The following is a 72,089-nucleotide window of genomic DNA, read 5'->3' as shown; positions in this document are numbered from 1 at the left end:
GTACACATAAGTCCATTGCTAAAATTTCAGGAATTTCACAAGCCTGTTGTTAAACACAGCCGTTATTAAAAACTAAATTATATAAGCTTACGTTCAAATAAATTATATTTTTAAAAGATAGTAAATATTCACTTCCTAATTATTTTACTACACTTTAGTATTCGATGCTCTTGAGACTATTTACATCTATTTTACCTGTTGAGTGGAAATACTGTATAATGGTACACATCTTTATGCAAATGCTACCACAGAATGGACAAGCGCTATAAATCAGGGTTTTGTGGGTTTTCTGTTCGTCTGTAGTTTTTATTAGAGAAGTGGTTTTTTGCTTTGTTTTTTTTTTAAACCCACATTTGTTTATTTATTTATTTTTGGCTGTGTCGGGTCTTCGTTTCTGTGCAAGGGTTTTCTCTAGTTGTGGAAAGCGGGGACCACCCTTCATCGCGGTGTGCGGGCCTCTCACTATCGCGGCCTCTCTTGTTGCGGAGCCCAGGCTTCAGACGCACAGGCTCAGTAGTTGTGGCTCACGGGCTTAGTTGCTCTGTGGCATGTGGGATCTTCCCAGACCAGGGCTCGAACCCATGTTCCCTGAATTAGCAGGCAGATTCTCAACCACTGCGCCACCAGGGAAGCCCAGAGAAATGGCTTTTAAACATTTGCTAGCACACCACTTGCCTTCCCCCAAGGGGAAAACTGAAACACACCTGTTACTTTATTATGCCGACCAATTTGAACTCTGTCACAGTTGTTCCCTTTTCAGAACAGGATCAGAACAGGATCTGAACCAAACAGACCTGTTGAGGAGCTTTTCTAAACCCATCACTTCTCTAAATGATTTTACCAGACCCATAAAATTTGCAGCTGCTGCTGTGCTTTTTTATAAGCAATGTATTTACAAATCTTTGACTAATCCTGTTTTCTTCAATAGCAAAAACTCAACACAAGTATTCAGTATGCTTGAAAGAAGAGTGAAAGAAGAGGCCAGAGAGGTTTGTCATGACTTCTTCGGAAAAACTGAATTTGCCTCATAGGAGGGAGTTAAGAGAGTTTGAGTTGTTGAGGGAAAAATCCTAAAAACAAAGATAATGGAAATGCTTCTTTCTGTGAGAGGAATGATCAAGGTAAAGGGAGTGCCCCCTTCTATGGTTTATGAGTCATTTCCTGTTTTAATTCTTCCTGTTTATCCTTGGTTTTTCCACAAGTAACAGTTGAGTCTGTACCCTTCACCCTTACCTCCCCTCCCAGGTCGTGATTACCGGAGCCCTGCTGTTGAGTGAATACACTGGGGAGTCTGAAGCACTTTGATGTTGAAAGCTGCTAGGGAGTCAGAAATAACTTCTAAATTTGCAAACTTTCCATTCACTGTGAGCCTATCTGATTAAACTGTAGAAACAAAGCTCCAGAACTAGCCCTGTTCTGAATGCTTTCTTTCTTGCTGGCTTTTTTTCTTCTCTCCCTCCTTCCTTCCTTCCTTTCTTCTCTGTCTTTCTCTGACTCCCTTTCTTTCTTTTTGATCTGTTCCCCCACTGTCCTTCTTTCTTTTTCTTTTGTATTGCTCTCAGTAATGCACATGTATCTTGATTGGGGAGCACTGTCACGAGGAGAGGAAGTAAGATTCTGTACATAAGATTTTGTATTACTTTTATGTTCCACAGCTCACATAAAGGAAACCTGAGACACAAAGGCAAATGGACTAGCACCATAGTGAGTCAGAGGCACCAGCACTTGATCAAGGCTCCTCAAGCCTGACTCAGAGCATTAACCACAAGACGCTAGGCCTCCCTGGTAATCAGTTAACACTTTTAAAGTGGAAGGAGCATAAAGTTTGAAGTGAGAAAGATCTGCGTTCACATTCTATCCCTGCCACTTACTATCTATATGATCTCATACAAGTCACGTAACCTTTTTAAACCTGTTTTCTCATGTGTAAAATGGGACCAATATATTGAAATGTTTAAGTGAGGTAATGCTTGTGTAAAAGGAGCTTAAAACAGTATTCTTTCTTTGTTAGTTTGGGCTAAGTCTACAAAACCAAAAATAAAACAGTAGATGCCAAGCTCTCCTCACAGTACAAAGCTTGCCCTCTTTTTCAGGAATTTACTAAGGAGATGATCAAAAGCTGGCTTTGTGACCCTTAGCACATCCCCTGTATCAGGAGTTAAAGCTGAAGAGAAGGGGAAGCACAGAATTTCTTTAAAAGAGTTGTGTAAATGCTCGTGTTCACAGCACGAGGAAGGGGGACTTCCCTTCACCCTAAGCCAACTGGATGGGCTTCAATAGAATCATAAACAGCAGATCATTCAGAGTGACCTGTGTCCTCTGGAGTTTGGGGTTTATAAGGACTGTGAAGAGAGGCTGTGGATAGATGGGCCTGAGGCCACAGAGCAGAGAAAAAAGAAGGCTGACCATCCACAGAGGGCAGAACAGAAATAAGAATGTTTCCTCATACCAGACACAGGTTTTCTAAAATGGAGTTGACCTGGAGCCAGTCTGAAAACTCATGACTCCATAGAGGTACCTTATGTTTACTATAGGAGGCTCATTCCTAGGAGTTGAAGTTAAAACCGGCCTGTCAGATAAGAAGCATCAACCACATGACAGGAATTACACTTACAGATTCCTAGCAGGGGAATCTTTGAAGAACTTACAATACCCCATTTTAATAAGCCAACAATATTAATCTGCCCGTTTCCAGGTCACAGAACTACCTAAGATGGCCTCAGATCTCCACCTACATCTTTTAGTAATCCGATGCCCTCTTTCATGGCATTGTTCTCACTGTCACTTCTGGCTCCAAATTCCTGCTTCTGCTAAATTAGTTCAGTTTATGGATCATTTGGCCACCTATGTGTGTTTCCCTACCCCTTACTACCTTAAACCCAGACAAGAGGACTTCCCTGGCGGCCCAGTGGGTAAGACTCTGTACTCCCAATGCAGGGGACCCAGGTTCAATCCCTGGTTGGGGAACTAGACCCAGATTGCATGCTGCAACTGAGAGTCCACATGCTGCAACTATGAGCCTGCATGCTGCAACAAAGATCCGGCATGCTGCAACTAAGACCCGGTGCAGCCTAAATAAATAAATAAATAGGTATTTTTTTAAAAAGAGCCGACAAGGCCTAAGATCCTTTCCAAAATTTCCACCTGAAAATCTCCATTTACACAAAGCTGTTGCATGGATAGAAGATTGTACTGAAGGTTTTTGGAAGAGAGTTTAAGCAACACAAAGTTCCACTCTTATTTTTATCTTCCCAGTAAGTATTTTTATTCCCATTCTTCTGGTAATAGACCCTTCCCCTCTAGGCAAAAATGTAGTCACATGACTTCTGTAGGACAATCATAGTGCCTAGTATCACTGGCACTGTTGATTGATCCAAGGGATGGAAATGTAATCCAAGCAAGGCTAATTAGAGAAGGTCCCTAGGATTGTTATATGCATACTTGGAACCCAAAAAGCTCTGTTTCCGTGGTCACTGAGCTGGGTCTGGCAGGAACCATGTTTCCTACCACATGGCAAAGTCCTGTCTGCAGTAAAGAGTGAAGTCAGCATGGAAAGAAAAAGTCAAGCAGAGATGAGCAAGATAGGAAAAGAAGGAAGGGGGGAAGAAGAGAAAGAGAGAGAGAGATGGCAATGTTTTTTGTTTGTTTTTTAACATCTTTATTAGAGTATATTTGCTTTACAATGGTGTGTCACTTTCTGCTTTATAACAAAGTGAATCAGTTATACATATACATATGTCCCCAATATCTCTTCCCTCTTGCATCTCCCTCCCTCCCACCCTCCCTATCCCACCCCTCTAGGTGGTCAAAAAGCACCAAGCTGATCTCCCTGTGCTATGCGGCTGCTTCCCACTAGCTATCTATTTTACGTTTGCTAGTGTATATATGTCCATGCCACTCTCTCACTTTGTCACAGCTTACACTTCCCTCTCCCCGTATCCTCAAGTCCATTCTCTAGTAGGTCTTACCCCTAGGTTCTTCTGACCATTTTCTTCTTTCTTTTCTTTTTTTTAGATTCCATATATATGTATTAGCATATGGTATTTGCTTTTCTCCTTCTGACTTACTTCACTCTGTATGACAGTCTCTAGGTCCATCGACCTCACTACAAATAACAGTTTCATTCCTTTTATGGCTGAGTAATATTCCATTGTATATATGTGCCACAACTTCTTTATCCATTCATCTGTTGATGGACACTTAGGTTGCTTCCATGTCCTGGCTATTGTAAGTAGAGCTGCAATGAATATTTTGGTACATGACTCTTTTTGAATTATGGTTTTCTCAGTGTATCTGCCCAATAGTAGGATTGCTGGGTTGCTTGGTAGTTCTATTTTTAGTTTTTTAAGGAACCTCCATATTGTTCTCCATAGTGGCTGTATGACTTTACATTCCCACCAACAGTGAAAGAGGGTTCCCTTTTCTCCACACCCTCTCCAGCATTTATTGTTTGTAGATTTTTTTGATCATGGCCATTCTGATTGGTGTGACATGATATCTCATTGCAGTTTTGATTTGCATTTCTCTAATGATTAATGATGTTGAGCATTCTTTCATGTGTTTGTTGGCAATCTGTATATCTTCTTTGGAGAAATGTCTATTTAGGTCTTCTGCCCATTTTTGGATTGGGTTGTTTGTTTTTTTTTTTTGATATTGAGCTGCATGAGTTGCTTGTATGTTTTGGAGATTAATCCTTTGTCAGTTGTTTCATTTGCAAATATTTTCTCCCATTCTGAGGGTTGCCTTTTCGTCTTGTTTATGGTTTCCTTTGCTGTGCAAAAGCTTTTAAGTTTCAATAGGTCCCATTTGTTTATTTTTGTTTTTATTTCCATTTCTCTAGGAGGTGGGTCAAAAAGGATCTTGCTGTGATTTATGTCATAGAGTGTTCTGCCTATGTTTTCCTCTAAGAGTTTGTTGGTGTCTAGCCTTACATTTAGGTCTTTAATCCATTTTGAGTTTATTTTTGTGTATGGTATTAGGGAGTGTTCTAATTTAATTCTTTTACATGTAGCTGTCCAGTTTTCCCAGCACCACTTATTGAAAAGGCTGTTTTTTCTCCACTGTATATTCTTGCCTCCTTTATCAAAGATAAGGTGACCATATGTGCCTGGGTTTATCTCTGGGCTTTCTATCCTGTTCCATTGATCTATATTTCTGTTTTTGTGCCAGTACCATACTGCCTTGATTACTGTAGCTTTGTAGTATAGTCTGAAGTCAGGGAGCCTGATTCTTCAAGTTCCATTTTCCTTTCTCAAGATTGCTTTGGCTATTCGGGGCCTTTTGTGTTTCCATATAAATTGTGAAATTTTTTGTTCTAGTTCTGTGAAAGATGCCAGTGGTAGTTTGATAGGGAATGCATTGAATCTGTAGATTGCTTTGGGTAGTAGAGTCATTTTCACAATGTTGATTCTTCCAATTCAAGAACATGGTATATCTCTCTATCTGTTTGTGTCATCTTTAATTTCCTTCATCAGTGTCTTATAATTTTCTGCATACAGGTTTTTTGTCTCCATAGGTAGGTTTATTCCTAGATATTTTATTCTTTTTATTGCAATGGTAAATGGGAGTGTTTTCTTAATTTCATTTTCAGATTTTTCATCATTATTGTACAGGAATGTAAGAGATTTCTGTGCATTAATTTTGTATCCTGCTACTTTACCAAATTAATTGATTAGCTCTAGTAGCATTCTGGTAGCATCTTTATGATTCTCTATGTATAGTATCCTGTCATCTGCAAACAGTGACAGCTTTACTTCTTTTCCGACTTGGATTCCTTTTTTTTTCCTTTTTTCTCTGATTGCTGTGGCTAAAACTTCCAAAACTATGTTGAATAATAGTGGTGAGAATGGGCAACCTTGTCTTGTTCCTGATCTTAGTGTAAATGGTTTCAGTTTTTCACCATTGAAGATGATGTTGGCTGTGGGTTTGTCATATATAGACATTATTATGTTGAGGAAATTTCCCTCTATGCCTACTTTCTGGATGGTTTTTATCATAAATGGGTGTTGAATTTTGTCAAAAGCTTTTTCTGCATCTATTGAGGTGATCATATGGGTTTTTTTCCTTCAATTTGTTAATATGGTGTATCATGTTGATTGATTTGTGTATATTGAAGAATCCTTGCATTCCTGGGATAAACCCCACTTGATCAAGATGTATGATCCTTTTAATGTGCTGTTGGATTCTGTTTGCTAGTATTTTGTTGAGGATTCTTGCATCTATGTTCATCAGTGATATTGGCCTGTAGTTTTCTTTCTTTGTGACATTCTTCTCTGGTTTTGGTATCAGGGTGATGGTGGCCTCATAGAATGAGTTTGGGAGTGTTCCTCCCTCTGCTATAATTTGGAAGAGTTTGAGAAGGATAGGTGTTAGCTCTTCTCTAAATGTTTGATAGAATTCGCCTATGAAGCCATCTGGTCCTGGGCTCGTGTTTGTTGGAAGATTTTTAATCACAGTTTCAACTTCATTGCTTGTGATTGGTCTGTTCATATTTTCTATTTCTTCCTGGTTCAGTCTTGGCAGGTTGTGCATTTCTAAGAATTTGTCCATTTCTTCCAGGTTGTCCATTTAATGGCATAGAGTTGCTTGTAGTAATCTCTCATGATCCTTTGTATTTCTGCAGTGTCATTTGTTACTTCTCCTTTTTCATTTCTAATTCTATTGATTTGAGTCTTCTCCCTTTTTTTTCTTGATAGTCTGGCTAATGGTTTATCTATTTTGTTTATCTTCTCAAAGAACCAGCTTTTAGTTTTATTGATCTTTGCTATCATTTCCTTCATTTATTTCTGATCTGATTTTTATGATTTCTTTCCTTCTGCTAAATTGGGGGTTTTTTGTTCTTCTTTCTCTAATTGCTTTAGGTGTAAGGTTAGGTTGTTTATTTGAGATGTTTCTTGTTTCTTAAGGTAGGTTGTATAGCTAGAAACTTCCCTCTTAAAACTGCTTTTGTTGCATCCCATAGGTTTTTGATCATTGTGTTTTCATTGTCACTTTTTTCTAGGTATTTTTTGATTTCCTCTTTGATTTCTTCAGTGATCTCTTGGTTATTAAGTAGTGTGTTGTTTAGCCTCTTGTGTTTGTATTTCTTACAGATTTTTTCCTGTAATTGATATCTAGTCTCATAGCATTGTGGTCAGAAAAGATACTTGATACGATTTCAACTTTCTTAAATTTACCAAGGCTTGATTTGTGACCCAAGATATTATCTATCCTGGGAATGTTCCATGAGCACTTCAGAAAAATGTGTATTCTGTTGTTTTTGGGTGGAATGTCCTATAAATATCAATTAAGTCCATCTTGTTTAATGTATCATTTAAAGCTTGTGTTTCCTTACTTATTTTCATTTTGGATGATCTGTCCATTGGTGAAAGTGGGGTGTTAAAGTCCCCTACTATGATTGTGTTACTGTCGATTTCCCCTTTTATGACTGTTAGTATTTGCCTTATGTATTGAGGTGCTCCTCTGTTGGGTGCATAAATATTTACAGTTGTTTTATCTTCTTGGATTGATCATTATCCCTTGATCATTATGTAGTGTCCTTGTCTCTTTTAATAGTCTTTGTTTTAAAGTCTATTTTGTCTGATATGAGAATTGCTACTCCAGCTTTTTTTTGATTTCCATTTGCATGGAATATCTTTTTCCATTCCCTCACTTTCAGTCTATATGTGTCCCAAAGTCTGAAGTGGGTCTCTTGTAGACAGCATATATAAGGGTCTTGTTTTTGTTTCCATTCAGCCAGTCTATGTTGTTTGGTTGGAGCATTTAATCCATTTACGTTTAAGGTAATTATTGATATGTATGTTCCTATTACCATTTTCTTAATTGTTTTGGGTTTATTATTGTAGGTCTTTTCCTTCTCTTGTGTTTCCTGCCTAGAGAAGTTCCTTTAGCATTTGTTGTAAAGCTGGTTTGGTGGTTCTGAATTTTCTTAACTTTTGCTTGTCTGTAAAACTTTTAATTTCTCCATCAAATCTGAATGAGATCCTTGCTGGGTAGAGTAATCTTAGTTGTAGGTTTTTCTCCTTCATTACTTTAAATATGTCCTGCCACTCCCTTCTGGCTTGCAGAGTTTCTGCTGAAAGATCAACTGTTAACCTTATGGGGATTCCCTTTTGTGTTACTTGTTGTTTTTCTCTTGCTGCTTTTAATATTTTTTCTTTGTATTTAATTTTTGATATTTTGATTATTATGTGTCTTGGAGTGTTTCTCCTTGGATTTATCCTGTATGGGACTCTGTGTGCTTCCTGGACTTGATTAACTATTTCCTTTCCCATATTATGGAAGTTTTCAACTATAATCTCTTCAAATATTTTCTCAGTCCCTCTCTTTTTCTCTTCTTCTTCTGGGACCCCTATAATTCGAATGTTGGTGCATTTAATGTTGCCCCAGAGGTCTCTGAGACTGTCCTCAATTCTTTTCATTCATTTTTCTTTATTCTGCTCTGTAGTAGTTATTTCCATTATTTTATCTTCCAGGTCACTTATCCGTTCTTCTGCCTCAGTTATTCTGCTATTGATCCCTTCTAGAGAATTTTTAATTTCATTTATTGTGTTGTTCATCTTTGTTTGTTTGCTCTTTAGTTCTTCTACGTCTTTGTTAATTGTTTCTTTATTTTCTCCATGCTATTTCCAAGATTTTGGATCATCTTTACTATCATGATTCTGAATTCTTTTTCTGGTAAACTGCCTATTTCCTCTTCATTTGTTAGGTCTGGTGGGTTTTTGCCTTGCTCCTTCATCTGCTGTGTGTTTCTCTGTCTTCTCATTTTGCTTAACTTACTGTGTTTGGGGTCTCCTTTTCGCAGGCTGCAGGTTCATAGTTTCTGGTATTTTTGGTGTCTTCCCCCAGTAGCTAAGGTTGGTTCAGTGGGTTGTGTAGGCTTCCGGGTGGAGGGGACTAGTGCCTGTGTTCTGGTGGATGAGGCTGGATCTTGTCTTTCTGGTAGGCAGGTCCACGTCTGGTGGTGTGTTTTGGGGTGTCTGTGGCCTTATTGTTGTTTTAGGTAGCCTCTGTCCTAATGGATTGGGATGTGTTCCTGTGTTGCTAGTTGTTTGGCATAGGGTGTCCTGCACTGTAGCTTGCTGGTCGTTGAGTGGAGCTGGGCCTTGGCCTTGAGATGGAGATCTCTGGGAGATTTTCACCATTTGATTTTACGTGGAGCTGGGAGGTCTCTTATGGACCAATATCCTGAACTTGGCTCTCCCACCTCAGTGGCACAGCCCCAACTCCTGGCTGGAGGACCAAGAGTTGTCCTCTACATGGCTCAGAATAAAAGTGAGAAAAAAAAGAAAGAAAGAAAGAAGATAAAATAAAATAGAATAAAATAAAATTATTAAAATAAAAAATAATTAAGAAAAATATTTTTAAGTTAAATAATAAAAAATAAATGGACAGACAGAGCCCTAAGACAAATGGTAAAAACAAAGCTATACAGACAAAATGACACACAGAAGCATACACATACACACTCACAAAAAAGGGTTAAAAAAATATATATTGTTGCTCCCAAAGTCCACTTCCTCAATTTGGGCTGATTTGTTGTCTATTCAGGTGTTCCATAGATGCAGCGTACATCAAGTTGATTGTGGAGATTTAATCCACTGCTCCCGAGGCTGCTGGGAGAGATTTCCCTTTCTCTTCTTTGTTTGCACAGCTCCCGCGGTTCAGTTTTGGATTTGGCCCCGCCTCTGCATGTAGGTGGCCGGAGGGTATCTGTTCTTCACTCAGACAGGACGGGGTTAAAGGAGCAGCTGCTTCGGGGGCTCTGGCTCACTCAGGCCGGGGTGACGGAGGGGTACAGAGTGCGGGGTGAGCCTGCACCGGCAGAGGCCAGCATGACGTTGCAACAGTCTGAGATGCACTGTGTGTTCTTCCGGGGAAGTTGTCCCTGGATCCCGGGACCCTGGCAGTGGTGGGCTGCACAGCCTCCTCATAAGGGAGGTGTGGAGAGTGACCTGTGCTCGCACACAGGCTTCTTGGTGGCGGCAGCAGCAGCCTTAGTGTCTCATGCCCGTCTCTGGGGTCCATGCTGATAGCCGCGGCTCGCGCGAGTCTCTGGAGCTCCTTTAAGCAGCGCTCTTAATCCCCTCTCCTCGCGCACCAGGAAACAAAGAGGCAAGAAAAAGTCTCTTGTCTCTTCGGCAGCTCCAGACTTTTTCCTGGGCTCCCTCCCGGCTAGCTGTGGCGCACTAGCCCCCTTCAGGCTTTGTTCACACAGCCAACAACCACAGTCCTTTGCCTGGGGTCCGACCTCCGAAGCCCGAGCCTCACCTCCCAGCCTCCAACCATCCCAGCGGGTGAGCTGACAAGCCTCTTGGGCTGGTGAGTGCCGGTCGGCACTGATCCTCTGGGCGGGAATCTCTCCGCTTTGCCCTGCACACCCCTCTTGCTGCGCTCTCCTTCATGGTTCTGAAGCTCACCCCCTCCGCCACCCACAGTCTCTGCCCGCGAAGGGGCTTCTAGTGTGTGGAAACCTTTCCTCCTTCACGGCTCCCTCCCACTGGTGCAGGTCCCATCCCTATTATTTTGTCTCTGTTTTTTCTGTTTTCTTTTACCCTACCTAGGTACGTGGGGAGTTTCTTGCCTTTTGGGAGGTCTGAGGTCTTCTGCCGGCGTTCAGGAGGTGTTCTGTAGGAGTTGTTCCACATTTAGATGTATTTCTGATGTATTTGTGGGGAGGAAGTTGATCTCTGCGTCTTACTCTTCCGCCATCTTGAAGCTCCTCCTGAGATCTGGCAATTTTAAATCAAGTTTCTGGTTCCAGTTCCTGCAGCTCTGGTTTCTGTAACTCTTCCTTAGATGCTACAAACTCTCCTAGTATCTTTCCAAACTTTGTGAGCCACTAAGATTTTTTTTTATTGAAGCTTCTTTGAATTGGGTTTGTGTTACTTTCAAACACAGAAGCCTAATTCATACAGAGAAAACAAAAAAAAAAAGCTTCAATTAAATGTTGTGTATCTCTAGGCTTAAAAACCCTTTCCCCATTCTACACCTAGGAATGTTCACCCCATGTAGCTCTCTAGCTTCTTACTGTTTTGATAGCTTCACTCTTTTTCCTTGCTTCTTCCTTCTCTTTTCTATTCCCTCCTACAGTGAAAACTAAATGCCTTCTCTTTTTATACAGAACAGTTCAGCCACTTTTTTCATTATATTGGCCCCAAAAATCCATGTTCTCAGATTACATCCTTTACCACGAGTGGTTTATCAAGGTATTTTCCTAAAGACAGTTCAATACAAAAAAAAGTCTTGGGCCATTTGTTGGCTGTTAGGAAAAAAAAGTCCAATCCAGATATTCACTAACAAGACTTTGGACAATTGGACAGGTAAATTACTTAAGCTTTCTCTTCTATAAAATTACATTTTAGAGTTAAAGGGTCTATATAAGTGAGCTAGCCCAAACCTTTTAATAAACTTAGAGAAGTTAAGTGTCTTGTCTAGGTACAAAAGAGAGTTAGCAATAATGTCAGGGCTCCTGATTCTTTATCCAGGACCTCAGGTCACCAGATAGGAGAACAAGCCTTTATCACCTATTGCCATAATATAGGTTGGTTTTGCTTCACAAACTCAATATTCAGAAGGACCCTCTGAGCTTCAGTATCTAAACTATAAATGATATAAAATAGATCACTAGTTCTCAAAAACTTTTAGATCTGTAATCTTTTATTTAAATGAAATTCTATACTGGCTGAAAACAAAAATAAAATAATAATAAATATATTTGTTCAGATCCTCCAATGAACAAGATGCCAAAGATTTACTGAGGGAGATGCCTATGAGAAAAAGAGAAGGAACTGGAGAAGGAGGGAGGCTTTTCAGACCATGATGTAGATCTGACCCTTAGGAAAAAGAGAGGAAAGGAAGAAGAATTGGATTAGTAGAGTTTCGAACTGCCATGCAGTTCTAAGAAAGTCTCAGCTAGGCTGATGAGTCCTCAAGCCAAAATCACCCATTAGAGGAGTCTGCATCTTACAAGAAAAGGCCTGTATTAGTATACAAACCACATTCAATCACTGACTAAGAGCATGAAAACCATGACTTCAGTACAAACATAATGCTGGCTTCAGAGCATGCTGCTGGAGTCATCAATCAGTTAGCCTTTCTGCAACAAAAGATCTCAGTGACATACTTTCAGGACTACATCAATTTTTTTAAAATGTTTTAAGCTGATGTTGCATTTGGTTCTTTTCTATACTTCCACTTCTCTCCTTATTGTGTTCATATGGGAAAAAATAGAAGACACAGAAAACAATTAAATGGAAGTTATAGAGTTAAAAAAATACAATATCTGAAATAAAAATTCCCTAGCTGGGCTTAACAGTTACAAAAGAAATGACCAGTGAACTTGATAACATAGTAATAAAAACCATTAACAACATTAAACCATTAAAACCATTAACAACACTCTCAAGAAACATCTTGAGAGTGAGAGACAAACTGAATAATACAGAGAAAAAATTACTTTAAAAAAGAGACAAGGACAGTACCTCAGCGAAGTGTGGCACTGTTAAGCAGAATAACATAAATGTAATCAGAGACCGAAAAGAGGGAGCAGAGAAATATTTCAAGGTATAATGGCCAAAAATATTCCAAATCTGATAAAACTATAAACTCACAGAAGCTCAGTCAGCACCAAGAAGCTCAGTCAACCCCAAGCAAGATACACATAAAAACCACAAAAAGTAATATCATAAACAAATTGTTGAAAACCAGTGATAAAAAAATCTTAAAAGCAGCCAAGGGAAAAAGGAGCCTTACATACAGAGGAAGAAAGATAAGAATTATTGCAGATGTCTAGTAAAAAAATTTTGTAAGCAAGCAGACAAAAAACATCTTTACAGTGTTGAAAGAAAAAGCACTAAATCTAGAGTTCTTTCCAGAGAAAATATCTTTTAGAAAATAAGGCAAAATAAAGACTTTTTAAGAAGAATAAAAGGATAGAAGAATTCATGACCTGAAGACATACACTACAAGAAATATTAAAATAAGTTCTTAAGGCTAAAATAAAAAGATTGCAGATGGAAATTTGGATGTACACTAAGGAATAAAGAGGATTGGCTCTAATCTCACCTAACAAACTCAAAAGCAAAACTGAAAATATTAAACAGTCTCCAAATAAATTAACAACACACACAACTCAGAATTATTTTTAAAAAATACAAAAACCTCCAATAACCTAAAATTCACAAAACTGGCATCCAATAAAAAAAATTATCAGACATGCAAAGAATCAGGGTCATGTGACTCATTTTGAGGATAAAAAAAAAAGAGCCAAAAAATGACACCAATGATAAAAATAATAGAAAAGGACATTTAAACAACTGTTATAAACATATTCTATATGTCCAAGAAGGTAGAAGAAAGCATGAGCATATTAAGGAGAGACATGGAAGGGAATTCCCTGGTCGTCCAGTGGTTAGGACTCGGCACTTTCACTGCCGTGACCTGGGTTCAATCCCTGGTTGGGGAACTAAGATTCTGCAAGTCATACAGCATGGCCAGGAAAAAAAAAAAAAAGGAGAGACATGGAAGATATAAAACAGGCCCAAACTGAACTTCTAGAGATGAAAAAATGCACTGGCTGAAAGTAAGAACTTATTAAACTCTGCATTAAAAAAAAAAAAAGATTAGTGAACTTAAACTCTGCATAAAAAATGATTAGCAATAGAAACTACCCAAAATGAAACATAAAGACTGAAAACAAAATAACCAAGAATTATTGACATTTAGGGCAACTTCAAATGGACCAATATACATGTACCTTGAGTCCAGGAAAAGGGGAGGGGGAAAATGTCTTAAGTAAAATTAACAGTAAAATTTTTCAAGTTTGATGAAATTATAAACCCATAGATCCAAGAAACTCAATAAATTCCAACCACAAAAAAACTTAAGAAAATTATGCCAAGGTGCATCATAATCAAATTGTTTAAAACCAGTGATACAGAGAGAAGTTTAGAAGCAGCCAAAGGAAAAAGGACATATGTACAGAGGAATAAAAGTAATAACAACAGCAGATTTCTCATTGGAAACAATGCAAGACAGTAGACAATGGAGCAACGTCTTGAGAGTGAGAGACAAAAACTGTCAACCTAGAATTCTATACCCAGTGAAAATAGCCTTCAGAAACAAAGCTGAAATAAAGACTGTTTCAGACATGCACAAGCTGAATCATCACCAGCAGATTGGCACCACAAGAAATGTTAAAGGAAGCCTTTCAGGAAGAATGATAATGATACCAAATGGTTTCATCAGAGGAGGTAGCACAGCTACCACTCAGCCCCTTTCTTTACCCCATTACTAAGGTGCTGCAGGTGGGGACTCTACAGATGCCTAACAATGCCTCAGAACCACCTCAAATGATCTATAAAGGCCTTTCTTGTTCTCACCATTTAAAATGACTTGATCACTGTACAGTAGAAACTAACACAACATTGTAAAACAACTATACCCCAATTAAAAAAAAACTTTACCTCTCTGACCATAAAAAATAAAATAAAATGATTTGAGTCTGGATTGTGTGTTTTCTCTTGGGCATTTTTCCTATAAGCAGAATGAACAGCCACCAAATACATATTAATTAGTGAGTTACTGAAATAGTTTTGTGATGCAAAGAGTCAGGAATTAACAATGAGATGGTAGTCCAAAACCATCCTTTTTCCAGTATTAGTGATATATATCAAGTACTGCTTTGATCATCAGCAATCAGGAATGTGGTAGAGGAAGTACAAAAAGGCAGAATTTGTGCTAGAACTGAAAGTCAGACAAAACCAATAGTAAAAATCATGTTATATAATAGTTAAAAGCATACTTAATCTGACTGTTAAGAAACTGAGTGCTAATATAGAGATTAACACTATGTAATGCAATCCCTATCAAATTACCAATGGCATTTTTCACAGAACTGGAACAAAAAAATTTTTAATTTGTGTGGAAACACAAAAGACCCCAAATAACCAAAACAATCTTGAGAAAGAAGAACGGAGCTGAAGGAATCATGCTCTCTGACTTCAGGCTATACTGCAATGCTACAGTAATCAAAACAGTATGGTACTGGCACAAAAACAGACACATAGATCAATGGAATAGGGTAGAAAGCCCAGAAATAAACCCAAACACTTATAGTCAATTAATCTGCAACAAAGGAGGCAAAAATATACAATGGAGAAAAGGCAGTCTCTTGAAAAAGTGGTGCTGGTAAAACTGGACAGATACAAGTAAAAGAATAAATTAGAACATTCTCTAACACCATATACAAAAATAAACTCAAAATGGATTAAAGACCTAAATGTAAGACCTGATACTCTAAAACTCCTAGAAGAAAACATAGGCAGAAAACTCTTTGACATAAATCACAGAAATATTTTTTTGGATCTATCTCCTAGAGAAATGGAAACAAAAGCAAAAATAAACAAGTGGGACCTAATTAAATTTAAAAGCTTTTGCACAGGAAAGGAAACCATAAACAAAACAAAGAAAACCTACAGAATGGGAGAAAATATTTGTAAATAATGCAATTGACAAGGGATTAAACTCCAAAATATGCAAACAGCTCATACAGCTCAATATCAAGAAAACAAACAACCCAATCAAAAAATGAGCAGAAGACCTAAGCAGACATTTCTCCAAAGAAGACATACAGATGACTAATAGGCACATGAAAAGATGCTCATCATTACTTATTAGAGAAATGCAAATCAAAACTGCAATGAGATATCACCTCACACCAGTCAGAATGACCATCAAAAAGTCTACAAATAAAAAATGCTGGAGAGGGTATGGAGAAAAGGGAACACTCATATACTATTGGTGGGAATGTAAACTGGTGCAGCCACTATGGAGAACAGTATGGAATTTCTTTAAAAACCTAAGAATAGAGTAACCATTTGATCCAGCAATCCCACTCCTGGACATATACCCTGAAAAAATGAAAACGCTAATTTGAAAAGATACATGCACCCCAATGTTCATAACAACACTATTTACAATAGCCAGGTCATGGAAGCATCATAAATATCTATCAACAGATGAATGGATAAAGAAGATGTGATATATACATAAAATGGCATACTACCCAGCAATTAAAAAGAATGAAATAATGTCATTTGCAGCAACATGAATGAACCTAGAGATTATCATACTAAGTTGTCAGGCAAAGAAAGACAAACACCATATGATATCACTTATATGTAGAATCTAAAAAAAAATGATACAAATGAACCTATTTACAAAACAGAAATATACTCACAGACATAGAAAACAAACTTATGGTTACCAAAGGGGAAAGGGGTGGGGAGGGATAAATTAGGAATTTGGTATTAACTGATACTTACTACTGTATATAAAATAGATAACTAGCAAGGACCTACTATATAGCACAGGGAACTATATTTAATTTCTTGTAATAACCTATAATGGAAAAGAATCTGAAATATTTACATATACGTAACTTTGCTATACAGCTGAAACACTGTAAATCATCTATACTTCAATTTTTTTAATTAAATTTTATAAAAAAGAAACTGAGTGCCAGGTCAATTCTACTTCTAGTTACATAAGCTTGAGATTCACTCTTGTCTTCTGGACCTCAGTTTCTTTATATTTAAAATTAGGATTTTAGCTAAATAACTCTAAAAATCCTTCCAGCTCTAACTGAGTGTGAGTCTATGAGAATAACTGAATTCAGACTAACCTCATCCTGTCTGTGACTATCTCAGCCTTCTCAATCTGACTAGTTATCAGCAGGGAAATTCCCACAACCCCAAAATAGCCATTATTTTTGTAATTCAAAAATTAAAATTCGACAGCCTAAACGGATCTTGAGGGCATTATGCTGAGTGAAATAAATCAGACAGAGAAAGACAAATGCCATATGATCTTACTTATATGTGGAATCTAAACTTTCCCCCTACCCCCCTCCAAAGAACAAAAACAAGCTTATGGATACAGAGAACAGATTGGTGGTGTCATTGGAAGGGGGGGTGGGTGCAAAATGGGTGAAGTTGGTCACAAAATAAAAACTTCCAGTTATAAAATATGTAAGTCATAAGGATGCAATGCACAGCATGGTGACTATAATTAATAATACTTTATTGTATATTTGAAAGTTGCTAAAAGAGTGGTTCTTAAAAGTTCTCATCACAAGAAAAAAAGTTTGTTACGACTTCTTCTGTAAGATGACAGATGTTTAGTAAACTAAACATATTGTAGTGATCATTTCACAATATATACAAATATTGAATCATTATTTTGTACACCTGAAACTAATATAATGTTATATGTCAATTATATCTCAGTTAAAAATTAAAATTAGTAATTGCTATTTGAAAATCTTTTCAAAATGTATATATCATGTAATGTCCTTGAAAAGACAACACTATAGAGACAGAGAACAGCTCAGTGGTTGCCAGGGTCTGCAGGTGGGAGACAGGCTGACTACAGATGGGCAGCACAAGAGGATTTTTGAATGTGATAGAACTGTTCCATATCTTGATTGTGGTGGTGGTTATATAACTATATGCATTTGAGAAGACCCACAGAAGTATATATCACAAAGAATGAATTTTACTGTGTGTAAATTTAAAACTAATTAAATAATTTTTTAAAGAATGAGTCAGTAACTTCAGTGGTGATTCACATACATTTTTTTACGTTTACATCATTTTAACATATTCTAGATAAATTTCCAGGCATTAGATTTAACTTCTTATTTGAGTATCTAGTCTCTTAAAACTATCCCAATTCTTAGCATATACTTTAAACATATATAATGTATAATGTAAAATAAATATATTGTTTTAAAAATATGACAGTGTATGTTCTCAAGACTTTTTAAAACAGATTTATTGGGGTATAATTTATGTACCATAATTCATCCATTTCAAATGTACAGTTCAATGATTTTTAGTAAATTTGCAAACTTGGGCAATCATCATTATAATCCAATTTTAAAACATTCCATCACTCCAGAAAAGAACTTTATGCCCATTTGCAGTTTAAGAGATTTTCAATAAAGTAAAGGAGGAGGAGTCAACCTGATAATAACTTTGCTAACACAGAATCACCAGACTGTCAGTGTTGTAGACCTTTTAAGACCATCTCACTCAAACTTCCACCCATGCTCAAATGCCTCTATAGTTACCGAGCCTAGTTAGACAACATTCAGCGATAGGTAAGTAACTGTCTTATTTAACAAACCGTTTCATCCTTGGTCAGGTCCATTTATTGCAGTTATTCTTTAAAGCATTGAAGCCTCACATGGGCTACCTCCTGTAAGCCCTAACCCTCAGCTCAAAAACTTCAAGAAGTCCTAACTCCAGAAAACTTAAGACTGTAAAAATCAAAACTATCTGTTCTAGGAAAAAGTTGGGGATCTCTGGGACTGAGCATTAAATTAGTATCCAAGGGAAGTACCAGGGAAGGTTTAAAAGGTATTATTCTTAAGCACTTGAGTTTCAAACAGAAAGCTGAAGTAAGTAAAAGAAGCCAATTGAGCATAGGCTTGGAAGATGGGCTGGAACAGCAGGATGTCTGTAGAACTTGTCTGGGGTAGAGGATGAGAAGCAAAAGAGCAAGAAGTTAGGTGACACGAGTTGAAAAGTCCAAGGGACTGTTTAAAACCATTCAAGGCAGAATTTTGAGGTCGACCAAGTCAAGAAGACCTGTCAGTAAAGTAGATCAAAACACTACTGTGTAATTTTAAATGAAACTAAAACTAAGAATACTTACATTTTGGTATATTACCCAATGCCATGAATTCCCTCACTTTCTACTAAGTGGGTAATAACTTGCATGACTGGTCCTTGTGTATTGCAACAGACGAGTAAAAAGACAGGTGGACAGGTCATAAACCTGTAAACCACCAAGCGGTGCTAGGAGAGCTGGATACTTGGGAAATTACAAAACCACGAGGGATGGCTTCACCGTCTTGTGGCTTGTGCAGTCACACAGGGCCACACGCTGAGAAGGTCCCTGTGTTTGATTTAATGCTCTGATGTTGCTGTCCTGCAATTCTTAATAACTTTTTAATAAGGGACCATGTTTTCATCTTGCAACAGGCCATGCAAATTACACAGCTGGTCCTGAAACCCACTCACACCAAGGGTGGGAGGTGGGGGAGATAGAAATAACCACACATCACATTCACACAGCCCCTTAAGATTTCAAAGTCCTTTGGCACATCTTGCTTGACCCTCACAATGTTTCTTTTAAGAAGGAAAAAAAAGAAAAAGGAGGAGGGACTTCCCTGGTGGACCAGTTGGTAAGACTCCGCACTCCCAATGCAGGGGGCTTGGGTTCAATCCCTGGTCAGGGAACTAGATCCCGCCTGCATGCCACAACTAGGAGTCAGCATGCTGAGACTAAGAGTTTGCATGCTGCACCTAAGAGTCTGCATGCCTCAGCTAAGAAGTCCTCATGCCACAACTAAAGATCCCACATATCGCAATGAAGATCCCATGTGTCACAGTGAAGATCCCACCTGCCACAATGAAGACCCAGTGCGGCCAAAATAAATAAATAAGTAAATAAATATTAAAGAAAAAAAGAGGAAGAATAGTTGTAATTTGTCCAGGGACATGAAATCGGGGAATTTTAGAAGCAATGTTATCAACTGTGTGGCTTAATCTTTTCCTGCCCATTTTGCAAATAAAAGATCAGGTTCAGGGAGGTTAAAAGACTTGTCCAAGTTCACACAACAAATATAATACCAGGAAATAGGGTGTCTTTTTCTACTGCAGTGTTTTTGCCACTATACCATGTTATATCTGTGGATTGTGAGCTCCTTGAAGGCTGGAATTGATTATGTGTTGTTTTTGCAGAATCAGAGACCGTACCCAGTGAGTGTATATATAACTGCTTCCATTTTTTAAAATACTTCATTATTTATATTTCTAATATCTCCTTTGATCTTCCCAAAAAGTATATAAAGTAAATGAGGTAGGTACTGTTATCCTCATTTGCAAGTGAAGGAAACAGTTTCAAAGAGGTACATGTATTGTTGTTAAAGAACTTTATAGTGACTGAGGGGGCAGACTGGTGGGCCTTACCCTTTCTTGTAAACGTCTCACCAACTCTTGCCATACCTCCTTTCCACTTCTTCCCTGGGTACATCCGTGCTATTGTCCTAAAACAGGTAAGAAATCAGATATTTATTAAGCACTGACTCTGAATAAACATGCAAAAGAAACTAGAGTTATAGAAAAAGAAACTAAAATCTATATATGTATGTATACTTATAGTCACACAGAAAGATAATGACTGAGTCCCATTTGAATTTTAGAAGTGAAAGAGTCATTATAATTCATGTAGCCCAACAAATAAGAAAACTGAGGTCAGTCTAAGATCACACAGAAAATAGTTACAGAAGGGACCCATGCTTTCTTGCTTCCAGGCCCAGTACACAACTTGGCTCCCCTGGCTCATTTCCCTAACTCTTTGCTCGGTGACTTGAATTATCCCTTTGTTCTCTCCAAAGTTTCAAAACCTGAGAGTCAGCTATTGACAAGAGTCACCACACAGGCATCTCTGATCTGTGTGGCTTGGAGCAAGGTAGCAGAAGGGGACAGGTATCCAGGGGAATTTACAGGTCGTTATGAATGTGGTAGTCCTCAACTCAGGGAAGTTAAGAGATACACAATATTGATAATACTTCAGTATTTTCATAGTAGTACATCTGTAAAATAACCACATGGAAACAATAAGTGAGAAGAGTAAAACAATAAGTATAAAAAGTTAATAATTCCATTGTTCTCAAATTTGAACAGGGAGTCATTGATTACCCATAGTGGAAAGTGGTGGTGCATATCTGTGGGAAAAGGATGGATTTTTTAAATAAATCACTCTGGAACAACTGGACTCCTCCCCCTATCTGACACCATACACAAAACGCAATTCCAGGAATATTAAAGACCTCAATATAAGAGGCAAAAATATAAAGATTTTCAAAGACAATATAGGAGAATATCTTGATGATCTTGGCATAAGAAAGGATTTCTTAAACAAGACACAAAAAGCACTAATCATACTCATACATTAAATTTTTTTAATCTATTCAACTAAAGATATCATCAAGAAAGTGAAAAGCCAAGCCACAAATTGAGAGCAGATATTTATAATATATATACAACTGACAAAGGACTAATATCCAGAAATATATAATGAACTCCTACGAAGAAGAAAGAGAGAGAGAGACAATAAAACAAAGAGGCAAAAGATATGAGCAGACATTTCCCAAAGGGCAAGGGAGAACTCCAAATGGTCAATGAAGACATGAGAAATTGCTCAGCCTTTTTAATAATCACAGAAATGTAAATTAAAACCAAAATGAAGTACCATTACATGCCTTCAGAATACAAAAATATTTAAGTTTGATAATATCAAGTGTAAGAACATAGAGCAATGTAAACTTGGTATAAGTTACACCTGCTGGGTGCAGAGAAATTTGGTACAAATAGTTTAGTCTTTTCTTCCACTTAGAAATTCTACCCATAAATGTACACCTTAGACTTGAAGGAATTCCTGACAGGTGCACCAGGAGACATATGCAAGAATGTTCACAGAAGCATTGTGCTTGTTGGCTCAAACCCAGAAACAACCCAAATGCTCTTCAACAATAAAATGCATAAATAAGCTGTGATTTATTCACATGATATAATATTATACAACAACAATCAAAAAAACTATAGTTGCAGGCATCAATCTAGCTCACAAACATAGTGATGCATGAAAAAAGCAAGTCACAAAATAATATGCATGGTGTGATCCATTTATATAAAGACATAACCAAGCAAAAATAAGCTATATTCTTTAGGGATGCCAACATCCCTGAAGTTTAACAGTTGTTAAGCTATAAGGAAAAGAAACGATTATCACAAGGTCAGGACAGTGTTACCTAGAAGGGGAAAGAAGGAGCATGTGCCAGGGAGGGACACAGAAAGCAATGTTCTATTCTTTAAACTGGGATGGTGGTTATACTAGAATGTGTTTTAACTTTAAACTAGTTCATGAAAAAGTATATAGTATATTAAATCATGAAATTGCCATTTTATATGTCAAATCTGAGCAAATATTGACAAATTTACATGACAGTTTTACAATATAAAATATACGTATATATGTGTGTTTATACAATACGATCTATTTCACAATAAAAAACGAAAAAAAGAAAGAAGCATTAGATAGCAGTCAGGAAACCTAGGTTCTAAGATGACTAATTAGGCTCCAACCTGGATTCTAAGACCACATAGGAGCTTTCTACCCCTGTTTCTGTAGAGAAGCAATGTTGACTAGTGGGTAAGCACTGGGGTTCTGGAGTCAGACAGACCTAGGTTTAAATCCCAGCCCTGCTTACAAGCTGTATCCCTGTGACCTGATTAAGTTATTAAGGCATTGATTTCCTCATCTGTAAATCAGCTGTAGCAGTAGTACCTATCTTATAGAGCTGTTCTGAAGTGTATACATAAATTTAAATGAAGAATGTGTTAACAGTGTATATAAATAGCTTAGCACAATGTTTGGTACTTTGGAAATAACTGATGCTAGTCATGTTATTGGGTCCCATTGTCTTCCCTCATATTTCTTCAGAGAGTTTCAGAAAGGTGCAAAAAGTTTTATGAATATGTTTTGAAAAAAGCACACGTTTCCATGCAAGCACTATGACTATTTTTATCCTCTTACATGTCCATGTTAGTCCATTATCATTGATCACCCTGACAGCACTGGAAGCAAAGCAGCCAACAGGAGTTAGGATAGAGCCAACACTGCCTTCCACACAGAGTCAGATGTGAACTCAACACGTGAGTTTCTCAAGAGGGAATTAAGCCATACTCTTTCTAACCCCAACCTGCTAGTGCAAAATTGAGATCCTAGAACTCAAGAGAACAAGACCTCTCAAAAATCCACCTAGAGGTCACCCAATCAAACCCCTTCAATTCACAAAGAACAAAAGCCCCGAAAGGAGTCTAAAACAAATGCCAAGCTGCCTTTCCAGGAGAAGCAGATGTGCCAGTGAGGCTTGGTCTGCCGAGACTGTCAGGGTAGCAGTGGCAGCAGCCCTTGGATGTTCAAGGTCCATTTTAAGATAGAGCTGCAGGCTGTTCAGACCAGGGTGGATTTCTGCCTCACCAAAGTCAGCAGGTGGCTTGGTTTTTCCACTCTGAAACTCCTTTTTTAAATTTGGATTCATGCTATTTCTGTATAGAACATTAAAAAATAAATAGGAAGCGGGAGGTATCCACTGCAAAAACAGAACGGACTTTGCCAATGGTCCTCACTCCACTTTCATAAGTTACAGCACCCCACTCACCATCAGCAAGAGGCACCAAAGGCTGGAAGCTCAGTTTAAACCTGGAACCAAAAGAACGTTTAAAATCTCTGACTTATTTTATATTCAGTCTCAACCAGCTTAGTTAAAACAAACAAACAAACATGCGGAAAGAAGGAAATTTATACAAAAATGTAAACACTGTGTAGCTCTGTTTTTCAAATTTCAGGTGAGAACATCAAGTTTTATGCTATAGTTCGGCTGATACTTCAGGTGAATTAAGACAAAGCAACAGGCTTTCCAAAATTCAGAGCCAAGTGTGAGCTGCATCCTTTAAAAATTCCTAAGATACCCTCAGCCTGTGATGTCACAGATATCTGGATCTAATCTCTGGGCCTCTGTTTTCTTGAATTAATCATTTAATAATAGAGAAACTCCCCTTGGTAGCTCTCACCATAAATTATGGTCCAGTACTATTCCAAAATCTCTAAAGAAACCAAACATTAAAAAAAATTCAAAATGAAAATACTTAGACTGAGCAAACACAATACTCTTCCTCCATTTAGCTTACATTATCTTTTACTCAGAAGATCCCCTTTACAAAGATGCTTGCAGGGTATGTGTGACCTGTGTTGCAGTGGCTAGACTAGTCATCGATGATTACTTACTTCATGTAGTGAAGCTGCCAAACCCCAAAAGCATGGCCCAGAAGTGAAAAATCGTGAATGGTTTTGCTACTGTTGTAGCAAAACAGTATGCCTGCAACTATATGCCTGCAACTATAGTTTTTTGATTGTTGTTGTATAATATTATATCATGTGAATAAATCACAGCTTATTTATGCATTTTATTGTTGAAGAGCATTTGGGTTGTTTCTGGGTTTGAGCCAATAAGCACAATGCTTCTGTGAACATTCTTGCATATGTCTCCTGGTGCACCTGTCAGGAATTCCTTCAAGTCTAAGGTGTACAACAGTGTACAACCTTGTGAGGACCACCTGCAAAGGTGATCAGTTTGAAAGTACTATATGGATTTTTTTTCAGTCCTAGAGCATGTATGAAAAAGGCCCTAGCTCCTCAACTGCACTGGCCAAAATTCACCTTTGTCCAGTTCCACCGTTACTCACAGAGACGAACTCCAGTGTTTAAAATTGAGTGAATACTATGGTCCAGCTACAGATATAGCAGCATAAGAAGAAGATTCTTGTTTGTCTATTAAATCTTTATTACAGCCTGAGATAGTGATAGTGAAGCTAAAATTGAGGTATTACCCCATCAATCATTTGACAGGTGTCCAATTGCTGAGCTTAGAATGACATGTTGCAAGTGATGGGAAACCTGGCAAGTATTAATGACTGCTACCCTCCATCAGACCACTTCAGGGACCACAGAGAAGGCTGAACTATTATTCTGGCCTAGTCATTAGCTTGCAGTGAATGAGAGCCACAATGATAGGTAAGGTTCTTATCCATTAATTTGTTAAATAAACTCCAACCCCTCCAGCTCTCTGTCTGTGACATGTTGCTACTATGGGGAGCTTACAACCTTGAATTCTTATTTGGTGGACCTGTGGAGGTCCCAAGGAAACACCTCACGCCTTTGGGCAAGAGTGAAGTTTTTCCTGAAGAGAAGGTCTTGGCTGTGCTCTGAGGAAGTCAGTGGAAATTTGTGAGTCTAATATTGAGTCATAATGGCATAAATGAAAAATACTCATGGATAAGGCAAATAGGGAACAAGAACACAAGTGGGAGAGCTGGTACCTGGACTCAGGCTCCATAGCTCATGTAGAGAGTCTCCCTATGCTAGCAAACTTCTTATTTTATTATGTGAGTTAGTATATTTCTTTGCAACCAATGATCAAAAATTATGTTGTAGATTAAATAAAATAAGAAAATGCTGTGGAAATTTTAAAATGCTATTCAAATATTCAATTAATATGAATATTTGGATCTCAGAAAAACATCTGGATCTCAGCAAAATTAACAGCACTACACAAAATCACACAATTTATTTTTCAATATTTCAGATAAATGAAAAATATAAAGGATAATAATAAAATCTGTGTAGTCAGCACCTAGTTTATAAATTTAGATTACCATATAAATTACCTTTCCTTAATTGAAAGTATACTTGCCAAGTATACTGGTGCTTATTATTCCTGTGCATTTTAAAAATATTTTGACTACATTTGTGTCCCTAGACAACAAAAGCTATTATGATGTATGTTTTCAAGTAGTATACTACATGTATTCTTCTATAATTTTCTTTTTTGCACAATATTGTGATTGAAAAATTCATTCATGTTTATCCATGATGCTATAGTTTGTTTTCATGGCTGTGTAGTATTCCACTATATGAATAAACCACAATGGTGGATATTTAAGTTGAGGGTTTGTCTCCTTTGCCTTGTTTTTCTATTTAAAAGAAGAATGAAATGTACATGTCTCCTTATGTACATATTCAGAGTTTCTCTAGGTCCTCTGCCTAAATGCAGAATTACAAGTTATCAGGTGGGGGCCTCACCAAGATTACCAGATATTATGAAATTGTTTTCCAAATGATTGAAGCAGTTCTCACTTCTGTTGCCTCATCTGCAAACAGCACCTGATATTGTCAGACTTCCATTTTTGCTAATCTGATGAATGTGAAAGGAAGTTTTAATTCACAATGCAATTTTATTTTGTATTTCTCTGATATTTTAATAATTTATTGGGCATTTGGATTCCCTGTCATCTCTGCAGCCCAATCTTAATTAAGTCATTTGTCTTTTCTCTTTTGATTTATAGGAGATCTATATATATTTATCTCTTATAATAATACAAGTATATACATTGTAAATATCTTCTCCCCATCTATGATGAATCTTTTTTACTCACTTCAAGGAATTTGTTAGTTAAACAAAAGGTGTTTTACTTCAATGCAGTGAAGCTTATAAATATTATCTTCTACAATTTGTCCTTTTCATGTCTTCACACAAGGTGCAAAACAGTAGAATATCATTTGTATGAAAGGTGGGCAAAGAAGAAGATATAAATGTATTTTGTATGCATACAAAAAACTTGGAAGGAGAGGGCAGACAGCAGAAGCAAGAAGAACTACAATCCTGCAGCCTGTGGAACAGAAACCACATTCACAGAAAGATAGACAAGATGAAAAGGCAGAGGGCTATGTACCAGATGAAGGAACAAGATGAAACCCCAGAAAAACAACTAAATGAAGTGTAGATAGGCAACCTTGCAGAAAAATAATTCAGAATACTGATAGTGAAGATGATCCAGGACCTCGGAAAAAGAATGGAGGAAAAGATCGAGAAGATGCAAGAAATGTTTAACAAAGACCTAGAAGAATTAAAGAAAAAACAAGCAGAGATGAACAATACAATAACTGAAATGAAACCTACACTAGAAGGAATCAATCGCAGATTAACTGAGGCAGAAGAATGGATAAGTGACCTGGAATACAGAATGGTGGAATTCACTGCTGCAGACAGAATAAAGAATGAAAAGAAGTGAAGACAGCCTAAGAGACCTCTGGAACAACATTAAATGTACCAACATTCGCATTATAGGGGTCCCAGAGGAGAAGAGAGAGAGAAAGGACAAGAGAAAATATTTGAAGAGTTTATAGTCGAAAACTTCCCTAACATGGGAAAGGAAATAGCCACCCAAGTCCAGGAAGTGCAGCGAGTCCCAAACAGGATAAACCCAAGGAGAAACATGCTGAGACACATAGCAATCAAATTGGCAAAAATTAAAGACAAAGAAAAAATATTGAAAGCAGCAAGGGAAAAATGACAAATAACATACAAGGGAACTTCCATAAGGTTAACAGCTGATTTCTCAGCAGAAACTCTACAAGCCAGAAGGGAGTGGCATGACATACTTAAAGTGATGAAAGGGAAGAACCTACAACCAAGATTACTCTACCCAGCAAGGATCTCATTCAGATTCGATGGAGAAATCAAAAGCTTTACAGAGAAGCAAAAGCTAAGAGAATTCAGCACCACCAAACCAGCTCTACAACAATGCTAAAGGAACTTCTCTAAATGGGAAAAACAAGAGAAGAAAAGGACCTACAAAAACAAACCCAAAACAATTAAGAAAATGGTCATAGGAACATACATATCGATAATTACCTTAAACATGAATGGATTAAATGCTCCAACCAAAAGACACAGGCTTGCTGAATGGATACCAAAACAAGACCCATATATATGCTGTCTACAAGAGACCCACTTCAGACCTAGGGACACATACAGACTGAAAGTGAGGGGATGCAAAATGATATTTCATGCAAATGGAAATCAAAAGAAAACTAGAGTAGCAATACTCATATCAGAAAAAACAACTTTAAAATAAAGAATGTTACAAGAGACAAGGAAGGACATTACATAATGATCAAGGGATCAATCCAAGAAGAAGATATAACAATTATAAATATATAAGCACCCAACATAGGAGCACCTCAATACACAAGGCAACTGCTAACAGCTATAAAAGAGGAAATCGACAGTAACACAATAATAGCGGGGGATTTTAACACCTCACTTACACCAATGGACAGATCATCCAAAATGAAAATAAATAAGGAAACAGAAGCTTTAAATGACACAATAGACCAGATAGATTTAATTGATATTTATAGGACATTCCATCCAGAAACTGCAGAATACACTTTCTTCTCACGTGTGCATGGAACATTCTCCAGGATAGATCACATCTTGGGTCACAAATAAAGCCTCAGTAAACTTAAGAAAACTGAAATCACTTCAAACATCTTTTCTGATCATGATGCTATGAGATTAGAAATCAATTACAGGAAAAAAATGTAAAAAACACTAACTCATGGAGGCTAAACAATAAGTAACTAAATAAACAAGAGATCATGAAGAGATCAAAGAGGAAATCAAAAAATATCTAGAGACAAATTACAAGGAAAACACGATGATCCAAAACCTATGGGATGCAGCAAAAGCAGTTGTAAGAGGGAATTTTATAGCTATGCAAGCCTACCTCAAGAAACAAGAAAAATCTCAAATAAATAATCTAACTTTACATCTAAAGTAACCAGAGAAAGAAGAACAAACAAAACCGAAAGTTAGCAGAAGGAAAGAAATCATAAAGATCAGAGCAGAAATAAATGAAATAGAAACAAAGAAAACAATAGCAAAGATCAATAAAACTAAAATCTGGTCCTTTGAGAAGATAAACAAAACTGATAAACCATTAGCCAGACTCATCAAGAAAAAGAGGGAGAGGACGCAAATCAATAAAATTAGAAGTGAAAAAGGAAAAGTTACAACAGACACCGCAGAAATACAAAGCATCCTAAGAGACTACTACAAGCAACTCTATGCTAATAAAATGGACAGCCTGGAAGAAGTGGACAAATTCTTAGAAAGGTATAACCTTCCAATACTGAACCAGGAAGAAACAGAAAATATGAACAGACCAATCACAAGTAATGGAATTGAAACTGATTAAAAATCTTCCAACAAACAAAAGTCCAGGACCAGATGGCTTCACAGGTGAATTCTATTAAACATTTAGAGAAGAGCTAACACCCATCCTTCTCAAGCTATTCCAAAAATTTGCAGAGGAAAGAACACTCCCAACTCATTCTATGAGGCCACCATCACCCTGATATCAAAACCAGACAAAGATACTACAAAAACAGAAAATTACAGACCAACATCACTGATGAACATAGATGCAAAAATCCTCAAAAAAAAAAAAATCCTCAACAAAATACTAGCAAACAGAATCCAACAACACATTAAAAGGATCATACACCATGATCAAGTGGGATTTATCCCAGGGACGCAAGGAATCTTCAATATACGCAAATCAATCAATGTGATACACCATATTAACAAATTGAAGAATAAAACCCATATGATCATCTCAATAGATGCAGAAAAAGCTTTTGACAAAATTCAACACCCATTTATGATAAAAACTCTCCAGAAAGTGGGCATAGAGGGAACCTACCTCAACATAATAAAGGCCATATATGAGAAACCCACAGCAAACATCATTCTCAATGGTGAAAAACTGAAAGCATTTCCACTAAGACCAGGAGCAAGACAAGGATGTCCACTCCCACTGCTATTATTCAACATAGTTTTGGAAGTCCTAGCCTCGACAATCAGAGAAGAAAATGAAATAAAAGGAATACAAATTGGAAAAGAAGAAGTAAAACTGTCACTGTCTGCAGATGACATGATACTATACGTAGAGAATCCTAAAGATGCCCCCCCGAAAACTACTAGAGCTAATCAATAAATCTGGTAAAGTAGCAGGATACAAAATTAATGCACAGAAATCTCTTGCATTCCAGTACACTATTGATGAAAAATCTGAAAGAGAAATTAAGGAAACACTCCCATTTACCATTACAACAAAAAGAATAAAATACCTAGGAATAAGCCTACCTAGGGAGACAAAAGACCTGTATGCAGAAAACTATAAGACACTGATGAAAGAAATTAAAGAAGATACAGATGGAGAGATATACCATGTTCTTGGATTGGAAGAATCAATATTGGGAAAATGACTATACTACCCAAAGCAATCTACAGATTCAACGCAATCCCTATCAAATTACCAATGGCATTTTTTACAGAACTAGAACAAAAAGTCTTAAAATTTGTATGGAGACACAAAAGACCCCGAATAGCCAAAGCAGTCTTGAGGGGAAAAAACGGAGCTGGAGGAATCAGGCTCCCTGACTTCAGACTATACTACAAAGATACAGTAATCAAGACAATATGGTACTGGCACAAAAACAGAAACATATATCAATGGAACAAGATAGAAAGCCCAGAGGTAAACCCATGCACCTATGGTCAACTAATCTATGACAAAGGAGGCAAGGATATACAATGGAGAAAAGACAGTCTCTTCAATAAGTGGTGCTGGGAAAATTGGACAGCTACATGGAAAAGAATGAAATTAGAACACTCCCTAACACCATACACAAAATTAAACTCAAAATGGATTAGAGACCTAAATGTAAGACCAGACACTACAAAACTCTTAGATGAAAACATAGGAAGAACACTCTTTGACATAAATCACAGCAAGATCTTTTTTGGTCCACCTCCTAGAGTAATGGAAATAAAAACAAAAATAAACAAATGGGACCTAATGAAACCTAAAAGCTTTTGCACAGCAAAGGAAACCACAAACAAGACGAAAAGACAACCCTCAGAACTGGGAGAAAATATTTGCAAATGAATCAACGGACAAAGGATTAATCTCCAAAATATATAAACAGCTCATGCAGCTCGATATTAAAAAAACAAACAACACAATCCACAAATGGGCAGAAGACCTAAATAGACATTTCTCCAAAAAAGACATACAGATGGCCAAGAAGCACATGAAAGGCTGCTCAACATCACTGATTATTACAGAAATGCAAATCAAAACTACACTGAGGTATCACCTCACACCAGTTAGCATGGGCTTCATCCGAAAATCTACAAACAGCAAATGCTGGAGAGGGTGTGGAGAAAAGGGAACCCTCTTGCACTGTTGGTGGGAATGTAAACTGATACAGCCATTATGGAGAACAGTATGGAGGTTCCTTAAAAAACTAAAAATAGAATTACCATATGATCCAGCAATCCCACTACTGGGCATATACCCAGAGAAAACCACAATTCAAAAAGACACATGCACCCCAATGTTCATTGCAGCACTATTTACAATAGCCAGGTCATGGAAGCAACCTAAATGCCCATCAACAGACGAATGGATAAAGAAGATGTGGTACATATATATAATGGAATATTACTCAGCCCTAAAAAGGAACGAAATTGGGTCATTTGTAGAGACGTGCATGGATCTAGAGACTGTCATACAGAGTGAAGTAAGTCAGAAAGAGAAAAACAAATATCATATATTAACGCATATATGTGGAACCTAGAAAAATGGTACAGATGAACCGGTTTTCAGGGCAGAAATTGAGACACAGATGTAGAGAACAAACATATGGGCACCAAGGGGGGAAAGCCGTGGGGAGGGTGACAGGGGGCTGCTGAATTGGGTGACTGGGATTGACATGTATACACTGATGTGTATAAAATTGATGACTAATAGGAACTTGTTGTATAAAAAAAATGGAAGGGTACACAAGAAAATAATAACTTTTCAGTGGAGGGTAGTGGTACAGGGGTTGTTCAGGGGCAGAACTAGGTGCACAATCTAGTTAGGAACAAATAAATGAATCCAGTTACAATCTAGGTTACACTTTAGGAACAAATACGTGAGGTCAGATATGAGACTTGCTTTTCAACAGAAGTTGAAAACTGTCTACAAAGTTCAAGCAATGTCTTCTGAAAATGTAACTTGATTTTAATCCATTGAGTCAGGGCTTATTGAACCTGTGAATGAATTGCCCTTAACACGTTAAAATAATTTAACACAACATTATCCATCACATGGGTGTTTCACTAGTGTGTGGCCATGTGTGACCAGACAACTCATGGGCCTACCCATTGGTATTTCATTTGGAAAGAGTTCTGGCCTTCTATCTGCTATAACATTCATGTTCATTAAAGTTATGGACAGAACGTCTGGCCGCTGTGGTTTGGATAAATAAACTGACACAACCTTAGGCCATTTTGGTTTTTTAAGTTCTATATTGATGTTTTATTGCCCTCTTTTCTTTCTGGAAGAAATAGGCAGTGAAATCATAGGATCTCAAGGAAATGAATCTTGAGGTTTTCAAATTTTATCACCTCTCCCACAAAATGTGTGCCCTGATGACTATCAATAGACAAAGGTATTGAAAACTGAGAGATAATGTCTTTAGAAATCATTTGCTGACCATCACTGGTCATAAGCCCTTACTTATGAACATGGTATAAAGCTATAAAGGTACACATGGTCACTAAAGCATATGCAGGTGAAAAAATTTCACTTGTATAAAATCAACCCAAGTATTTACCAAAGCCCCAATGAGGGAGGATGAGCTGTCTTCTTTGCCTTGAGACCTGATGGTAGGATAACTTGTACAATACCATTGAGCAGCTCTGGACCCATGGAGCAAACCAGCCATGCCTAATAATTCCTAGAACACTTTTTGTTCATGTGTGCCGTGTGATAGGCCTCACAAGCTTGGTGCCACCTAGCAGCCATCTGAGAAGCCCTAAAGATGATCTGGGTATCAAAAGAAAAAGAACACAAAACACCATATTAGTCTCCAAGAATTCAGAAAGTGGGCTCTGACTTTGGAGAAGAGCAATATTTGACAGAACTGTCAGGGGAAGATAGTCAGCTGATAAAGGTAAGAACAAAGATACCTATGAATAGAAAATTACCACAGCCCTGACTGTGTTATTAACCAAACTAACCATTTTATAATAACTAAAACAGAAAGTCAGAAAAGAACTTGAGAAATGTTTATTTGTCCAGAAGTGAGAAACCCCTGTTTTTACAATTAATGAAGTACCCAAAAGCATAGCCAGAGTCAGTCTAAAAGTTAATTTTCAGAAGAGTACCCACTCTGGTGAGGCAATGTTTTGCCACCTGAGCAGAATATGCAGAAACAAACAAACGAAAAGACTGTAAACTACTTCACAATGAGCATAGACCACAAAATCAGAGGCAAATTTTCACTTGTCTCACCTATAAGTAGCCCTCTCACCTCAATTTTACAGTTTTTAAAAATATCTATTTATTTATTTTGGCTGCGCCGTGTCTTAGCTGCAGCACGTGGACTTCTTAGTTGCGGCATGCATATGGGATCTAGTTCCCCAACCAGGTATTGAGCTCAGGCCCATGCATTGGGAGCGTGGAGTCTTACTGGCTGGACTACCAGGGAAGCCCCTCAATTTTACACTTTTTAAAAATTCAACGTACTTTTATAAAGAAAAACACACTCTTGTGTCTTGTGTGTTTCTCTTTTACTCTCACACTGTTACACTCACAACACTTCACTTCTGACACCCAAAGTGTGGGTTTCCTACATGTCAAGCAATTCTCCATGACACCAGCTGGGTGTCCTGCAATCAATTCAGTTCTGACACTACCTACCTCGAGTTAGCGTTAGATCCCACAAATTAAGGGCTCAGTCCCATGAGACTACCCCCACTTTAGACGCCAATCACAAGTCTCACGTTATCACCTGTACTTCTGAGCAATCAGCTATAAACCAGGGTTCCCATGACCCCTTCCTATGGTTCCAAAACTTGCTAATATGTCTCACAAAATTCAGGGAAACACTTACTTATGTTTATCAGTTTATTATATGATAAATGATATTATAAAATACACAGATGAACAGCCAGATGAAGAGATACATAAGGTGAAGTCTAGGAGGGTCCTGAGGATAGGAGTTTCTGTCTCCATGGAGTTGGGGTGGCCCCACTCTCCCAATTGGTGGATGTGTTCACCAACCCAGAAGCTCTCTGAACCCCATACTTTGGGGCAAGTGGTGGGCAAGAGCTGAGGAGTAAGGGTCCCCATATTCTACCTGTTAATGTGGCTGAGAGGTGAGAGTTAAGATTGAGGCAAGCTGTCCAAGTGGTGTTGACTGTTCATTTTCTGCTGAGTGGGAGGAGGAAAAGATGTTATTGCGACAATGCAACAGCAAGCCCCACAAGTACCAGCCATAAGGTGATAAGGCGGTGTTCACTTAGTCAAGGCATCCCCAAAGTTAAAATTAATGCTGTCAGTAGTGAGGAAATAGAGCTTTGGGTAGACCAAAATCAGAAGTTTGGTTGCTCAAGCCTGGGCCCATCACGTGAAATGGAAAATAAATGCAAAGCCTCGCTTACTGACACAGAGCCACTCTCAAGAGTCTGGTTAAGTCATTGCCCTCTGCTCCACAGAGAAACACTATCTTTATCTTCCAAGCCTATTACAGGTTGAGCTGTTTATAGAAAACCTCTCTTGGAGGTGACATTAAGCTGACATTTAAGTGACAAGAGTCTGGCAAAAGAAGGTCAAGTGGTCAGCATTTCAGGCAGAGAATACCAAATAAAAGACCCTTCGTTGAAAATGAGCAAGATGTGTTCCAGGAACAGACAGAAGGACTGAATGTGGGGAATGAGAAAAAGAGAAGAATCAAGGGTAACTCCTATGTTTTTTAGCTTGAGCATGTAAGTGGATGGTGATGCTGTTTAATGAAACATGGTCATGAGGAAAGAAGCAGATTTGAGCAGGGAATCACTTCTAGAGTTCTGGGGAGAAATGAGGGCAAGAAATAGAGACTTGAGAGCACTTGGCATATAACTAACATTTATTAGGTGCTTACTGTGTCCCAGGCACTATCTAAGCAGTTCATGAATATTTTCTTAGTTATACTCTCAACATCCATATGGGGTTAGCACTGTATTATTATCTTCATTTTAAAGATGAAGAAACAGAGAAATTTTCCCCATGGTCACTTAGCTAATGGAGGTAAAGTCAGAAGAAAAACTCAGGCAGGCTAACTCCAGAGTCCAAGTGCATTACCACTATGCTATGTTATCTGGAATACAATGGTATTTAAAGCCATGGGACCAGATGACGTCACCCAGGTACAGTGTGTAGATAAAGAGAGAAGGGCATTGAAGTACTACAGCACTTAGTCATGTCCTTTCAGAATTTACAGTTTCCTCTGTCTGGTTCTGTACTTACCCTACAGGAGGCTAATTTACCCATTCGATCTGCCTCACCAAGAATATGCCTGTACAGATGACCAACCCAGCTCCCAAACTAGACTTACCAGCTGTTATAAATTAATAAAGTAGCATTCTTATTTATAATTGTATGTATGGCTGGTTTGATTCCATTATTTCCCCTTGATTAATTGATAAAAATAGAAAGTCTGAACAAGTAGTGACCTTCCAAAATGCTAAAACTCTGTGGGGTCCCACCTGAAGCACCCAGCAGGCTTTTGTGGGCATCTTTTTAGTCACAATATGTGTCATTCCAGGAATTCTGGAAAGTAGGTTTCCATGTGGCTTGTTAAAAATTCAAAGAAAATAAAATTCCAAACTAAAAATTCTTAACTCAGGATTTTCCTCAAACAGTACACACTTTCAGCAACTAGTTATAAGATTTGGCAAGGCAAAGATCCTGCTCTCAGGAAGAGCTATGGCAGCTGAGGACAGGCGAGTACGAGGTGTGGACTCTGTGGTCTAAACATGAGAGATTTCCGCAAAGTTCCTCTTTTCTTTAGTTTTGAGCAATTGGTATATACATATATATCAGCAGGGCACATTAGATTCTCTAATTCTCTCCCTCTCTTTTTAGATTTCCAAAGAGAGCTTTTGTTCTTTTGCTTTTTGGTTTTTAAAAAATTTTTGTTTTTATACAATTTTAAAGGTTACTTTCCATTATTACAAAATATTGGCTACATTTCTACCCCTATATTGCCCTACCCTCCTCCCCACTGGTAAACACTAGTTTGTGTTCTACATCTGTGAACCCGATTCTCTTATGTTATATTCACTTAGTTTGTTATATTTATTAGGTTCTACATATAAGCAATATCATATAGTATTTATCTTTCTCTGTCTGACTTATTTCACTTAGCATAATGCCCTCCAAGTCCATCCATGTTGCTGCAAATGGCAAAAGTTCATTCTCTCTCTCTTTTTTAATTGAAGTATAGTTGCCTTACAATATTATATTAGTTTCAGGTGTACAACATAGTGATTCACAATATTAAAGGTTATATTTCATTTATAGTTATTATAAAATATTGGCTATATTCCCTGTATTGTACAATATATCCTTGTAGCTTATTTATTTCATACATAGTATTTTGTACCTCTTAATTCTCTACCCCTATTTTGCTCCTCCCTCTTCCTTCTCCCCACTAGTTACCACTAGTCTGTTCTCTATGTCTGTGAGTCTGTTTCTTTTTTGTTATATTTACTACTTGTTTTATTTTTTAGATTCCACTTATGTGATATCATACAGTATTTATCTTTCTCTGTCTGACTTATTTCATTTAGCATGATACCCTCCAAGTCCATCCATGTTGTTGCAAATGGCAAAATTTCATTCTTTTTATGGCTGAGTAGTATTCCATTTTGTGTGTGTGTGTGTATGTGTGTGTGTGTGTGTGTGTGTGTGTGTGTGTGTGTGTATCTCACATCTTCTTTATCCATTCATCTGTTGATGGACACTTAGTTTGCTTCTGTATCTTGGAAATTATAAATAATGCTGCTATGAACATTGGGATGCATATATCTTTTCAAATCAGTGATTTCTTTTTTTTGGATATATTCCCAGGACTGGAATTGCTGGGTCATATAGTAGTTCTATTTTTTTGTTTTTTGAGGAAACTCCATACTGTTTTCTACAGTGGCTGGACCAATTTACATTCCCACCAACAGTGTACAAGTGTTCCCTTTTCTCCACACTCTTGCCAATATTTGTTATTTGTGCTCTTTTTGATGATAGCCATTCTGACCAGTGTGAGGTGTCTCACTGCAGTTTTAATTTGCATTTCTCTGATGATAAATGATGTTGAGCATCATTTCATTGCCTGTTGACCATCTGTATGTCTTTGGAAAAATGCCTATTCAGGTCCTCTGCCTGTTTTTTAATCAAGTTGTTTTTTTGATATTGAGTTATATTAGTTCTTTATATATTTTGGATATTAACCCCCTATTAAACATATCATTTGCAAATGGCTTCTCCCATTTTTTCATTTTGTTGATGGTTTCCTTTGCTGTGGAAAAGCTTTTAAGTTTGATTTTAAGTTGATTAAGTTTCCCATTTGTTTATTTTTGCTTTTGTTTCCCTTGCCTGAGGAGGCAGATCCAAAAAGATATTGCTAAGACCTATGTCAAAAAGCATACTGTCTATGTTTTCTTCTAGGAGTTTTATGGTTTCTGGTCTTATATTTAGGTCTTTAACCCTTCTTGAGTTTATTTTTGTACATGCTGTAAGTGTTCTAATTACATTCTTTTACATGTAGCTGTTCAGTATTACTAACACCACATATTGAAGAGATTGTCTTTTCCCCATTGTATATTCTTGCTTCCTTATCGTAGATTAATTGCCCATAAATGCATGGGTTTATTTCTGGGCTCTCTATTCTGTTTCCTTGATCTATGCGTCTGTTTTTATTACCATACCAGTACCATACTTTTTTGATCACTGTAGCTTTATAGGCATAGTCTGAAGTCAGGGAGTGTTACCTCCGGCTTTGTTCTTTTTTCTTGGGAATGCTTTGACTATTCAAGGTATTTTGTAGTTCCATATAAAGTTTAGGATTATTTTTTCTAGTTCTGTGAAAAATGTGTTGGGTATTTTGATAGAGATTGCATTAAATCTGTAGATTACTTTGGGTTGTATGGACATTTTAACAGTTTTAATTCTTTCATTGTATGAACATGGGATAACTTTCCATTTATTTGTACTCTCTTCAATTTCCTTCATCAGTGATTTATGATTCTCAGAGTATACGTCTTTTACCTCCTTGGTTAAATTTATTCCTAGGTATTTTATTCTTTCCCTATCTCTTTTTATTTTATTCTTAAAACAAAAGATTTATTTAAAAAATAGTTTTTTATAACTTTTTTTTTTTTTTTTTGCGGTATGCGGGCCTCTCAGTGTTGTGGCCTCTCCTGTTGCGGAGCACAGGCTCCGGACGCGCAGGCTCAGCGGCCATGGCTCACGGGCCCAGCCACTCCGCGGCATGTGGGATCTTCCCGGACTGGGGCACAAACCCGTGTCCCCTGCATCGGCAGGCGGACTCTCAACCGCTGTGCCACCAGGGAAGCCCTTTTTTTTATAACTTTTATTTCGGTTACCATCACTGACCTTAATAAAGTAACTCCCTCATTTCTCCAGGAAACCTATTGACAACATCCTAAAGTCCCATGATTTTGACACTCACTTTTTAGCAATTACTTGGACACAGTTTCCTCACTGAAGAGAAAGAGAGGCTCTTCCTGGTCAAAAAGATCTTGTGCCCCACGTTTTCAAGCAGAAGTTTTTCCGTGGAGATGAAATGACATTTTTTCAAGGAAACCTTCCCAGTTGGCCCCTCTTGGTTAGGTTCCTATTATAAGGTCCCATTACTCCTTCATTACATTCATCACATTTGATATTATGTGATCAGTATCTATGAACAAAGATCACATCTGTATTATTCATTGCCATATCACCAATACCTAGCACAGTTCCTGGCACATAGAAGATGCTCAACAAATATTTGTTGAATGACTAAAATGAGTGGAAAACACTGGACACAGATAAGGCAGCAACATAATGAACATGATCATTATGATCTCAAAGACTGCATAGTAAACTCAATGACTTTCATGAAGAAACTTGAGAAGATATGTGTAAATTATTGGTATATTGTTACAGTTTATTTTCATTCTATACCCATAGCAATTAATATAAGTATTAAAATACATTAAAGAAGCTTATCTGAAACTCTCTAAACTTGGTAAAACTCTTGAATTTCCTCTGTTTTATTGATCATGTTGGCAAGAAATTTATGGTCAGATAATTTGTATTGTAAGCTGTTCCTTTAATTTCTGTGGCCTCTAGTGATGAAGTCTCCCCAGCTTGGCTCTTTTCTATGTCATTATGAATGTCTCTCTGGGTCAGTTAAGAGGTCCAATGAATTGCTTTGCATAAACTCTACACATAAGGCCATATCACAACATATCATTTAAGAGTCTCATAAATGACAATTTGATGTAGATGGTGCAATTCTACAATATAAGGAACAATGAGTTTCCCAAACTATTTATTATATTCATGAAATTTAGATCTCAACATATCTCCTGGATCCAGTAACTTAGTGTTAAGTAAGGGATGTTTGGGCCCCTCAAGCTGTCATAGGAACACAAAGCTTCTTTTAGGGTCTTGCTACTTAAAGTAAGTTCTGCAGAACAACAGCAGCATCACCTGGCACTATGGACTGAATTGTGTTCTCCCCAAAATTGATATGTTGAAGCCCTGACTCCCAATGTGATGGTTTTGGAGTTGGGGCCCTTGGGAGGTAAATAGTTTCAAATGAGGTCTTGTGAGTAGAGCCCCCATGATGAGATTATTGTCTGTATAGGAAGAGGAAGAGACCAGAACTCACTCGCCCTCCACCAAGCCAGGAAGAGAGCTCGCATCAGAGCCTAACCACATGAGCACTCTGCTCACAGACTTTCAGCCTTAAGAGCTGTGAGAAAATAAATTTCTGTTGTTTAAGCCACCCCGTCTATGGTAATTTTTATGGCAACCTGAGCTAAGACACCTGGGAGCTTGTTAGAACTGCTGAATTTCAGACCCTATCTCAGACCTGCTGAATCAGAATCTGCGTTTTGATTAAATCTTCAAGTGATTTTCATGCTTGCTACATGGCACAATTAAAGTTTGAGAAGCTCTATTTTAGGGACCTCCTTCAAGATAGAATAAAAACCACCTGAACATTTCAATTCCAGGTAGCAGATTCCCTGGTATCAAATTCTTCGATATGCTGCCAACCAGAAGTACCAAACTGCTGACGGGTCCTGGAAAATGAAGTCTTCAGAGTCAGCTTTCCCTGCTTCCTTTTTAACTGGATTTCACCTTTGAGAACAGAGGTAAAGTGTTAGGATGTAGGTAAACAGGCAGAAGACAAGCAGTTCTTCAACAACTGTTTTTCAGCTTTATTAAAGTATAATTGACAAATAAAATGTTGTAGATTTAAAGTGGACAGTGTGGTGATTTGATATACGTCTACTTTGTGAAATGATTACCACAAGCAGGTTAACACATCCACCACCTCACAGTTACCACTTTTTTATGTGTGTAGTGAGAATGCTTAAGATCTTCTCTCTTTACAAGTTTCAAGTTCACAGCACAGTGTTATTAACTATAGTTACCATGCTGTACATGAGACCCCCAGAGCTTATTTGTCTCATAAGGGAAGGGGCATACCCTTCAACAACAGTTATTTACTGCAGTAAAAACTATCCCAGTCAACTCTCCCTAAAGTCATACATTCATATACGAAAAAGAACAAACATTAACAGGAACTTGAAAGAACCCAAAACTGGAACTAAGTTAAACGGCTGTGGACGCATGCAAATTTTCAGCTGTCACTATGTTGATGGGTTCCCGGACCCTCCTCTTCCGTTGGCTTTATCAGATTTTCAAACTTCATGGTGACACACTTTGAGGAATCCAGGGGAAATAGCATATGTTTTCACTTTTTTTTTTTTTCCTGAATCACAAGAGCCTGTATTATTTCTTTTATTAGTAGGTCTGTGTCTAGAACTAAGGTTATGCTTTGTTTTATTTTGTTTTTAACAGGCTTTATTTTTCCTCCCAGTTTTATTGAGATATAATTGACATACATCCCTGTATAAGTTTAAGGTATACAGCATGACGAATTGAATTACATGTATTGTAAAATGATTACCACAATAAGTTTAGTTAACATCCTTCCTCTCATGTAGATGCAAAAAAAAAAAGAGAAAAACCATTTTTTTCCTTGTGATGAGAACTTTTAGGATCTACTCTCTTAGTAACTTTCAAGTATACCACACAGCAGTGTTAACTATTGTCATCATGTCGTATATTACATTCCCAGTACTTATTTATCTTTTAACGGAAGTTTGTACCTTTTGACCAGACTTTATTTTTCAGAGCAGCTTTAGGTTGATGGCAAGATTGAGCAGAAGGTACAGAAAGTTCCCATATGGACCCTGCTCCCACACATGCATAGCCTCCCCCACTATCAACATCCCCCACCAGAGTGGTCCATTTGCTACAATTGATGAACCTACGTTGACCACCCAAAGTCAGTAAGTTACATCAGGTTTTACTCTTGGTGTTGTACATTCGATGGGTTTGGACAAATTTATAATGACGTGTATCCACCATCATAGTATCACACAGAGTATTTTCACTACCCAAAAAATCCACTTTCATTTTTAATCACATATTTGCCCCTGGTGAAGCAGCTGCACTGGCGAACTGTGCCCAAAAGCAAGCAGAAGGGACAGGACACAACTAAAGATCTCATACTCCTAACTTTTTTCCACCAAAGTGGTCCCCCCTATGGGATATCAGATCGTCCTGATGTCTCTTTTTTGAGTGGTGACGTCAAATAGTTTACCTATCAAGCTCAATGCACTCACCAACTATTGACTTCAATCTGTCTCTTGCTAATGGTACTGACCACCTCTTGGGTGCCTACAATAGGCAACAAAATAATAAAATTTCCCATGGATCACCATGAACTCCTAGAGGATGGGGACAATGTTTTATCTTTTTATCTGCCTGCATGGCACACAGTTAAGTATCCCCCTAAAACATGCTGGGATGAAATGAGAGGTCAATGCCTTGTCCAACTTTCCCAAATCTAAATCAGTACCTTCTCCCAATTTTCCATACATACTTCATTTTGGTATTTGTTATTATGAGCTCCTAGGATGACATGTCTGCCCTGTCCTTTGTAACAAGGGAAATGGACACCATTCTCAGCCTACAGAGAAACTGGAGAGCTGGACAGGGATGACTGTTTCCCAACATCTTTCCACTGTGTGGATGGTCCTGTACTATCTCTCTAGCATCTTCCATGACCATTTGTCCACTGATACTGTAATGGTTTTCCAAAGGCTGATTTCCTCCCATCGCAGCCAGCCTTCCCAGCAGCTGGAAGAGTATTTTCCATCACTGGCTTAAACTAACAAATAAAAAGCCAGGGGCTATTTTAAGCAGCCAGTTTTCTGTTTTGTAGAAGCCATTAGACTGACCCAAACAAAAAAAATTAATATGGAATCGCTAAGAACTGGGTCTAAAGATTCTTACGTCTTCTCACCCAGAGCCCTAACTCCTGGTTCCCCCTTGCCTTCATTTCAAAGGCAAAGGCTGGAAAATCACATCTGGGCAGCTATGGGAAGGAGAAGTCCCAGGCAAGACCCTGACTATCCACCAAGTTGAGTCCCTGTCTTCAGTGATAGGTACAGTACTTCCATGAAAAAATATGTCTTTTCGGCTAAGTTACAAATACCCTTTGTTACATGACAAATGGGTGGGATCATCACCTTTACTTTCAGCAAACCCTGAGAGAAAATATGATCCCATGAGATCTGGCCTTCAATCTGTTAATTCCTGGGCCTGGCATTAGAGGAGGAGGGTCATGAGGTTAAATACAGACTCCTCCAGGGTCCACAAGGGTGGACTCAGAAGCCAGGAACATATCCACTATCTTTCCCAACCTGAGCACTTTAGTCCCAGGCTGGGAACATCATAGGCACTGAATAGAGATTTACTAAAAGGTATTTAAGAACAAGAATAATTTCAGAGGCATGGTAGGGTAGAAATTTGGTCACAATAAGTCAAAAGCTGGTTTTGAGGTGAAATGAAAACAGCAACTGAAATTAAAAGTCTATTACAGAAAAGGGCAGAGCTATGAGAATGGGGATGCAGTTCCAAGGGAAGGTTTTTTTTTTTTTTTTGCGGTACGTGGGCCTCTCACTGTTGTGGCCTCTCCCGTTGCGGAGCACAGGCTCCGGACGCGCAGGCTCAGCGGCCATGGCTCACGGGCCCAGCCGCTCCGCGGCATGTGGGATCTTCCCGGACCGGGGCACGAACCCGTGTCCCCTGCATCGGCAGGCGGACTCTCAACCACTGCGCCACCAGGGAAGCCCAAGGGAAGGTTTTTTAAATTCATTTTCACATGAGAAAGACCTGAATGCAAATTTAAAGGGAGCAGTAAGTATATGATCTCTTTTATATGCCCCTATTGTATCATTCGTTTTTTATAATTCATTATTCATTCAATAAATTTTTTAACTGAACAGCAACTATATGTGAGGAACTGGTATAGATGCTAGGAATACTTAGGTGAACAGAATAGATAAACCTCCCCTCAAGGAAGTAGTGTTACCCGGTCCTGATTCTTAAACAAACTGCTTAAATTTCTTGAAGGGAGGCTCTCTGAGCTCCTTGGAATCCAGTCAGGACTAATCTGTGCTCTGCCTGTGAACAGGCCACACAGTCTTGTGTTAGGTTATCTGGTCTGTCACCTCCCTGTGGCCTGGATCTTCCTCCAGGACAAGGGTACAACACTGGTCTTTGCATCCTCAGAGTGTGACGAAGTATGAAGCAGGGTAGAGGAGGACCAAATCTAGTAAGTGGGTTAACTTCACACAGGAAAGTTTACATTTGCTGGTTCGTTTGTTTTTAACCTTAGAAAGAGGTTTATATGCTAAGAATTTTGCCCAAAGTCACAGAGAAGCTTGGGTCTGGGTAGAGCTGAGAGAAGGGCCCTGATCTCTCAATGATAATTCCAAGGCTTGATGACAAGCACAGTGCCAACAGAATATTTCCATTTTAAATAAATGACTACTGCTAGAAAATTCTTTTCTGCAGTATCTGAAAGATTAGATAGATAATGGTAGAAATAAGACGATACTTAGTAACACAAGATACACTTCAGGAATGTTTCTTAATGTGATGAGCTGTCACTATTGAATGAAATCATCAACTGTTCTCTGAAACTCCTATGAATCTACCCAGACAGGAATCTTTCCTTCCTCCTTAACCACCCCAGGGAACAGCTGAGTCTTCACGTTCCCAAGTGTCTCTTCCCAGAAGCAGTGTTCAGAATAAGCAACTTCCTTTTTCATTCATCCTGAAAAGAGTGGAGCAGTGATGGGCCCACACTGCCCCCTCCTGGCCCACCCACTCCCTAACAAGGAGCATACATTCACTCTTTCCTGACCCTCTTTGGCTCTTTTTACTCCTGTAAAAAAAAAAAGAAGAAAACAACAGAATGCCCCCACAAAAGTCAAATGTCTTTATTTTATATTAAAAAATTTGTACAGTTTTAGTTCCTATGTTTAAGAAAAAAAATCCCTAAAATTGTCATAATGTTTAGATCCACTGCAAACTGTAAAAACAAGCTTTTTATATATTAAAAAAAAGAATTTACATTTTACAATTTTCTACATGCATGCACAAGGTCTCAGCTCTGTAACCCAAAAAAAAGGAAAAAAAAAATCTAGATCCAACAGTGGAAAATTCTACATATACAATCTCACTTGGAAGGAACTCAAAAATTCCTCTTCCTTTCACACACAGAAGAACAAATCACAACAATCACACACCAGGACCGAATCCATCAGCAGATGCTGCCCCATGGGGAGGGCAGAGGAAAAAGAAGACAGACTGACAGGCACCACAGAGGGGCAAGGGAGCTCATCCGGGGCCAACAGAGAAGAAGAGAAGCACAAACTCTGGGAAACAAACGTTTCAGATGAGAAAGGATCCCAATGTCTCGGGACAGTTATTGTGTCAGGGTTTGCAACAGGACTGAGGTGGGAATGGGGAAGTGAAAAGGTAAGGGCTGACATGGAGGGGGGTGGGAAGACAAAAGGAGAAGCTAACGGGAAATAAACAAGAATAGAGAGAGCACGAAGAGTAGTTTAAGAGAAAGGGACAAATGGGGACGGCGGCAGAGTGGCGAGGTAGGTGAAGCACTGAGGCACAGCATCCTGGTGTGGAGGGAAGGAGGACCAGCCTTCCAAGGTGGTGAAAAGGAAGGTCCGGGAGGTGTGGTGGGGATGAGCTAGGATGCCATGTAGTCATAGAAAAGAGCACTGGAGAGACCCAGCCACAGCATCCCTGATGGTGGCATATGGGGCACGGGTGGTAATGGGTGGGCAACACCCCCACGGGGGAAGAAAGAGCAAATCCAGCATGTGTTGGGACAGGCAAAGTGGGGGACACTGCTCAGAGGGACTGAGTCAGCTGCACACCCCACAGCAGTTCACAGCATGAAGACAACTTCCCATATAGGAGAAGCAAAAGACAAACACAGCCATACACTTGACAATTCATCCTGACATTTCAAAAAATAATAATAACAATAATCAAAGAACACAAAGATACCACAGTTCTGACGCAAAGGACCAAAACACTACCATTCTCAGTCACAGCCCTTAGTGCTTAGAGAGAGAGTCGGGGGAAAAAAATGTCTTTTTGTTTTAGGAAAAGGGAATGAAAAAAATCACAGTGATTAAAAACATGGCAGGTTCTTAAAATAAACATTCCCCCGTCCCTAACCTAGGGCAGCGACTCTGATCCCAAATACTTGCCCTCTCCCCACCCCAACTCCTCCTCAAACCACACCACATCCCACTCCTGCCCACAAAGGCAGTGACCCCAACCACCATCCAGGCCCCATTTTCCAGGATAGTGAGGTATTTAGAAATGTGAGCGAGAAGGGACTCCTCTGAAACCAGGTCTTTGAAGAGAAGGAAAAAATACCTTCCCAGGACCCCCAGGACAGGATGTATCTCACTCAGGCTTATCCCCAAACCCACAGCCCCAGCCCAAGGCTGACCTCCAGGTGCTGCCTAGGTCAGCCCCATAATCCACCCAAGTGCAGACAAGGTAAGCACTGGCCGAAGAACCCTTCTCTAGTAAGTGGTGTGTGGAAAGATGTGCTTTTTCAGAAAGGACAGCAGGAGAAACAATCCCCAGGCTCCATCATGCCCGGGGCTGCCACGACACAGAGAAGAAGACTCCCTGGTAAGAGATCAACTGGGATCTTATCCCAGGGTGCACTCTGCAAGGCAAGAACCAATGGGTTTTCCAGGGGAAAGACGGGCTTCTAAGGGGGCATTGTGAGTTATTCTGAGGACTGGCCCAGGGGACTGCTCCAGCCCAGCCACCAGAATGCTCCCCAACATGGGTGCTGGCTGGAGGTATGTGAGTACTTCTTAGTTCTATCCCCCTTGGCTAAAACTACATAATTTAAGGGTGTCTGATCTAAAGGCTCAAATTTACAGTGAAAGTATTAGAAGGCCAGCAAATTTTGCTCAAGAATTCAGATTGGGTGCAAAGACTACGGAAGCTAAATGGGGTGAGGGGCTAAGTACCCATCAAGGGCAGTAATCTTGGTCCCTCACCCCAATACAGAGGAGACCAGAGCCCAGAAAACCAGGCAGTGAGGGAACAGGGGGGGACCCTGGCCGGCCAAGGAAAAGAGACCCCTGAGGCAAAGAAGTGGACTTAAGGCAGGGGATAAGGAGGGGCTGCTGGCTCCCCCCAAAAAAGAGATGAGGCAACAGGTCTCTGGAGCTGAGAGAAGAGACAGCAAGATTGGGGATGGCTGGTGAAGGAAAGAAAAACATTTGGCTGAGATCCCCAGGGTGGGTCAGGGTCTGCAAGCCACTAATTCTGTATAGGAGTCTACGTGGCATCCTTCACTGGGAAGGGGGAGACCCATCCCACCACGGTGGGAACACAGGTGAAGGAACTTCAGAGGGTAGGGGTCAGCGATGTTCATGGGGCTCTCTCCCAACCTTCCCCCAGGGGCTGCGCAGGAAAGACCCCTTGGAAGAAAGGTACTGTCTGTCCCCCAGGGCCCAGGAAAAGTGGTAACAGAGGGTTTCCATCTCAGTTTACCTGTGGTCACACGTGACCACACAAATCAGAAATGGAAGGTAGACATGTCAGGGTAAAGGATGGGATCTTCCCTTGCTCTGAGTATGTGTGGATGGGGGAGAGAGGCTCAAACAGCTGGAAGCAAATAACCCTGGCAGGGAGGCCCCGGACTCTGGGGCTGTGTAGGAGGATGCAGGAGGATCCTTGCCCAAGAACTCCGGCTTGGGGTGAGCAGGCAGGGGGAGCAGATCCACCTGCCGCCAGGAGGGCGCAGGTAGTGCTGCTCAGGAGTTTGGCACCGTGGCTCTCTGGAGTCAGATCGGAGCCCCCCAGAGAAACCCTTTTGGGGGCCGCTGGATAGAACTGCTTATAAGAACCTGGGTTCGAGAGTGGGGCTCAGGTGGGCCCTGTGCCCTTTCAGAAGAGACTGTCACCCGGAGAAAGGAGAGGGAGAGAGGCACTGGTTCCTGCAGGGCCGGGAGTGATACAAAAGTGAGGGGGGTGGGAGAAGGAGAGGGAATTTCCCAGGTACTGTTGACAGAAGGATGGTCTCTCCAGGTTCACATAGGGTAAATAAGGAAGAGGGGAGGAGACAGGTGGGGGGGTGGTTAATTCAAGTAGAAAAAAAAAACTAGAGCAAGAGGAAGAAGGTGGCAGGAACATGGCAGGGCCTGAGGGCCACGCCCCCACCACCCTCAGGAGCCCCCCGCGTCTCCCACTCCCCCTGCTGTTGCAGTCACACCGAGGTCTCAGACTGCAGCCTCATGACAAACTTGTGCGACTTGGGGTCCACAAATTCCTCGGAGAGTTTGAAGAATGGGACCTTCTTGGTGCTGACCACCAGGCTGAAGTCCTGGCGTTTCAAGAGGAAAACGATGCCATCCTTGAGCCCGTTGGTCACCGGCTCCTCGCTCACCAGTGTCCACTGTTTGGCCAGCCAGCGTTCCTTGTGGTACTGGATGGTGGGTCCAGCCGCCAGGTACCGCTCCAGGAAGGCCTGAGGAAGGGAGAAGGGACTTCACAGGAAGTTCTCCCTCCCACCCACCCACCCACCCTCCTTTACCCCTCGGGGGGTACAGCTTCCAAAGACCACCGAGATGTCCCCAGGCTCACTCTCTGCAAACGATCTCAGAATGTCAGAGCAGGAAAGGGCCTGAGATCATCTGCCTCAGACCCTAGTTTATCAATGAGGGATCGGGAGCACACGGAGGTGATACGGCTCAGTAGGGTCAGGGCTGGGACTCAGCTCTCCTGACCCCTCATCCCTGGCACCTGCTATGACCTGGGCAAGCCCTCCCTCGTCCTTCCTTCTTCTCCCTTCTGCTCGTATGGGTAACGTCCAGCAGGGCTGCACCAGCAGAAAACTAGAGGTGTCACAGTTAAAGTGCAACATGTTTAATCACCTGTTCCCCAAAGATGGCTCAGGGGATGCAAGTCTAGGAAGCTGGCCGTAGAGCTGAAGGGTGGGAATGGCTCAAAAAGAGCACAGTGCAAAGAACATCTTCTGGAGGTGAGGGAGGTAAAGGTGGGAGTTTGGATCTGAAAATTCCGGAACCCCTACAGAGATGAGAAATAGGTCTCAACCATTCCCAAAATGGTCCTGAAACTCCCTGTTCTCCTCACCACCTAAGAACTTTACCCCATGCAGAGATGGAGTGGATGGAGTACGGATGACAGAAGAGACTATACAGAGGTAGAGATGAGAGAGAGAGGGATGGAGGGTACGGAAGGAGGTGAGAGAATAAGGGAGAAGGAAGTGGAAAGGAAGGGGCCAGAACTGGGGAAAGAGGAAGGATGCCGGGGGCAGAATGGGCCTACCTTGGGTGTCATGTCGTGAGTGATGCAGAACTCAAGGTGCTGCAGGATGCTCTCCATGGTGTGGTAAGGCTGCTGCTTGGTGGTGCGAAGGTACTTCTGCATGGCACGGGCCATGGATGCGAAGATGGCCTGGGCTGCCTCCCGTGGGTCCATCACCTCCCTGGGGTTCTTCTGCTCCTCTTCCTGCAGCCGCTTAATGTGAGTGAAGGCCTCCTCCACGGCCACCACAAGCCTGGGGGACATGAGGAGTATGGACCAGACGCCAACCTCTCATCTTCCCCCCAGCTTCAGCCCTCCAGCAGCCTGAGCGAGGTCAGGCTTTTGTGCTCTCCCTGAAGCAATACGCACCCAACTGGAGTCAAGAACCAGGCTTTGGGGCTTCCCTGGTGGCGCAGTGGTTGAGAGTCCGCCTGCCGATGCAGGGGACGCGGGTTCGTGCCCCGGTCTGGGAAGGTCCCACATGCCGCGGAGCGGCTGGGCCCGTGAGTCATGGCCGCTGAGCCTGCGTGTCCGGAGCCTGTGCTCCGCAATGGGAGAGGCCACAGCAGTGAGAGGCCCGTGTACCGCAAAAAAAAAAAAAAAAAAGAACCAGGCTTTGGGGGCTGTGTGTGCGCATGTGAACATGCATGTGTGCAGCTGGGTAGATGGGGAGGGTCTTTCCCCCTCTAGGGATAGGAAACAGCTGTAGTGCTCAATGAGCTCAGCCCAGGGACCCAAGGAGGACAATCTAGTGTCAAACCCAGAGAGACAACTATGGATCAAACCCTAGAAAAAGCCTTCTTAAGACCCGCCAAATCACACTTCAGTGGGTGAAAAATTAATAGCTATAATTACATCAAAATGACAGATGTCTATTCAACCAGGACAGCATGGGCAACATTAACTAACACCTGGGGTGGGCAGAGGTAATGCAAAATATATGCTGCAAATCAAGAAGGAAGAGGTAAGAACAGCATAGAAAATGGGCAAAGGAGTGAACAAATAATTCGTAAGAGACCTGAAAGACTGAAAAAGAGATGAAGTAGTCACTGGATAGTAATCAGAGACTTAAAATGTTAATAAGATACTACTTATTCATCAAAATGGAAAAAATTAAGAAGATGACCGTCATCCAAATATTGGTCAGGATGGTGGAAGATTTCTCTGAGTACTCTGCGGTGATGAGATGCAACAAACCAGATATACACACAAGGGTGAATCTCAAAAATATACTGTTAAGGGGGAAGCAGGGAAAAGAAGCCAATTTACATTAAAAGCATAGAGACATACAAAACAATACCAGTATACCAGACATACAAAACAATACCAGTATCCGGAAACCCAGAAACCTGGGGACTTCAAGCAGCTTAGGATGGGATTCTGGGCTAAGTAAACGTGTGGATCTGTGTAAGTCTACCATGTCTCTGTTTATTCTTTTGCTTCCCCCAAGTGTCTCAGTAAAGTTTCTTTTGAAAAGATCCTTTTGACTCAGGATCTGAACCAAGGGAAACAGTTTTCTCCTAGTTACGACCAAGGTAATGGGGAAGGCAAGCGTCCCCTATGGTGGTGGCAGCACAGGAGATCCAAAGACCCTAGTCAGGGCAAAGGTAGAGGAGGAAGGGAACATCTCCGGTTTCCTTCCCACGAGGGCCTTTTCTGAGACAACTGGAGACTTCCTGGAATGTCACAGAAATGGAGCTGCTGACCTTCAGTCCACTACAGCCTCGTGTAAGAACAGGGTCAGGGCTACCTTTCTCCCTGGAAGTCTGGAGATCATGTGGGAGGAAGGGCAGAGTTCCATGACCCTCTGCTCCTCCTCCGTGGAAATCCCAACAGACCAAGGTGGGCCCTGGCAAACAGTAAGCACCAAGAAAGAATCTTCAGGCACAACTAGCATTCACATAACAATGTGAACAGGAAAAAAGGAGAAGTGAGGACAGCGTTTAAGAATTTACCAAGATATGGGCACTAGAAACTCATTTTTTTTCCCCCGGGAAATAAATGGATATTATTTTATTTTATTTATTTAATTTTTAACGTCTTTATTGGAGTAAAATTGTTTTACAAGGGTGTGTTAGTTTCTGCTTTATAACAAAGTGAATCAGTTATACATATACATATGCTCCCATATCTCTTCCCTCTTGTGTCTCCCTCCCTCCCACCCTCCCTATCCCACCCCTCCAGGCGGTCACAAAGCACCGAGCTGATCTCCCTGTGCTATTCAGCTGCTTCCCACTAGCTATCGGTTTTACATTTGGTAGTGTATATATGTCCGTGCCACTCTCTCACTTTGTCCCAGCTTACCCTTCCCCCTCCCCGTGTCCTCAAGTCCATTCCCTAGTAGGTCTGCGTCTTTATTCCCGTCCTGCCCCTAGGTTCTTCATGACCTTTTTTTTTTTTTTTTTTTTTTGGTTTCCATATATATGTGTTAGCATATGGTATTTTTTTGCAGGTAAAAATGTACCATCTGCTGAGCAAGCCTACAAGATCTACTGGAAGGAGGGCTAGTCTAGCCTCAATCTCTGCCATCGCCAGGGAGGCTCACATCCTTTAACAGTCCCTGCTCCACTGTGTAGGCAGAATTCAAATGCCCCGTCCACTTCCATCAGATGCCCATCCCCTGGTTATCCGATAATCTCGGTACTGGGCTTCCCTGGTGGCGCAGTGGTTGAGAGTCCACCTGCCGATGCAGGGGACACGGGTTTGTGCCCCGGTCCGGGAAGATCCCTCATGCCGCGGAGAGGCTGGGCCCGTGAACCATGGCCGCTGGGGCTGCGCGTCCGGAGCCTGTGCTCCGCAACGGGAGAGGCCACAGCAGTGAGAGGCCCGCGTACCGCAAAAAAAAAAAAAAAAAGAAAAAACCAATAATCTTGGTACGTTTTGCAGATGCAATGAAAGTGCTGAGTCAGCTGACTTTAAAATAAGGAGATTATCCTGACAGGTCTGGTCTCATCACATGAGCCCTTTAAGAGCAGGGTTTTCTCTGGCTGGTGGCAGAAGTCAGAGACAGACCTGGTCTTGCTGGCCCGGAGGAAAAGGTGAACTGCCTATGGGTCCAGGTGACAAGGAACTGATTCTGCCAACAACCAGTGAGCTTGGAAGGGGACTCAGGCTCAAATGAGAGTCATCTTGATTTCAGCCCATGAGCCCTGAGTGGAGGGTCCAGCTCACCCGTGCCTGACCCATGGGACTGTGAGACAATCAGTGTGGGGTGTTTGCAGTACCGGGTTCATGGTGATTTATTAAGGCAGCAACAGAAAGCGAATGCACACACCCCACCCATATCATCAGCAGTTACAGAAGCCGATGGTCTTCCTCTCCCCAGCCTATCCACACCCAAGAGCCCCCAGCAACCCCTCCTCCCCCAGGGACCCACCTGGCCCTCCTCTTGCGCACCCTCCGCTCATGCTCGGCCTCCTCGTAGTAGTACTCGTTGTGGCTGTTGTCCCGCCTCCGGGCCGCTGCTGCAATCACAGCCCGGGACTGGCCCGTGGAGTTGTTGGTGCTGTTTTCTGCACAGGAGCAGGAGAGAGAGGGAATGGCCACTTCAGAGCGTGGCCTCCTTTCTCGCTCCAGGAAGTCTGGAGCCAGCAACCTGACGCATCCAGAGGAAGCTGTGTCCACCCCCCAGCAACACCTCCCGTTCCCAACCCTCCTGGCCGCGTCTGGGAGAGGCCCACAGGAAAGCAACAAGGAAGGCACCAGAGGGCAGGAGTCCCGCACATGTTCCGCCCCAGTGCAGGAGGTTCTGGGGCTCAGAGAGCGAGGGCTTAGGACCAGGGCTGATGAGCAGACGCAGAGGAGCCAGATTAAGGGGACGCACCGTAGCATAAAGGGACAGCAAGTAGAGTCAGCAGCTAAGACCAGCCACCTGGAGTTAAGGGAAATGACAGAACAGAAGGGGCTGGGACACGGGCTGGGGAAAGGAGAAAGCAAGGGAAGAAGGGGGAAAGAGAAACAGGAGGCAGGAACTTGGGAATCCTGCTTGGGAGGAGACCAGGAGGCCGAGGAGCAGGGCCGCTCACCCTCTCCGAGGGAATACACCTTGAAGCCAGACACTTTCTTGGCCAGGACGGACTTGGGCAGGTTGAGGAGGGCAGGGTTGTAGACAGGGAAGTCATGGTAATACTTCTCCAGGATCCACACTGCCACGCGCTGGATGCTGTGGGGGACACGGCAGGAGGGGGAGGGAGAACGGACAGACAAGGGGCGCAGGGGGAGGGACACATCAGGGCAGGTTGGCAGGGCAGGAGAGGACAGAGGGCAGGGACAAGTTGCTTCCAAGGAGCCTGGCTCAGGGCCTGAGGTCTACTTACCAGGCTCCCAAGCCTTCCCCAGGGCTGGGCCTGCCAGTCCTTCCCTGCCGTGCTGAAGCCCAGGGGAGAAAGGGCATTGGGCCAGGGTCCCCAGCCAAGGATCACTTCCTCCCCTCATCATTCTCCCCTCAAGATTCCCTGCAGGACCAGGAGGTGCTATTGATGCTCTGGATGGCCAGGGCGGGCATCCTGCCCACAAGTTTAGGGGGGCTGAAGAACTCTCCTCATTATCTTTTCCTCTGGGGGGGAGTCCCTCCTCTGGCCAGCTCATCTCTGTGACCACTGACTGAGTGCCCTCAAGAGGCTGTGCCTCCGAGAAAGAGCTAGAAACATGATTCCAAAAAGCCCCTGTTCATGCCCCAAACCTTTATCCTCTTTGGTCCATCCCTCTCTAAGATCCCCGATCTCTAACTGTCTGTTCATCTATTCATTCCCAACTCCTGACTCCCGCCTTACCTGCTCCAGGACCCTTAGCCTGACAAATGCTGTTGAAAACCTAGGATGTGCAGAGTACGCAACTCCGTCCCACACAGCCCTCCTAACCCGTCCCTTCCAGCCCCACCATCACACCTCCTACCCTACGGTCCTCTCAGCCTCCTCCCCAGGCCCGTCTGCCTGCCCCGACGCGCCCATACCTGAGATGGCCCACGTTGTAGAAGCGGCTGGCCCCGTCGGTGGAGCGCACGACCTTGAGCGTGAACTGAGGCTGGAGCTGGCGCAGCTCCAGGAGGACCACGGCCAGGTAGTGCACGAAGAGCAGGGCATCTACCAGCGACACGGCAAACTGCACCACGCCCTGGTAGCTGCGCTCGCGGGCGTCCAGGATGCGCACACCGTAGAAGAGCCAGTAGGAGACAACAAGCAGGAAGACGAGTACCATGAGCAGGGCACGCAGCACGAAGACACGGGGCAGAGAGGCCTTGGGCCGGCGGAAGAACAGGGCCCAGCTGCCCAACAGCAGGATGAGCAGCTTGAAGGCCACGGAGATGAAGAGGCCCTCGCAGGCCGTCCCGCACGGCTCCAGCTCCTCCCGCCACAGCAGTGGGGGCAGCAGCAGGAAAGCCAGCGGCGTGAGGAAAGACAGCAGGGCCAGCGTGGCCCCCGCCGCCACGCCCAGGTGCCGGGAGCAGTCCAGCGGGACGCTGTCCTCCATGTCCTTGGCGATGCGCGTGAGGTCATCATGGGAGATGCTGTGCTCCGAGGTGCCCGTTACTACTGTGGTCGTCTCCCCCCAGTTGTCGTCCTGCATCAGGAGAGGCCGCAGCAATGTGGGGAGAGGAGGAGGAGGCAGGGACACAGGAGAAAAGGTGAGCGGAGAGAAGACAGAGAGCAAAGCAGGGAGAGGAGAAAAGAAGGTAATCAACAAACATGCGGCCATCAAAGTATTTACTGAGCTCCATGACATGCCCAAGCCTGGCCTCTGCAGAGATGGGGCATCTGAGACCTGGGCCCTGTGGGAGCTTCATGCCATCAGCCAGACAGCAAAAAACTACCCATGTACCCTCAGAGCAGAGGGTACAAGACAGATGCCAGGGAGCCGCTCAGCCAGAGACTGGGATCCGAGGTCAGACTCTCCAGGCAAAGCGGGCAGGCTCGAGCAGGCCACCTGCAAGGCCAGGATAAGCAACAGGTACCTATCCTCCAAGCACGGAGAGCCACTCAAGGTTTCTGGTTAAGGGAGTGACCTGACAAAGGCAGCGTGGTGAAGAGAAGAGGACACCGGGAGGAAGGGTCGGGGAAGGTGAGTGACTAAGGAGGGGCATGTGAGACGCAGTGCGGACTCGGGGCCACTCTGGGTCTCTGGTCCGCCTGGCTGGCTCTATTGGGCCATCTGAATGCCCACCACACAGGGGCTGCCTGTTCCCGGAGGCAAGTGGGTGGACAGGCTGAGGTCCCCTGGTGCCCTTCTGAGTGTGGTCCACTCAAGCTGTTTCTCTGCAGGGGCCGGATGCCGTCCCTCAGAGGAGCCCCAAGGCCACCAGTGGTCATCCGTGCCTACACCCTTAACTCGTGGACAGTCTGGGAATATGGAGTCACATTTTGACACCCAGGGGATTCAGGCTACAGGACAGAGACACAGAACGGGGAGTGTAGGAGACTGCCTGGCAGGGTCAGCGACCAGGGGGTGGAAGAATCTCCTCCCCGAGGAAAGGAGAAGAGTCTGACCAGAAGATGGAAAGTGGAGGCGCTGCCTGCTCTCAGCTCAGGGAACCCTGATATGACCCTCAGTCACACTGCCTGGGCACTCCAAGCGTCAAGGGCCTGGGGAATCGTCAACAACAGGAGCTGATCAGGTCTCAGGGTCATTTCAAGAATTCAGGAGGCCAGGTCTCTGGGAGAAGATGGGATTGGGAAAGAGAGAGAAAGAACATTTCCCTCAGGTAGTGATCTGCTCCCAAGACCCAGGAATCCCCAGTGTCAGTCACAGAGATGTCCTGTGAAGTCTCCAGCCCCCTAAGATGCTCCCAAGAAGAAAGAAAAGGAGGAATGAGACGTGGACAACCTCACAGTCAACTCAAATCCTGCCTCTGCCTTCTGCCCGCACTGGGTTCTGCCCCCTGACCTCCCTGCCAGGTGCACACAGTGGGCCAGAGAGGCTAGACCAGGAGCAACCTGCTCAGCCCTGTCCCAGAGAACTCTCTTGCAGAACCTCCTCCGTCTCTCCAGGCTCACTTCTTCTCCCTTCCCTTTCTCCATCGACTCCTCCCACCTACCCTAAGACCAGAGGTGCTATTCTAGAGTCCGACACCAGAGAGCGCTGGAGTGCCCATGCCTTTAGGCTCAAGGAGAACTCAAGGCTGCCACACCCCCAGCCCCTCCCACTCCAGATTCCCAACCCCCTAACTGGCGGGCCTGAGCCCAGAGGAGCCAGGCGATTCCCATTACACAGCCCAAGTCACATGGGTCATAAAGACGAAAGAGGCTGCTGCTTCCAAAGGGATCTCTGAATTCTACTGAAATTCTACTGCATTCTACTGAAACAAGGTCCTGGCTTGGGACACTTGGCAGAAGTATGACACAAGATGCCCTCCCTGATCTGGTCTCTGTCGGAAGACACCAGGTTTCCAGGCCCTTCCCCTTTCTCATGGACCTCTAACTTCTCCAAGGATCAGTCTGGAAAACACCTGGCCTAGACCTCATCCCCCTGACGCTCACCCGCTCATCCCCTCTCGTGGACTCATTGTCCAGCAGGGGCTCCCCTGGAGCCTGGATCGTTACCGACTTGTCCCCACGGCTCCCGTCTCGGCTCTTAGAGCGGTGTCGGTCCCGACGGTCCCTGCAGCAGGAGGCCAGGGGAACAGGCACATGAGGTCAAGGGGAGGACCCGGGTTTCTCCGCAGCCACCCCCAGTCCACCACCCCTGTGCATGCTTCCACCCCTCCCCCCCACCTGCGTCACGCCCCACGCACACCCACCTGTGCTTGCGGGAGCTGCGGGAGTGGCCCGACTTGTAGGAATACCCTGAGTACTGGGACTCGGTGTCCATGGCGTCTGAACGCCGCGCCTTGTAGCGCTCCAGGGCCACAGGCTGGGGCCTTTTGGGGGGCCCCACTGCCACCTCCTTTAGCACCGACTTCTTCAGGCCAAGGGGCACCTTTAGAAAATCAACCGTCACCCTGAGGGACTCTATTTTGCTGGACGGGTGGGCTGGTCTCAGAGAAAATCAAGCGGCCGTCCTGAGGAGAGGAAGCAGCTGATTAGGGGGGAGCCGGAGCTTTCCGTGGGGTCAGAGTGGAGAGGAAGGCCATCCCCAAGAGGCGTCTGTGGGAAGCTCAGGGCAGCCTTGCCACTACCTGAGAATATTGCACCCAGCTTCCTGCTCTGTCCAGTGGGCCCAGTTCCTCCTGCCCTGCCTCCTAGAAAGAGCACCCCCAGACTGTGCCCAGGGCACAGGGGTGGGGGAAGAGGGCCAGCAAAGGCCACCCAGAATGACCCAACACTGGACCCCCTGCCGGGGAGAACCAGGCAATGCTTTCCTATTCTCAGCCAGGAAAGCTAAGACTTGGAGAAGGCACGTTCTGGCCAGGCCAACTGGTTGGCCCAGTGGAGACCATAGCAGGAGGCAGCTAGCTCTGCCCAGAGGCTGCCCCAAGCCTCTCCTTCTCTCCCCTCATCTCCTCCCGCTCATAAGTTCTGAGTGTGCCCACAGGGGACTGCCTGTGGCTGCTTCTCCTGGCATCCGCTCCCCAGCATCTACGGCAAACACACCCACAGTTACTGCCAGGTCAAGTTGGCGGCTCCCCCTGAGGCTGTGTGTGTGTGCGTGTGTGTGCTTGTGTGTGCTCACAAAGCGGGGGTAAGGAATGGAAACTACGGATCACGTGGTGGGGGGCAGGAGGAAAAGCCGGGTAGAAATCATTCTCTGACAACCTAACATCCTGAACTAGGCAAGGTCATGAGCTTACCGAGGGGCAGCATCTTTCTTCTATACTTTCACCTTCTAATTCTGCAGGGAGAAGGACCTCTCCTTCTCGCCTCCTCTCTCACGCTCAGCCAAATCCTGCTCATTCCTCAGAGCGCAGCCCCTACCCCCTCACGAAAGCCCCCCCTCCCCCAGCACCCAATGTTACATCTTCCCCTCCAACCCCGACCCCACCATCATCATCCCCGCGCACTGAGCAGTCATTTCCTACCTTCACTCGCTGAGTCACCAGCTCTTGCTTAGGCTCCTTCTAGGAACCATGTACCCTGCTAGGCCCTGGGTACAGTGGTGAAAAGACCCTGAGTTCACAATCTAGCGGGGCAGGTGCACGCTAAACAAGTAAACGGGTGAGTATACACGACTAACTACATCAGTGATGAAAGGAGAATAATGAGGACAGTATGACAGGCAAGTCTGGGGAGCGGGGCTCGTTTAAACTGAGTGGTTCCAGAAAGCAACAGCCAAGCCTGAAAGAGCACAGGAGTTAAGCAGGCAGAGCGGAGGGCAAAGCCTGCAGAGCTCAGAATCCCCCGTGGAAGGCCAAAGGCAGTAGAGTTGGGTGGACCAGTGGAGCCGGAGCTGCGGAAGGGAGAGGGCAGTGGAAGGTGAGGCTGAAGAGGTGGCCGGGGTCCGGCTTATTGCAAACTCCATGGGTCAGGGGAAGAGCTCATGGGAAGCCTGCAAAGGGTTTTAGCTATGCAGGTATGGACTGGAGAGAGGAGAAAGCAGAAGTAGGGAGATGAGTAAAGAAGCAACTACTGGGCTTAACCTCGTGGCGCAGTGGATAGGAGTCTGCCTGCCAATGCAGGGGACACAGGTTCGATCCCTGGTCAGATAAGATCCCACATGCCGCGGAGCAACTAGGCCCGTGCGCCACAGCTCCTGAGCCTGCGCTCTAGAGCCCGCGAGCCACAACTACCGAGCCTGTGCTCTAGAGCCCGCAAGCCACTGCTACTGAGCCCGTGTGCCACAACTGCTGAGGCCCACATGCCTGGAGCCCATGCTCCACAACAAGAGAGGCCACCGCAGTGAGAAGCCTGCACACCGCAATGCGGAGTGGCCCTCGCTCGCCGCAACGAGAGAAAGCCCGCGTGCAGCAACGAAGACCCAACGCAGCCAAAAATAAATAAATAAAATTAAAATTGAAAAACAAAAAAGCGACTACAGTGGTGAGGCTTGGATGGGGCAGAGCAGCAGAGGAGATGGGAAATAGTCACTTTTGCGACATATGTTGGTGGTAGGACCAACAGGACTTAATTGGACTGCGTGAGGGGGAGGGGAACGTCAAGATCTCTGGCCTGAGCAAGAGAGTAGGTGGTCGTGCCATTATTAGGTGGGAAGACTGGGGAGGAAGTTGGTGAGTTCTGTTTCCAGTGTGCTGAGTTCATGGCTGTGAGACAGGCTGTGGAACAGGCAGCTGGTGTCAGAGGAGCTGGACTCAGAAAAGAGTCTGAGCTGGAGGTATGGATGGCGTGCAAGGTTAAGGGAATGGATGAGATTACCCAGGGAGAGGGTTAAATAGGGGGTCCCTGAGAACTCCAATATGTAAACGTGTCCGAGGAAAGGGATCAGGCAAAGGGGCTGAGAAGGCAAGGCCAGAGGAGCCTGGAAGCCAGAAGAGTGGCTGTCATGCAGCCAAGAATTAGAGCGTTTCAAGGTAGGAATAAAATCAGCCGGGTGCTGCCAGAGGTCAGGTACGTTCATTTGCTTTATGTAGTTGTTAACTTTTCTCCAGCTGAACTGAACCATCAGTAACTTGAGAATAAGAACTACGATTGATACATATTTGTATCTACCGCCTTCCCATGGGCAGATAGCAAGTAACTAATACCCACCTGACTCTCAGGGAAACTGCAACGACTGTACGGAGGTGAAATCAATGCTAAATCCATTCATTTATCCTCCTAACAGAGTTACGTGGAGGCACTCCACGGCCTAGTGATGTCTGTCAGTAGCCCCATGTCAAGGCAAGTGTGTGACAGAAACATACTTAGGAAAACAGAGACACAGGACCTTAACCCACCCTAAACCTTTCTAAAAACCTTTGCTACAAACAAGGCCCTGTTCATCTCCCTGTCTGTTAATTACATGTTGGGCTCCACTACCCTGTCTCCCCCAAGAACCCATTCTACTGGTCTAGTCCCTGATACAGTCCAGACACATCACCTGCAGCTCTCTTGCTGTGGTTCAGCTTATTCTTTCTAGTCATCCTCCTAAAAATTGAATTTCACCAGGAGGTTCAAAGAGAGCTGGGTTACAGAGTGAGACAGGTGGAGAAATAAAGACGAAAAGGACTGCCATGGACTCCAGTCCAGACAGAGACACCAGAACCCAGACTCTCCATCTCCCCAGCCTGAATTCTCATGTCTGCCTGAGCCAACAGCAAAAAGAGCCTGGGGTTTGCAGCCAAGTGTCTGAATTCCAAGCCTAACTGTCCCACTGATGAGCTGTGTGACCATGTGCAAGTTACTTAACTTCTCTGTGCTTGGCAGCCTGGTAGGCTCATTGGTAAAATAGGGAAAATGATACACACCTCGTGCGGTTGCTGTACGTATCCTGGGGGTAAAAGAAGTACTTTAATAAACTGCTCAGCAAGTAATAAGTTAAGCAATTAATACACTCTGGCTTCAGGATCATTCCTACTCTAATCCCCAGATGCTTCCTCTGAGACCTGGGAAAGAGGTGGTATAAATAAATCCTGCTGCTTGTACAACTAAAGTCACACACACACACACACACACACACACACGCACGCGCGCACGCGCGCGCGCGCGCACACACACACACACACCAGACCAGAACCACCACTTCAAACACACCCAGGAGGGAAGCTGATGCCATTGTACTTCCCCTACAGATAAATTTCAAACCAGACAAGGGTGCCAGTCCCCTCCCAGCCCTTTGTTCTAAGCTGCCCTGGCCTAAAGCTCCCTACCTTCCTCCCAGCTACTCATTAAAGACCCAACATAAACCCAGCTCCCCTGGCCTGCTTCTCCCACCCCTACCAACCCAACTCAAGGTGCCCAGAAAGCACCAAAACATGCTCCTTCCTCCCCTACCAAAGAGAGGGGCCAAAAATGAACCCAATTTCTGAGGCCCTTGCCTGCTGTCCCCTCAAATACCCCAGGGAACTAATCCAAGCACTGGAGAGGCTGTGGGGAAGGATGGGAGGTGAGCAAAGAGAAGGGCAGAAGTTCCCCTTGTTTAATCGGTCTCAGGAATCAGGGGTTTGGAGGGTCTCCCGGGTGGGCAGCGTTCCCAGGGAAGAGAGTGGGGGAGGGGATCGCTGGATGAGATCAACAAGTGGAAATGTGGGAGGCATGACAGGACTGGGAGGGAAGTCCAGACTTGCTGCAGGGCAGGGAGTGCCCTGGTTTGGGGGGTGGGAGGCTGTAAAAGGGAATGTGTTCCATTGCTTTTCACCTTGCCCCCACCCCACCCCAGACACACAAACACACTCACCCGGTCCCCTGCTCAAACCAACCATGGATTATCTGGGGTTGGCCAGAGAGGAGAGTGGGAGGGAAGAGAGCGGCCGTCACAAAAAGGAGACCCTTCTCCCCTCCAAAGGCCTTTCAGAAATAAAATTAATGGAATGTGTCTCAGTATCATCCCAAGAGGACTGGGAGGAGGGCTGGGGGGGGAAATGTGGGGGCTTTTGTCCCTGCTGCCCAGCTTCTCCCACATTGATCACCATGGCAACCAAAGCCCCCTGTTGCCTAGGTGATGGCAGCCAGGTCCTGGAACCCATACCCAGCATCCCAAGCGAGAGAGGTTATAGAGGTGGGGGGGTAGGGACAGAGGGGGAGAGAATGGGGTTTCTCCTCTGGCGGCCCCAGCTTTTGTATGAGCTCTGGGATCGGGTTTCTTCAGGAAACAATCAGAGGCCTCTGGAAAAAATACACTCAAAACCCGGCAACAGGCAAAGGGAGTAAGGCCCTGGGTGGGGTGGGAGGCATCGGAGGGGTTTGTGTTGGCCAAAAGTCAGACCAAGACTAGCCCCTTCCCCACTGCCCCACTCAGAGGAGCAGCCTAGGCAGACAAGGCCTCGGACACAGACGCAGGCAGCCCCACGCGAGGCGCGTGCTGAGGACCAATGACCAGACGGCCGCCGGCGTGGTCACCACCTCCCCCTGCTGCTCTAGCCCGGGGCTATCCCACCACCCAGTCCCAGCTCCTTTCAGGCCTGGGGTGGGGAAAGGAGGCAGAGACAGGACCCAGATCGGGCTGGCGGAAGGAACTGTGGGAGCAGGGCAACCAGGTAGAGAAGAAGGTGGGGAGGGGACAGAACACAAACATGCACTCAGAAAGGGCGCCTGCAGTTCCTCGTCCTTACCGAGGACAGGGCTGGGAGTTCCAGACCCGAGGCGCAGCGGAAGGCGCTTGTGTGGGATTTCAGAATGCACTTCCAGCTGGAGGGGGGAAGAAGATAAGAAAGAGGACAGGAAGCCAAAAGTTTTCATCCTACAGGAGCAGTGCTCCGATAGGGCCAGTTTTTAAACAAATGGCCTTCCTCTCCTCAGGCCAGGATGGGGAAGGGTGGTCCTGCCTGGATGCAAGGTAATGGGCATATCACCTCTTTAGACCCTTCCTGCAGAGGAGTCTGTGGACCCTTGCCCATTAAAGGTCTCTGATTCCTATAATCTTCAAAAATACTTAAACACTGTGCTGTACATCTGAAACTAACACAACAGTGTAAGTCAACTATACTTCAATTTTTTTGAAAAGGTCTCTGATTCCTACACAAGAGCCTAAGTCTTACTGCATGTGCCCTGCACCCTCTTCCCCACTACAAATCATGGGAGGTGTGGACGTGTGGGCCCCCAGCCCCATGGCTCCCTAAGCTTCACCTACCACTGCCTCTGTCCAAGGATATCAATGTGAGTTCCACCCAAAGTGCTGGATGCCCACCCTCCTGGGGGGCACCAGAAGTCCCATCTCCCAGCCCAGTATCCAAGGAGCTAGATGTCTGCCCAGAGAGACCAAGCACCTTGCCAAGACATCAGCTAGTGTGAGGGAGAGCAGATTCCAAGTCACAACTAACTGTCCCACTTGGTTTCTCCTCTTTGCCACATCACTCCCTGAGTTTCACGGATGTGCTCAATCCAGGCCGCCCTGTCAGACACTGGTAGAGGCAGGAGGTGTCCGATGTGGGAGGAAAATGCAGCACCTAACAAGCTCCCAGGGAGGAGAGGGAGGTTCCAGAACCTCTGACTGTGCCCACATCGTTCTCCACGCCCCCCACCACCACCACAGGAGGAGACAGTGGATTGACCCACCCAACTCTCGGTAGGTCCCAGCACTAAGCTAGAAGAGGCCTTCCAGGTGCACCCCCAAGTTTTACAGATAAAAAGGTAGGGCCCAAAGAAAGAAGGGTGCTAGCTCATGGTACTACATCCGAGGCAGCCCTTTCTGGCCTCCACTGTTAGAAAGACCTCACTAACACTGTTGACTCTGAGGCATGCTCCTCTTGGAGTGAGACCAGGTTCCTCCACGACACTCTTCCTGGACTCTGGTTCCTGGAATAGCCAAGACTATAAGATGGCCAGGACAGGAGAGAATTCACTGGCTCCTGCCCTACCCCCTCTTCCTCAGTGACAAAGGGACAGAGACTAGACAGGCCTAAGCTTGTTGAGACAGTTGAGACTGAAGAGCCCCTTCCCCTGTAAGGGCTGGTTTCTGCCTCCACTCACCGACCACTCCTGACTGAGGATCTCAGTGTTCCTTCCTCATTCCCATCCAGCCTTGCGCCACGGACGAGTCCTGCATCCCAGGAGGCCCATGCTGGGTTCTCCCTACCACGAAAAGAACTAAGGCACAAAGTGGGCCAGGACCAGCCCCAGGCCCTAGACCAAAAATGGGGTTTTGCCCCCCCCATTCCTGTACCCTGAAAAAGGCCCCTGTGTCCTTAAGTGACAGCGCTGTCCAGGAGGTCAGAGAGAACAGCTGGATCTCAGTGGGCTGAGGGCTAGGAAAGAGCCGGAAGCAGATGTCCAAAAGCTGGCACCACGCCCCGCCCCTGCCCTGTTAACGGGCACTCTCCCAGGACGGCCCCAGACATGAGCTCACCCTCCTTAGAGCCCTGGGGCAGGGGGCAGGATCCCTCTCCTCACTGGGCTGAGTAGCAGGGGCAGAGCCGTGCTTGGGTCATGCAGACAGTCTATGCTTCCAGAGCAGCTGTTCACCACCAGACCCCAGTGCAAGGAGCACAGCCGGGGAGGGCCCATGGACTGGGCTCCCGGCCAGGATACCTGAGCTTGCATTCTAACTGCAAAGGAGCTAGGGAAGCCACAACCAAGCCCTTCTCCACCTACTTCCTTAGTTTCTCTCGATCTAAAGCAGAGGGGGAGACTGAGGACCCTCCAAATCCACAGACACACTTAAGCACAGACACAGGCACGTGTACACCTCGTATTCCCCCTCTGAAACCTGGAATGGCTCCTGCCTGCCCCGCCCAGCTCCACCCACCCTGGCCAGGCAGGTTCTGTAAAGACCTGCTCTGCTTTCTCTCCAGCACGCCCACCCCCACCCCGGCTCTCAGAAAGTCCCTGCCCCCAATGCACTGCACACAAGTACATGCATGTTGCACACACACCATAGCGCTGCATTCCCTGCCTCCCCCAGACCCATTCCCAGTCGGTCTGGAAAGGAACACTGGGCGGGAGGAAGGAGTGCTCGGTAGAAGGGGCCAGTAATCCCTTTGGCATCTGTCCCAGGTGGAAGCCAGAGGGGAGACAGGATGCTAAGCTGGGGAGAAGGTAGCCGGGGCTTCTAGATGCCTGGATGCTCTGTTAAATTTTCACCAATGAGCAGGCCCCATAATTCCCACCCGCCAGGCTCTGAGCTTCTTCCTCCCTCAGCTAGGGCAAAGGACCGGCCCCTACGTGCCCACCACATAAGCTGCGGAAGAGCCAAGAAGAAAAATAGGCACCTTGAGTTGTCCTCAGGGACAGGAGAAGGTGGACAACGGGAGGCGGGCAAGCCACGTTGACCCAGAGGCCAACTCCTGTGCGCTCCACATGCCCACCCTCACGGAAAACAAAAATGCCTCCGCCTCTTCTTAGCCTACTGTCCTAGGTGGGCCCCACCTGTCCCTGACCCCAAGAGACCTTCAAAGCCTGCTCACCCAGCGCCCGCCTCGTGGGGAGGGGGAGCGAGTAGAAAGCAGCCCCTCGGGATGAGGAGTCAGCCGACCTTAGGTCTGCACGTGGACCGGGACAGCTGTGACTTGCGGATCCTGGCAACAAAGGTCGGTTTGTGTGGGGAAAGCAGTAGGGAGGGCCTAAGGGTGCAAGACGCCGTGTGACTCGGGGTGCGGGTGGCAGGCCTGGCTCTCCCTGGGTCTCCCCGTTCTGAAAACCTTCTCCTCCTGCTTCACTCCAGGGCCTCTGACCTGGTAAATCAGCCGGTTCTTATCTAGGAAAACCGAGCCAGCTGAAAGGCCCAAGCACCAACCAACCCCCACTGTCTTGACAAACCCACCACCTGAGGTTTTCACTCTTTCTGAGGAGCCTCAACATCCCCCACCCCTTAAATCTGCCACCCCAATCTTGGAGTAAAGCAGGGGACAAAAATAAGTGTTTCTGTTCACACTCGGTTGCTTTCCAAGTTACTGCATTCACACCTCGGGCTCAGCACCTGTTCCTGTGTACCTCCACTCACCCTAAAAAGCCAGAGCCCCCTCCCCAGACCCTCACACACAGACACACTCTCTCTGCTAGCCAGAATGGGGGAGCCATGAGCTCTCTGGTGAAACTCTCTGGGGTCTGAGGGATATTGTTAGGGCGTTGCTGGAAAACTCTACAGACAACTAGGGCCAGGCCCTTCCAATCAAAACAAGACTCCATGGGTTATGGTGGCCGGAGCCCCCACGTGTGAAGTGACCCAGCAGACAGGAACAGGCCAGCCCCCCGGGGATGTTCTGCCCAGGTGGCAGGCCTGCCCCAGGCTGTGACAACAAGGTGCTCCTCCTAGGAGACCCCATTCCTCCAGCAGACTGACACCCTCCCTCAAGGGTAGAGTTCTCTACTCCTCAGGCTGACATCTGGACTCATGTCTGCTTTTCAGGAGGTAGGGGAATTATTCAAGTTCGAGATGAAAGGCAATAATGAACAAAACCTGAACTAAATGAAATGAGAGGAGGGAAAGGTGGAAAGAGCACTTTGGGAAACGGAAGAGAAACGACATCAGATAGACCTAGCATAGCCTCTGAGGAGCTATGTAATCTTAGATGAGTTGCTTGCCCTCTCTAAACCTCAGTTTTCTTATCTGTAAAATGGGGATAATTGTGCCAACTTCAGAAGGTCGAGCGTTCAATGAAATAATGTATACAGAATATCACGGAGTCAAGTATGTAACAGATGCTCAATAAAATGTTAGTTTCCACCTCTTTCTACTATAGAGGGTGCACAGCCAATCCCCTTCACTCCCTGTTCCCATAACCTCATTGTGAGAAGTAAGACCCCACCCAGAATAAGATGGAAACAACACTTTGGCTACAGTGCTGGCCCCAGCCCCCAAATGACGGTCCCTCTCTAACTTAGAGCACACCCAGGTCTGAGAGAGCAGCCAAAACCCCTCATCACACTCTCTGCCTCTTTCCTCAGGGGCTCCTGGATCCTCCAGCCTCTCTCTTCCCCTCCCTCCTTCCACATTTACAGTGAGGCAGGGCCTGGGCTCTAATCACCTCCTTCTCTCCTGCAGGCGCTAAGCTCAGCTGTGTGTGGAGTGGCAGGAGAAGGGGGCCCCAAGCCTCCCGCCCCACTCCAGCCCCCAACTTCCCACTCTCCCCTCTCACTGCCCCACCCTGATTACCAGGAAATCCTCAGCTCTGCTGATTCTAAGCCCACTTCTCCCAAACCCGTTCCCAGCTGTCATGTCTGTAATTACCAGCCTTGCCAGGGGCATCAGACAAGCACAGCAACACCTAATTTCCAAAGGGCGCCACCACACAAGGCCTCTGCCTCCTACTCTGAACCAAGCAGTGTGGAGAAAGGGATGGAGAGAGTCTTCCTGACCCACCTCATTTCTCTCCACATCACAAGACAAGAGGTGACAGAAGGTTGCCCAAGGGCTTCCCTGGTGGTGCAGTGGTTGAGAGTCCGCCTGCCGATGCAGGGGAGGCGGGTTCGTGCCCCGGTCCGGGAGGATCCCACATGCCGCGGAGCGGCTGGACCGGTGAGCCATGGCCACTGGGCCTGCGCGACCGGAGCCTGTGCTCCGCAACAGGAGAGGCCACAGCAGTGAGAGGCCCGTGTACCGCAAAAAAAAAAAAACAACAGGGAAGGCTGCTGGGGAACGAGTGTGAGTAGGATTTACTCCCAGGCCTTTTCCTTCACCTCTGCTACCAAAATCTCCCCATGAACAGGGTTACCCACCTGGAGAGCGTGAGAGAAATTTCAGGTCAATTCAGAGAGAGGGGAAGTCAATGCCCAGTAAAACAGGAAGACGGGTACCCACAGGGATGAGGGCAGATGCATACTGGAGGGAGCTGCCCAGGAAAGAGGAAGAAAGAGCAAGTTTTAAAAAGTCCCATCTGCGACCCAGACTCTGAGAAGAGGCAATAAAATATCCCAGCCTCTCCTCTCCCTAATGCCTCCATCCCCAGCCAACCACAAAGGACTTCATTTTATAGGCAGGGAAACTGAGGCCAAAACCCCAGTTAATACTTCAAGATCCAATAACACCAGCAGCATGTGGCTCACCAGCACCCCGGGTTCCTTCTAGCTCATGCTCAGCCTCTAACTGCAGCGCCCTCCCCAGGCCCCTCCCTGCCTGCCTAACTCATCCTTTAAATCCAGCTAAGGTTGGTCCACACAGTGGAATATGATTCAGCCACGAAAAGGAGTGGAGGTGTGATGCTACAACGTGTATGAACCTTGAAAAAATTATGTTAAGTGAAGGAAGCAAGACAAAAGGTCACACATTGTATAATTCCATTTACATAAAACATCAGAACAGGTAAATCCATAGGGACAGAATGCAGATTGGTGGTTGCCAGGGGCTGGGAGGTAAGGAATGGGGAGGATACATTAACTTGTATCCTTAGTGGGTACAGGTTTCCTTTTGGGGACAATGAAAGTGTTTTTAGATAGAGGTGGTAGCTGCACAACACTGTGGGTGTACAAAGTGCCACTGTTCACTTTAAAATGACTAATTTTAGGGAATTCCCTGGCGGTCCACTGGTTAGGATTCCGCACTTTCACTGCCAAGGGTGCGGGTTCGATCCCTAGTCGGGGAACTAAGATCCCACAAGCCGCACGGCGTGGCCAAATAGATAAATAAATAAATAATAAAATGGCTCTTTTTTTTTTTTTTTTCCCCACACCACGCGGCATGTGGGATCTTAGTTCCCCGACCAGGGATCGAACCTGCACCCCTTGCAGAGTCTTAACCACTGAACCACCAGGGAAGTCCCTGAAATGTCTAATTTTATGTGATGTGAATTTCATCTCAGTTAAAAAACATCCAACTGTGCTCGCTTCGGCAGCACATATACTAAAAAATTGGAACGATACAGAGAAGATTAGCATGGCCCCTGTGCAAGGATGACACACAAATTCGTGAAGTGTTCCATATTTTTGAGAGGCCTGCGTACCACAAAAAAAAAAAAATCCAACTAAGGTCACATCTCCTCCAGGAACCCTCCCTGACACCCATGCCAGGACCAAGCACTCTTGCTCTTCTGGTGGCCTCCTGAACACACCTCCATACACTACTCACTGGGTTACAGTGAATTGGCATGTTTATGCACATTTTCCCTATGAAAGCCAGTCTTATTCACCCCTCCATCCCTTGTGCTTCACACAGCACCTGGCAACTAGTAGGCAGTGCCCAATATGGTCTGCCAGAAGAAGTGCAGAACCAAGGCCTAGCTCTCCTCCCCAACCCAGAACTCACTCCTTTAATAATCATCAGTCAGAACCCAAACCATTCCAGCTAACGTTTACTGAGGGCTTCCCAAGTGCCAGGCACCGTGTGAAGTACTCTCTATATATTACTTCATTTAATGCTCATAAACCTAAGAGGTAGGGCCTATTATTAACTCCATTTTACAGGTGAGGCTTCAAAAGTTATCTACTCTATCTGAGGTCTCAGAACTAGGAAATGGCCAAACTATAATTTAAGAGCAGGCTAAAACCCAGGGAAGGAGGCCACTAGAGGTTCCTGGAGGAAGGCCCAATCTGGGGAGAGAGGATAGTGCCTTTTTTTTTTTTTTTTTTTTTGGTAAATATTTATTTATTTATTTGGCTGCGCCAGGTCTTAGTTGCGGCAGGCGGGATCTTTGTTGCGGCGTGCAGGATCTTTTAGTTGTGGCATGTGGGTTCTAGCTCCCTGACCAGGGATCGAACCCGGGCCCCCTGCACTAGGAGCACAGAGTCTTAACTGCTGGACCACCAGGGCAGTCTTGAGGATAGTGTCTTAAGACATCTAAGAGGCTGAGGAATAGGTTTTAAGAACCTGCCCAATGTCACAACACTATTAAGCACTAATTCCAGCCAACTCTGCTGGACGCTTCCCTTTGGCCTCACAGTGTGGGGAGCTGCTCAGGGAGGAATACCAAGGAAAACTGAAGACCCTCAAGCTCAGGGGATGATGGGCATCCCAGATCTCTTCACTGTTCCCCACAAAGCTTCTGTTAGTCAAGTTGATCCCCCTCTAACTGAAAGGACCTCTTGGAAACCAAGTAAGCAGATAAAAGTCTGTCCTGCTCTAGGGACAGGGAAGGGGGCCCTTCCTCAGATCTCGAAAGAGCAGAGAAGCAGAGGGGGCACACCAGAGAGGCCGGCCCCAGAAGAATTAGGGGGAGAGAGGGCAGAAGCAAGACAATGGGGGAGGAGGGGGCAACGCGGCCACTAGTTCCAGTATGAAGTACTTTCAGAGGCGGCCTTTCCTAATGTCTGACCACAAGTCCTCTCCTCCTTGGAAGAGCCCCCCAACACACACCAGTATAATACATCATGCATGCAGTGAGAGGCCAGGAGCAAACAAGGTACCCTGGAAGGTACCCCAGAGCACACCATCCTAGATGCAAGAACCTCACTCGCCCTGGGAACCTTACCCATCAGATAGGTGTCAGGTTTGGGGCAATCATGCATTTTTTTTAATCCAGTCTTTTCCTTCTCTGCCCCACCCCTAGTCCCAACATTTTCTGCTCTTAATCTGGGGGCTTAAGAAAGGTGGGGAGCCCTGAGGGCTAAAGAGGGAACATTCCAATTGCACATGCCCATTAGGAACTCCCATTAGGGAATTACCCAGAGACCCTAATGGGCCTGTGCATTCACAGCCTCAGCTCCTAAAACTGGGTGCCTCGATCTAACCTCTGGCAGCAAAAGGAAAATGACTGAGAGTGAGATGGGCAAACAAGGCATGCATCCCAAAGATGGCCAGCCCCTTCTCTTCATCCCAAAAGAGAAAGAATGAAAGAGAGAGAGAGAGGGAAAGAGACAGAGAACGTAGATGCTGCTTCTCTGGGGACAGATACATCCACTTCCCACCGCACCATCATGACGGTGAGTACAGCCCTGGATGAGTGCCTGCCCCTTCCCCACCACAGGGACAACTGTCCTCCTGGCAAGCTCAGCCCCTATTCCTCACCCTGAGACCTGGTCCCAGACCACAGCTCCATCCCAATCATGCTTCTCACCAGCAAAAAGAAAGTGTGATAAACCACACAGACACACCTGCAGACACTCCTGAAGAAACACCCTCCACTGCCCTCCCCAGAGCTCCCATGCTATCTTCTCAACCCCTTCCCTTCCCTTGGGAAGGGAACCCAAGATGTTACGCACCGGCTCTCCTTCCTCCGGCCTCCATCCCATACCAAAATCCCAGACTCCTCGGGAACTATAGGATCCTAGAGGCAGGGCAGTTTGTGGACTCTGAAACAGCAAACTCCAAGATGGCTTTACAAGAAAACTGTGGCCTGAGGGGCCTGAACTTGGGCTGGGAAGCCAAGAATGTAGCCTCTCCAAGCACTAGAACCCTATCTATAAGGTGGAATAAGAGGATGTCCCTCTTTTTCTTCTCCCTGACTCCTCCAATCCCCCAGATTCCTCTAGGACTACAACCTGAACCCCTGTTCCCTATTCCCCACAACACACACCCTTGTCCAAAACAGGCACCTCATAAAATGGCCCACTCACTCCCACCCATAGGTCTCAGATACTTAAGGCACTACCCTCAAAACCAGGGCAGGGCCATCCAAGAAGCCTCAGGATCCTCCAGGCAGCCCTCCTTTGGGGCTCTCTGCCAGGAAAATCTGCCTGCAGAGGCAAGTGGCAGTACCCCCAATACACACTCAGAAATACACACACCACCTGTATGTGGTGTGGCAGGCACACGCTGGTACTTATCTATCAGCACAGGTTTTACACACAAGAGAACACATTCACTCGCATCCCTTTCCAGTACACAGATGCACACACACCTATCCAGGTATGCCCCATTCTGCCCCACACCCACCTTCCTCAGTACCTGTCTATCTCTTTCCCATAAACCCCCACCCAGTTCACACACATAGATACACACCCCTTCCCCACAGTATACCCATAAATACATATCCAAACACACCACAGATACATGGTCGTCTCCTCCCTGGGTGCACACACACTCAGGCACAGAAAAACACCTTCATCACCAAACCCACCTGCAGGAACACGCAGCACGTCAAGGTGCACACACACACAAAAACAAAGAATCATGCACACTGATGCTCCACTAAGCCTTTAAAACTCACCAATGCAGAGCCCACAGCCCCTGAAATGGGTAAATATGAGTGGAGACAGGGATGCCGGCGCCTGTCCTCTGGGCCCCGATAGATAACACAGTGCCCGGGTCTCTGGCCTCCATCCCCATCCTCGACCTGCACGAACACCCCCTATACTCTCCTCGGGCGGGTCTCCCCAGACTCCACATCACACCCTCAGTGCATACCTGCCCCCGGCCCTCCCCACACTTCTGAGGTGTGTATGCACCCCTAAACACCCTCGCCTTCCAACACCTCCAGATTTCGATCCTTCCACTGCCTCTCCCCCCACCTCCAACACACACTCCCAGCCTTTGACTTCAACCGGCTCCCCCGGTAACATTAAGGCCCCCGCCGGGCGCCGGGCCCCGGGCCCAGGAAAGTCCCCGGCTCTCCAGGCCCGGGCTCCGCCCCCTCCCCACGCGCCCCTTCCTCTCCCCAAAGTTGGGGGGCACTCTGCTGTGCAGTGGGGGAACGGACCGGAAGGGGGTTACCCCGCGCCCCCCTTCCCCCATACGCCACCCCACTCGCTGGGGGACTGGGCACCCCCTGGCCCCTTGCATGACTGTCCCCTTTTCTGTTTCCTTTTTTTTTTTTTTTTGCAAACTTTGCCCGCGCCCCTTCGGCCCGGCACTCACCAGCCGCTGCGAACTGCCGGGTGGGCTCCGCCGGCGCCCCACTCGGTCCGGCGCCTTTGTATCCGCAGCGTTCCGGGTCGCTACGAACTCCGCGCTCCCGGACGGGCAGCGCGGACGATGGGGGGGTGTAGAGGGGGGCTCCTGAGTCTGGTCGCCCCCTCTCCGTCCCAGATCGCAGTCTCTTCCCCCTCAGGGCCCCAGGGGCAGGGGGCCGGGGGGAATGCGGGGCGCTTAGGCTCCCATGGCGGGACCAAGGATCAAGGAATCAGGGATCAGGAATCAGATCGGGAACCGGCGGAGGAGGGGGAGGGGGCGGAGGGGGAGGGGACGAGAGCCGAGGGGGTGCAGGGGGCGGGGGAGCGCGCGCTCCCGGGTGCCGCCTCCCGGCTGTTCCCGCAGGCACCGCCCCTCCCGCCGCCGCGTCCATTGTCTGCGGCCCCGCTCTTCCAAGAGTCGGCGCCCCCCCCCCAGCCCTTCGCCTCCAGATTCCTGGCGGCCCTCCTGGATCCCGGGAATTGCCGGCGGGACTGTGACCCCGGCCCCGAAAGGTGGTCTGGGGGATGCCTCGAT

General features: G+C 44.4%; 1 protein-coding gene and 1 non-coding gene across 4 annotated transcripts; one reads left to right on the top strand and one right to left on the bottom strand.

Annotated features, from left to right (window-relative positions):
• Positions 1-43,989: 43,989 nt before the first annotated feature.
• On the bottom strand, positions 43,990-71,824 carry VANGL2 (VANGL planar cell polarity protein 2). 3 transcript variants are annotated; one of them, XM_067728347.1, is made up of 9 exons: positions 71,520-71,824; positions 66,512-66,624; positions 56,128-56,388; positions 55,868-55,988; positions 53,347-53,954; positions 52,421-52,557; positions 51,772-51,907; positions 48,417-48,648; positions 43,990-47,595 (listed from the first exon to the last, which is right to left on the bottom strand). In XM_067728347.1, the coding sequence occupies exons 3-9, from the start codon at positions 56,196-56,198 to the stop codon at positions 47,335-47,337; spliced, it is 1,566 nt and encodes a 521-aa protein (XP_067584448.1). In that variant the 5' UTR covers positions 56,199-56,388; positions 66,512-66,624; positions 71,520-71,824; the 3' UTR covers positions 43,990-47,334. The 3 variants fall into 3 exon arrangements, with proteins under 3 accessions (XP_067584448.1, XP_067584449.1, XP_067584447.1); XM_067728348.1 differs by lacking the exon at positions 66,512-66,624 and adding an exon at positions 59,668-59,690; XM_067728346.1 differs by lacking the exon at positions 66,512-66,624.
• LOC137220414 (U6 spliceosomal RNA) lies at positions 67,608-67,716 on the top strand. Its single transcript, XR_010941703.1, has one exon. It is a non-coding gene; the product is annotated as a U6 spliceosomal RNA (small nuclear RNA).
• Positions 71,825-72,089: the final 265 nt, after the last annotated feature.

Source organism: Pseudorca crassidens, chromosome 2, assembly GCF_039906515.1.
Source record: "Pseudorca crassidens isolate mPseCra1 chromosome 2, mPseCra1.hap1, whole genome shotgun sequence".
Classification (NCBI taxonomy): domain Eukaryota; kingdom Metazoa; phylum Chordata; class Mammalia; order Artiodactyla; family Delphinidae; genus Pseudorca; species Pseudorca crassidens.
This window is presented reverse-complemented; position numbering and strand designations above follow the sequence as displayed.

What these genes read in the sequence shown, in the direction of transcription:
- VANGL2 (XM_067728347.1), bottom strand. Translation starts at nt 56,198, where the DNA reads ATGGACACCGAGTCCCAGTACTCAGGGTATTCCTACAAGTCGGGCCAC. An exon ending in CCACGAGAGGGGATGAGCGG is followed by an intron (nt 53,955 to 55,867) that starts GTGAGCGTCAGG and finishes CTCCTGATGCAG; the next exon opens with GACGACAACTGGGGGGAGAC. An exon ending in GTGCGCAAGAGGAGGGCCAG is followed by an intron (nt 48,649 to 51,771) that starts GTGGGTCCCTGG and finishes CATGTCCCCCAG; the next exon opens with GCTTGTGGTGGCCGTGGAGG.